The sequence below is a fragment of the Calliphora vicina genome, chromosome 3, assembly GCF_958450345.1.
Source record: "Calliphora vicina chromosome 3, idCalVici1.1, whole genome shotgun sequence".
Lineage (NCBI taxonomy): Eukaryota > Metazoa > Arthropoda > Insecta > Diptera > Calliphoridae > Calliphora > Calliphora vicina.
Window position 1 is genome coordinate 67,026,598 of NC_088782.1, and position 72,089 is coordinate 67,098,686.

The 72,089-nt window shown below is 30.1% G+C and overlaps 1 protein-coding gene across 1 annotated transcript; it reads left to right on the top strand.

Moving 5' to 3' along the window:
• The first annotated feature begins 23,623 nt into the window (after nucleotides 1-23,623).
• On the top strand, nucleotides 23,624-48,916 carry mirr (mirror). The gene is made up of 5 exons (XM_065504594.1): nucleotides 23,624-23,776; nucleotides 31,225-31,905; nucleotides 41,052-41,155; nucleotides 46,187-46,485; nucleotides 47,254-48,916. Exons 1-5 carry the CDS (start codon nucleotides 23,735-23,737, stop codon nucleotides 48,186-48,188), a joined length of 2,061 nt encoding a protein of 686 aa, XP_065360666.1. The 5' UTR covers nucleotides 23,624-23,734; the 3' UTR covers nucleotides 48,189-48,916.
• The last annotated feature ends 23,173 nt before the right edge of the window (nucleotides 48,917-72,089 follow it).

Below are 72,089 nucleotides of genomic sequence, written 5' to 3' on the forward strand. Positions count from 1 at the left end.
TACATTTAACCTATTTTATATGTAGTCATATTTAATCTTTATTAAGCTTATATAAATACAAAGATAATGTACATATTTAGAACATTTTGTACTTTATAAAAGGTATTGATTAAAAAAAATGTTTTAAAATTGCAAACAAATTAATCAAATCAAACAAATGTCATTAAATGGCTATAAAGAAAAAATAACAGATAACTATGCTCTGATAGATATCTATTAGCTGATATTACGGAAATCAATATGATTAAAAAGTTCTGTTTAACTTTTGGTACAAAGGTTTTCATTGTTTTCAAAACTTTTTTATTTGCCAAGTCTTAAGCAGCAATAGACACCAGATTAATGCCTTTCAATTTATACTTTTTATACTCCTCTGTAGATATTAACCAATTTTTCAGAAAAAAAAACCTGACTGACTGGTTTCACATAAAATCGGGGTATCAAAAAAATTCCTTAAAAATGTATTTTTCGAAAGTATTATTCCTGATTTTCACCATTATATGGATGCAGTTTAAAAATTGCCATATACATTCTGTTTAACAAATGATCTTATTAGAAAAGTTGAGAATTAAAAAATTATCACTTGAGCTTAATTCTTCAATTATTTTCATAATCTGATCAAGAGATTTTAAATAATATTTCAGTAATTAAAAAATATTTCACACAAAAACTCCAGCGATGCAATTTGTATTATGATCTTAATATGTCTTGAAATATGTCTTGAAATTAAATGACAAATTTATGTATACTGAGAACTGACTGACACCAAACATGCCATCAATAGAATTTATTAGTTAACTAACTTAATTTATTACTAAAATTAAAAGGAAATACAATTTTGAAATAATAGTTAAATAAATTTAATGAAATTTAAAGAACAAAAAACCAATTAAATAAATTTAAACAGAAGTCTGTGTCTCAACGGAAATCCGATGACAACAATTAGCAACAAATTTCAAACACAAAAATGTTTTTCAACAAAACTAAATTGACAAACCATCGAATACATAAAAATTAAATGAAAAATTATTTAATTCTAAGCCTGAAATACAAAAAACTTAATTCCTATGATCTACAAAATATGTTTCATAAGACAGGCGCGGATACAGATCAACCAATTGGGGGGTGTTGGTAATTAAAATTTGTTCTACATTTTTCTTTTTATTCCTTTTTTATATGAAATCTTTTCGGTTTTTGGGGGGGGGGAATTTCCAATTTCACCCCCTCTGGATCCGCGCCTGCATAAGATGTACTTCTTACACACACCCACTAGAAGTAGTTAAAAATGGTTAAAATGTTTAAAATGTAAGAGTGTTTGTAAATGAAAATGAACTCTACAACATATAAAACACATGTATTGTGGATTTACGTGATGTTGTAAAAATTACAACAAAATGAAAAACTGAAGTTTGAAAAGGAGGGCGCCAAACCAAAAAATAATAACAAAAATTTTAAGCAAAATCTCCAATATATGTATGTAAGTTTCAAACAATGGGTGGGTAGTTAAATAAAACCAAAAAAAACAAACAAAAAATAAAAAAAAATTATACAAGTAGTGGCGGAGTTGCCACTTAATATCAGTATAATTGGCAAAAGATGTCTGCAACATAAAAAAAATAAATATAAAAAAATGAGGCAAAAACAAACAAACGAAAAAAAACAGGCAAGAGTTGAATAAGTATGAAAAAAGAGCATAAAATTGATTTACCATCATAAAGCCATACAAGTTAGAAAGAAATGGCACGATTTGTCTTGTTGTCTTGGATGGAGTCTGTGGTTAAAGAGGTTCCATTATTATTGTTGCAAAGAAAACAAGAAAAAATCCAAAAACCCCCCTTCCAGCAGCTCCTGCTTCACAGCAAACAAAACAAAAAAAAACAACTTTTTATTGTAGGTTTGCAAAAAAAAAAAGAGGAAAAGAATGAAATGAACAAAAGCTTTTGTTTAAGTTTATTTATCTTGTTGTTGTTGCTGTAGTTGTTTTCAACGACTTGTTGTTGTTGTTGTTTTTTCGTCAATATACTCGTTTTACATTGATGTCGTTATACATGAGATACATTTGTATCTTTTGTATGCTGTTTGTTGGTGCTTAAGCATTTGCAGCTGTTGTTGCTACTACTTGATGTTGGTGCTGATGATGATGCCGATGACGACGATGAGGTTGAAGCTGATGATGATGCTGATGCTAACGAGTAGAATGCTGTGAGATGTTGAGGCTGCTTGCTCTGCTTGCTGCCTCAATGCTTTTAATAACATGAGTGTGTTAACCAACTTAACGCCAACTTTAGTTCATTCTTATTATTTTTTTTTGTCACTGCTTAATTTTTTTCCCATTTCAGTTCAGATTTATACCTATACAGTTCTTTATTTTTTATTTTTTGCACAGTTTTGTTTATTTTGTGTATTGTTCAATTGTAGAGTGTCTTATATGTTTGAATCTTAGTTTTTTTTTGAAGAAGTTGGGACTTATTTTTCCGCTTTTTTTATTTGGTTTTTTACATGAGTTTTTTTTTGTTTGTGGCTGCTACTTTTCTACTACTTTTAACCGCTTTTAAACATAGTCATAGTTAAGCTTTATAAGCTTATATATAAAGTGGAATTTTTAATGGAAGTACAATATATTTAGTTCTTAGGTACTTTTTATAGAGTACCAGGGTACTTTTTGTGCGCAAAGAAACTTTTTTTTATAGAAATATGATTTTAAAAGGTAAAATTAATCAACTCAAATAATATTTTTAAACGGAAATAAAGAAAAAGTGAGGAATTATAGAAATTATGTAATTATTAGAAAAAGAATTAAGAAACATATTTAGCTGCTAAATATTTACTAAAGTATTTAATATGATTAAATAAAAGGCTGGTAATGAAAAAAATGTTTTCGTTTTTTTTTTATTTTTTATTTGACATTTCTTTTTGTATAAATTTAGTTTGACAGCAATAAATATTATACTTTAAATAACCATCTTGAGATTCAAGTCGATTTTTCACTAAAAACCGGACTGAATGATTTTTATATAAAATGTTGTTGGTTGTTTCAAATACTTATGTATATTAGAAGTAAACATGCTATCCCGAACTAGAAAAAAAATAGAACGTTTTTGACTGCCTCTAAAAAAAAGAAAAAATCAGCGAATTGGAACATTGGTGTTTGTTTTACCTTTAGTATGATTTGTCAAGAGATATTCGTAACGCGACATATTTTTCCGTGATGTTTGTAATACCGATTAGTCAAGTATAACTCAAAATTTCATAAACTACAAACATGCATTTTGTACTAATGTAATAATAACAGAAATAACAATTGCAATTTTGAACATATACATACTATTATAATCAAGTAAGAAAATATGGTCGGTCAAGCCCGACAATATAATACCCTACACCAAGTAAATGAGCAAAAAGATTATTCTTTTAAAATATCAATAATTTATATTCCTGAGTGATTTTCGAAATGGGCTTTATATGGGAGATATGACCAATTATGGACCAATCACCATGAAATTAGGTCGTGCGATTTATGTCTGTATGAAAGTTATTTATGTTGAAGTGATTTTCGGAAGCGGGTTTATATGGGAGCTATGACTAATTATGAACCGATCGTAACAAAATTTGGTGACATGAATTTTGTATATATAAAACTTATTTGGAGCGAATTTTGTGTAGATACATGTATAAATTAAACATTTATGACCGATAAAGTCCAAGGTCCTTGGGCCAAAAGAAATATATGTACCAAATTTTATCGAAATATCTTCAAAATTGCGACCTGTACTCTGCGCACAAGGTTTACATGGACAGCCAGCCAACCAGCCAGACGGACGGACGCACGTCGTTTAATCGACTCAGAAAGTTATTCTAAGTCGATCGGTATACTTTAAGGTGGGTGTTAGACCAATATTTTTGGGCGTTACAAACATCTGCACAAACGCATTTTACCCTCCCCACTATGGTGGTGTAAGGTATAAGAAAACAATTTGTGTTGAAAATGGTAAGTATTGGTCCATGATTTGTTCCCGGAATATGGCCTTATGATCAGTCTTATATTGGTGGTGAGTATAAAAGCTTCGGCACAGCTGAATATAACACTCTTAAATGTTTATTTTGATTATTATCCACCTTTTCCATGAGAAGTTGCGAAATAGTTCCCTTTAATTGTTGCGCAACCGACTTCAACCAAGAAATCGGATAAACTCCATACAATAAATTCGTTTTTTAATTGACAGCTTGTTGACATTGGGTTCGAAAAAGTTCCTTTTAATAGAGTCATTTCTGTATCATACTTATATAGTTTCTAAAACTTTAATTTTTTTTAGCATAATTTTTCTTTCTATCGAACATCTCTTTTTGCCTTATACAATATATTTCCATTTCTTATTTCCGCAGCTTACTTCTTGATTTTGGGAATTTCCATGACTCATTGTTGCCTCCCTTCTTCTTTCGACATACATTTAATCCATCTAACATAATTGAATATAATAGTAACATTTGTTTTTGAGAAAAGTTACATTTACTATCCTGAACGTGACACACTTTGAAAATCTAAATAAAAAATATTTATTTATTATATATTTACTTTACATACATAGAACGGAAACTCTCATGCCAAAGACCTAACTCAGTTGTCCAAAACCTAAGTGCTGAGAATGTATGTATTAGTAAAAAAACTATGTGAAAATAAAAACAACAATCGTATGTGAAACTTTTTTTTTCCGCTCTAAATATATTTTCCCTATGGTTTAAGCGACTAATTTTTGATTTGAATTTATTGGGTGTATAACTTAAAAATGCGGAATTTTTTAAAATTTGTTGCTTTTATTTTGAAACATTTATACAATATAAATTTATTCCAAGCATTGATATTGTTAACTATGACCTTTTCCCAACTTTATGGCAATATATGGATTCCGAGCCAAAAGAAATGTTAATCTTTTGAAGCCTAGGCGGAATCAAGCCAATATCGGATACCCTGTTCCAAAGTGAAGCGTATCCAAGAGAGAGCTTTATGCATCAATCGAAACAAATAGTAGTCGAGTAGTTAGTGAGACAAAACTTCCCAACCACTTCTTTCTAAATACTTTTTAACAGGTATTGCAACATGTGGCCGAGCAGTGTCATGATAGAATATTACGGTTTCATGTCTGGCCGCATATTCTGGGCATTCTTCGGCCAATGCTCGCTTCAAAAGGATCAGTTGCATTCGGTAGAGTTCCGTTGTGATGTCTGGTCAAATTTCAGCAGCTCATAATATATAAGACACTTTTGGTTTCATTAAATACCTTAGCACCACAGATATTTGGTTTTGGTGTCGATTCGGGTTATCGTAATGAATGCATTTTTCAGCGCAATTAATGATTCGATGCAAAAAGGATTTTCTTTTATAGCGTTCATGCCGCATTTCAAACATGCCAAATCGTCTTTCAGAAGCCAAATCTCGGCTTCAATTCGTATGGTACCAAATTTCCCTGATTTTGGATTAATCCTGTTGCTCGCAAACTTTTTGAAATTGCTGCTTGAGTAGCTGTCAATGATTTTGCAAGCTCTTGTTGGGGTAGATAACAATCACCATGGAGTAATGCCTTCAATTCTTAGTCTTCAGACTATGTTGGCCGGCCTGGGCGATCTTTGGCTTCAGTGTCAAAATCACCATTTCAGAACCGAACAAAGCATTACCGCACATTAAAATCGATGGAACACATTCATCATAAGCTTTTTGATTTTAGAAATTTCCATGACGGTTTGTTGCCTCCTTCCTTCAGTCCATTTAGATATGTATATTATTTAATATGTATGTATTGTAAAATTTTGTAATTTTGAGAAAATATACATTTACAATCCTGAACGTGACACACTTTAAAATGGGTCTTATAATTTTATTCTTTGGTGGAAAAAAACAGGTTCGTGATAGCAACCGAATTTTTTGTCAATTGAATGATTCTACCTTAGAGACCGAATTTTACAGTTGTGGCTACAAAATTTTAGAAGGGGTATCAAAAGTTTAATTGCTTCAACCGAAATTCTTCTTTATCAACTGACTCTCTGTTGATAGAACCGAAAAATTCTATGTGTACAACCGAATCATTCGATTGGCAACAAATTCGGTTGCTACCACGTTTATTTGGGATCCTGAAAGTGGGAATGTAATAACAAAGGTACTTTTTAACAAAAACTCTAAGTACTTTTCTTTGAAATAATAAAAGTAACATTAGCGTTCCTATTCTTAGTTGAATTTCCACTCTCTTTCTCTGTTTTGCTTTGGTGTTTTTAGCTGATTCCCCCAAAATTCGTTTAAGCTTTCAATTGCTTAGTATTATTGCTTGTGTTGTTGTTTCTATTGCTGACATGAATTTTAATCTAATAGATACAAATGAAAAGGTGTTGCTAAAATGTAGTTAAGAAAAGAAAAAAAACAAACGGAAATAAGAGAGTGTAAGTATGTATGAGGAGACTTACCTCAGAATCTATTTGATTTTCTTTTGAGGTGGGATTTTATAAAAAAAAAAAAAAAATTTTAAAACTTTTTTATGTAAGTGTGGTTTTATTAACACTCACTCACCCACACTAAATTCTACATGCAATACAAATAAAACAAAAAAACACTGTCAACATGCGTCTGCTGTTGTTCAGTTTATTTCTAAGGGTTGTTTGTGTATCTGAGATTTTTGCATGTTATCCTGCTGCTCCCTGAATTTAATATTTAGTGGGTTATACTGCTGTTGTTGTTTTTTTCACGTTATTTTACCTCCACCCTGCTTTAGTTAGGGAAATATGGTACGTTTTTTTTACGTGGTGTATTTTTTCTTTCTTTACATGTGTCATGTATTTGTCGTAGCTTGTATTGTAGTGTGTAAAACTTAAATTTTTTTCCTGTTTTATGCTGCTGCTTTTCTTGTTGTTTTATATTTTTTTTGCTACAAATACATGAAAACACTTACCCAGCCATAGACACAGATAGAGATATAAATTTTTATTGCTCCCTACCGCCCTATTGCTGTCAAGTTTTAGTTTTTTTTTCATGCTATATTTTGTTTTTCACATTTGTATTTGTCAGACATCCTGCTCATGTGTGAGTGTGTGTGTGTGTCCCTAAAGTAAGAGATAGATGTCGTGATAGCAGAGTTTGAGGTGGGGAGCTGTTATTTGTGGGTGTTTATTTATTTATATTTTTAACATTTCATATCACTTTTTTGTTGTTATTTATATGTATCTGAATTTCGTGGTTTTGGTGTAATTTTCATGGTTTGATTTTTATTTTTAAATGCAACCATCCATGTATTTTCGATTTTAATTTTTGTTGTTTTTTATCTATTTATTTCCAATATATGTATACTGTTTGTTAATAAACTAGGGACATTTGGAAAAATATCATTGATTTTTAATATTTTGAAAATTGTGTTTATTTGAATAGTCTGTGGTGTTGGAGGAGTAAATTATTGCCAATTGTTGGTTGTATCACACTAATCAATTTTAAATTGTTATACATTCCTAGCCTTGTTTTGGTTTGTGTAATGGAGTATATAATTCCAATTCCAATTCCATTTCAAAAAAAAAAATATTTGTCTTCCTGATGAATAAAATGTTACAATTTGTATAGTTTTTTTTGACTTTGTTTTCAAATCACTTTTTCCACTTTGAATGATGCAACTTCAAAATATGGATTATAAACGCATCATTATACCCTTCACCATGAGTTTCCCGAGAATAATTTTTTCCAAATTCCTGAAAAATTTTGTCGGGAAGTTTAAGGAGCTACTTTATAAGGTTTATAATTAAAGTTACAGTATTATTTCTGCACATATAAAACAGAATCGTGGTGAATAGTTATCAATTGAATGATACGATTATATCCATAGATATTTTCGATACTAGCAACAGAAAATTAATTTACACTGAAGAAAAACGAAAGTGAAATTGAATAGATGAAGGCCACGTTCACTGACAATGATATAAAACTTTGGACAGATTTGTGGAATTCCCTAAGACCACTTATACAATTGAAAAGGAGAAATATTCATTTACTAAAGAATTAGTTACTCATCTTAAAATCCGAATTAATGAACGACATAAAAAACTTCTTAATACGTTTATATTGTACTTGAATTCAGGATCACGTCCAACTAGCTCAAATTTTTTAAAGCATATCTCCAAAACGGAAACTAAAGAGTTTGCTAGTCAAGGGAGGGAATCTGATCAGAATATTTCTAATGCAAATTTAATAATGGACTTTGTTTTCGAATGTTTTTAAACATTATCAATACTTGAATTGTTGACTTAACGTTATTTTTTTGTTATTCTTTAACAATAAAATATTAAAAAAACTTAATTCTTTACTTTTTGAAAAAAAATGTGAATTATTCGTGTGATCGAATTATTCGAACAAGTTAAAATCTCTTATTCGAATTATTCGTTTTATTCGAACAAGATAAAAAACAAATAATTTGAATACCCTAGTATCCAGCAGATAAATTTAATTAAAAAATAACTTGACATTAATTTAAAATTAATATCTACTGTTAAAATTGTTGTTCACAAATATTGTTGTGAAACTCAACAAGATCATTAAGAGCTACTCAAACACAAATTTCAAAACGTTTAAGAGCAGCAGCATTCATCCAAAAGCATACGAATTAAAGCCAAGAGACTTTGAAATACGATTTTGCATGTCCGAAATGCTGCTTAATCGCTATAAAAGAAAATCAGTTTTTCACCGAATCATTACTTGCGTCCATTACGATAACCCGAAGCGTAAGAGATTGTATGTGAAGCCCGGCCAACCAACCGAATAGACACCAAACCCAAATATCCATGGCACTAAGGTAATTCTTTGTATTTGGTGGAAGCAAAATGGTCCAATATATTATGAGCTGCTGAAATCTGACCAGAAGATCACAAGGAACCTGTACCGAATATGCCACATGTTGCAATATGTACCAGTTAAAACGTATTTAGAATGAAGTGGTTGTTATGTTTTGTCTCACCCGGTTTATAGTCCAGACCGTGCCCCGTCCGACTTCTATTTGTTTCGATTGATGCATAGCGCTCTCTCTGGGATATCCAATATTCGCTTGATTTGTTCTTGGCCTCAAAAGATGAGCAGTTCTTTTGGCTCGAAATCCATATGTTGCCAGAAATATGGGAAATGGCCATAGCTAACAATGGCCAAAACCCAATATATATTCTATTACAGTATATTTAGAATATAGAAATATAAATTTCAGATAACACTATATGGTTTTAGTATATATTTTTTACAATAATAAATGTATTAGAACAATTTTAATTTTTTCACTTACTGAGAACATTTATGGCATGCTGGTTTTTTGCAAAAGTTTTTAAAAAATGTTACTCTATAAAATTTAATTTAAAATCGGTAAACAATTTTTTAAAAAGTGAGAAAATTTTAATGATTTTCGACCAAATTTTTCCATAAAGTTTCAAAATTTCACTTCAAGGATTCTTTTGGCATATTATATCTGGAAATGTGACAAACTTTTTAATTTTTTAAAAAAAACTCTTAACCCTTAAATGCATGATTTTTACCTTTATTTTTCTATAAAGTATCAAATATTTAGTTGATTTTTATTTATTATATTTCCTTTAGCTTTATTTTGATTTAGAATTTCGTTAGCTGAAACTTTTCGTACTCCATTTGAATTTTCTGAATTAGTATCAAGCTTATATTCGTCTAAAATTAAGTGGAACTGGAATGTAGACAATTGGCTACAATATGCATTAAAGGGTTAAAAAACTGTTACTTCTTTGAAAAAACTAACGATTTTTGAGAATAATTTGGAAAGTGTAATTTTTAAATTTTTCATCATTCAATTTAGAAAGCAATTTATAAGTTTATTTTCGCTTTGTAATAAACTAGTTATAGTCTAAAAATCAATTCTAAAAATGCAAATACATTTTTGGAAATATATGTTTCCTTTATATTTGTAATCCAATTCAGAGATGTAAAAATCTGTGAAATAAATTCATTACCGAAAGTGATAAGAGAAGTTCAAAACAATATTATGAATATTAATCTCCTCCTATTTATGTTCAAAGTTTCAATGAAACCTCTGATGCAGTTTAAAAGCCACCATTTATTTTGCAATAAAGGACTCACTACGTAATGTGACTGACTCAGTATTTCAATAAGTGGGATTCCAAAATAATATTCTGAAAGCTCATATCCAATTTTATTATATCCTACACCACCACAGTGGGGACTGTCCCAATACCTAGCTTAAAGTATACCAATCTGCTCAGAATCAATTTTTGAATCGATTAAGCGATGTCCGTCCGTCCGTCCGTCAATTTAAATCTTGTAATCACTTTACAGATCGCAATTTCAAAGATAATTCTACAAAATTTGGTACAAACTTTGCTATTGCCCCAAAGACAAAGCCTATTGAATTTGGTTAAAATCGGTCTATTATTTCTCCTAGCGATCCCGTACGATTGCTCTCTCTGAAAATATTTATGCTGTCAAAAATATCTTAATTATACAGATATCCATAACAAATTCAGCAAAAATAAGTTTTGTATAAACCGAAGTCGCACCACCAAGTTTTGTGACGATCGGTCTATAATTAGTCATAGCTCCCATATAAGATCCACTTCCGAAAATTAATTTAACAAGTACAGATTTCTTAAAAATGTTGGTATTCAAATAAAATTCAATACAAATAAGTTTCATAAATTTCATATATATATATTGGTCCATAATTAGTCATAGCTCCCATATAAATTTTAAAAGAAAACTGTTTATAATAATCTCCTCGCTGTAGGGTATCATATGGTTGGGCTTGACCAGCCTTATATTCTTGGTTGTTTATAATTTAATTTTGATACTAACCCAATCAGTATTTGGAAATACCATACTTCAGGAACCATGAAAACCCACAATTTTAAAGCTAGAAAAATATCTTTACTAAATATTTTTTTATTTAACATAAAATAAAAAACGTGCACAAATTTATTTAAAAGCACCAGGTGTTTCTTAATTTAATGACATTAATTCTAATACCAATTTAACATATTACAAGTACCAGGGCACACTACCCCACACACACACATGTCTCGACGGGGTAAGTAGCAACACTAACATGTATTTTACAAATGTTAAGAACAAAATAACACGACATAAATAATCTCTCTAGTTTACAACAAAGACTCATGTTACAAATATGTAGTATTTCATAGTTAAATACTAAATGTAAAACTAAAATAAAAAAAAACAACACAAACTATCTATTAGTATTAAAAGGATTAAAACAGGGAATGAACAACAGAAATAAAAACATGATTAAAGCATGTCAAAACAAAACAGCAACAAACAATATTAAACTAAAAAGTATCTAACACTAATAAGAATACAACAAGCATTAGACAATATTACGATACAGTTTACAAAATAACAATAAAACACACTGAAAAGGAAAGAGAAGAGCAACCAAGACAGCGAGAAAGAGAGAGAGTGAGTAAATGTTAAATAATAAGCATAAACAAAAATTAACAATAAATGAAGGCGGGTGTTAAATGCTAATAATGAGTAATGAGTAATTTCTAGATGCAGACATACCCACTTAACACATTTTCCAACAACATCACAAAGAATCAGTTAACGCGTGCTATGTTCAACTCATAGCTGCTCTACTCAAGTGAAAGAAAATGTATCTAGCAGATACATTTCATTATTAATTAGCTAGAAATTTACAGCAACTGAACAAAATACTCATACGATTGTGATTACAACAAACAAGCTACAACAAATATCTAACATGTTCGAAAAGCCAAAGGAACAACAAAAAACACACAAAAGATTTTTTCAAAAATATTTTCCTAACCAACAACAGCATTTACTGATTCTGTTAGAGATACAAAAACCAATACTTAAGTAAAATTTAGTACATATGTATCTACGTAACCAAAATGCAGTAAGTAAGTAACTAAGTAAGTAGTTTGTTGTAGGAAAGTACATACTGACTGACTGACGACTAGTATTGTACATTTCATTACATTTATTGTTGTTGAACTCGTGCTTATTTTGTAGCTACAACATTTACAATTACTATCAAAACGAGACGAACACACACACTCACACTCTCTCTCGCAAATACTGAAATTTTTCAAAACGATTGAGCTACTTCCATACATATAAAGAATATGTACTTGTATCTTGTAGATATGTCAGTACAACGAGTATGTAATGACAACTGCCACCGCCTCTGTATATACTAAATAAGCTGATTTTCGTGCCTCTGCTCATATTTGTGGGTTATGTTCCCTTTCATGTTGTTTTCTGTTGCTGTTGTTGTTGCTTCATATAGTTACTACTTGTTGTTCTTCTTGTTTTACAATTTTTTTTTGTATTTCTTATTGTATTTTTGTTTTTAAAAAAACTTTTAATGTGAGACAAGCTTACAACCATCACCAACAAACAGGCAGTAAGTACCAAGTATCATTGCTGTCGTCGCCACCATCATCTTTACAAGCAGCAGAAAGCATCATCATCATCAACAACAGCAACATCCACCCAACAGTGTCATGGTTGTATGTAGTAGTTGTACTCATCATCATACTCGTCATGATCATCTTTTATAGGTTTGTTTGCATTTGTATTTTAGTTGTTGCAACAGTATGAGTTTTAACAGGCAGCAGCAATATTTTTTTGTATGTTACAATCACAAAAAAATAAATAAACAAAAATCTTGTTATAAAAATGTTGCCGTGTGGTCGGCCGGTCGGTCCACCCCTTTTTCTCAACGTTTCACCACGTACAATTTTTATTTATGTACTCCGCTGGTAACTTGTTTGTTTAAATTTATTTTCGTTTTATTTTTTTTTTTGTCCATATTTTTTATTTAATAAATACATTTGTATGTGTGCAGTATTTTGTATTGAATAAATAAAGGTAATTAACCCATTAACAACCGTTAATAAGGGAAGGGGCGGCTAATGAATTACACTCACACTGGTGATGTTGTTACTCAAATATTTTGGGGTTTATAATTTAGGATTTTATAGTTGGCAATTAAATAATTGTGGTAAAACCAGAAGAGCTCGTCTAAATTGAAATAGAAAAGTATTTCCTACAAAAGATTTTCTATAAAAAGATTTTTCTAATAAAAGATTTTCTATAGAAAGATTTTTCTAATAAAACATTTTCTATAAAAAGGTCTTTCAAACTAACCATTTTATATAGAAAAGTCTTTCAAACTAAAGATTTTCTATAGAAAAGTCTTTGAAACTAAAGATTTTCTATAGAAAAGTCTTTGAAACTAAAGATTTTCTATAGAAAAGTCTTTGCAGCAAAAGATTTTCTATAAAAAAGTCTTTCAAACAAAAGATTTTCTATAGAAAAGTTTTTCAAACAAAAGATTTTCTATAGATAAGTCTTTCAAATAAAAGGTTTTCTATAGAAAATTTAAAAAAAGATTTTCTGTAGAAAAGTCTTTCCAAGAAACGATTTTCTATAGAAAAGTCTTTAAACAAAAGATTCTCTATAAAAAAAGTCTTTCCAACAAAAGATTTTCTATAAAAAATCTTTCCAACAAACGATTTTCTATATAAATTCATCCAAACATAAGATTTTCTATAAAAAAGTCTTTAAAAAATGGATTTTTTACACAGAGAAAACATTATTTGTGTCTACCAAATTTGCAGCCAGTCGAATGATTAACCCTCTAACCCGCAATAAAAAAATCACACAAAATGTCAGGTGTTAAAATTCACAAAACAGCTGACAGATCAAAAACTAAAAGTCAGAACACATTCCGACCTTCGAGAGAAATGTTAACAAATCTGCAACTAAAGTCACCTTTAAATTTAGAAAAAAAAATATACCTACTTACTTTTTGAGATAATTGATGTTTTGTAATGAACGCCTTGAGACACTATTGCGGGTTAATAAATGAGTTTTAACAATGTGTGTGCTAAATTTTAGATTTGTTGACAAAAATTTTTTGTTTTGATCAACATTTTCCATTATAAACCTACTTTTTGTTGCTAAAACCGAAAAATTCCATCCGTACAACAAAAATCAAAAGCGGTGTATATATGTATGTCAAGGTTTACAGATCCCGAAATGATTGTTCCCTCCTAAAGTGATCAACTTTGCACTACTGTATCACCGTTTGTGCTTAAAGCTGTCATTCCCAAAGACAATTTTCGGAAAGTCTGACTCCTTCTCTATAGATGTTCCAAGTTTCAAAGAAATTTGGCTTGTAGGTAGTTTGAAATATAATATTTCATTAAATAAGAAAAGTAGACATGATAAATAGCAGAGAAATGCAGACTTGTTTTTTATGTATCAGCAGAATTAAAAGAATTGGAATAACTATAAAAAATATTTTAACTTTTGGAGTTTTGTTTTCAAAAAATGCAAGCTTTTTTCCGTAAAAGAAATGGACATTTAAATTTAACTTTATTAACAATTACAATATAGATTTAAAAAATGTATGTACATAAAACATATTAAAAAGTTGATTTATTTTATTTTAGTTTCATCATGACAAACAATTAAATATCTTTTGAGCTTATATTGTTGTTGTATTTCACCATTTTACAAAAAGTTGAAAAAACAAATCAGTCGAAATTATTGAAATTTAAATTTGAACTAATGGTTGGCCTAAAAGATTGTCATAGATCGCATTAAAACTAATTATTTTTTGTTACAATGAAAAATTTCATTGAAAGATTATAATAAATTTGTTGAAAATCGCAAGATATTCCTTATACCTACAACAAAATATGGTGCCTATATCTGACAACGAATTAAGCCCATTAAACATAAAGTGGGTTAATATATTTTATTTGTAAAGAAAATTTAAAAAACCATATTGACAACAACAATTTCAACATTTAAACACATACAAACAGCAACAACAACAACAACATTTAAACATTCATACATGATGATAATACACTCCTTCAAAACAATTGTTGGCTGTTTTGATGATATTTATACATGTTTTCTTATTGTTTTGTTTTTGTTGTTGCCATAAACTATATGGTAACAATAACAACACAGCAGCAGCGATAACGCCAAACGTAATACAAACTAACACATTTAATCTTACATAGATACATTCATGTATGAACCAAAAAGAAAAAAAAAATAAAAACAACACGAACAAATCGTTAATACATACATATGCTTACAACAACAATAACTTTAATACCCCCCAATAGAAAAAATACACACTTAAACACACACACTCGCAGTGCAAAACAAGCCAAGGAAAGCAGAAGAAGAAAAAAAAATATAAAACATGAACATCTACTACAACAACATGCAATAACAGCCATTTTTCTAGTTGTTAAGTTAATTTTTTCATGTTTTCTTATTGTTGTTGTTGTTAATATGTGTGTGTGTGTTGTACAACAACTACTACTACCACCACCAACAGCAACATCACACCACTAACAATGCGAAACAGTAAAACGAACAAACAACAACAAAATACTCATTTAATACGGTCGGTCATGATGTTCGCTAACTCGCTCACACCAACAACCGATGCGAGTGCAACTTATTCATTTCGTATTACAACAACGCCCTGTTCAATACTCACGATGATGAGTGTAAGTGGCAGTAGAGTGTGTGTGCGAGTGTTTATTTTGAATTGAATGTGGCTGCTATGGTGAGTATGTAGAAAAGGAGGATGGATGAATGGTTTTGTTTTGGAGAAATGTTAAGAAAAAAAAAATATTAAACAACAAAAAATATATAAAAAACAGTAACAAAAATACATAATAAATGGTGTTCTAATATTATTTGTTGTTATTGCTGCCAGTTTTTATGCAAGAGGACAAATTGAAAAGTTTTTTAGATACAACAAAGTGTCGCTTTATTTTCTGAGAAAAATGTGGCTCCTCGTTTCCGATAAAAGCTTCAAAGATATCAAATTAAAGGTATTTTAAAGATCTATCGCCATAAATAAGGACCAGCTGAATAAGTAAAGCAATGCCATTCTAAAATTATATAATTTGAGCGATATTTATAGTAGCAAAAATACAATTTTGTAAAAAACTGTAGCAAAAGGGCAACATTTTTTCTAGAAATCGTCATAATACTTAAATTTCTAAATATTTGATACATTCCAAATGAAACAAATCCTAAAACTTTCAGAATAAGCAAGTATTTCTTTACATTGAGTTATTTTTTAGGTCGCCGACGGCTAATTCAGAGCTATATAAGGACTGGGGAAGTAATTCCTATTGTGGTTCATATTATTTTGCCACGTGCCTTTTTGGTTGGTGCAATTTCTTAATGAAACAATGCTATTTTGGGCAAATGTGACAAATTTTTCTTGAAATCGTATTTCGAATTATTTCCAAGTTTAATAATATGAAAAATATGGCGCTATTAAAGTACAGTAACATTTAGGCTATCGGTCCTACCCATTTATGTCAGCTATTTGTAAATAAAACTCGGCTAGAAATGCCAACAATTCATAATATTGCAATTATTTAATTAGTTGACTAAAAAAGGATATTGCATATCTGTCGTCTATATTATTGAAGAAAAATACTCTTAAACAATCCCAGTTATACATCAGTCCGTAAAATCATATGAGAAAACTTTGTAATTTAAAAAAAATCAAAATAAAAAGTCTTCAAAATAAATCTAGCAAGAATATCACTAAATTGAATTCAACTATTCTTTGGTTAGTGGTTTATTGTAATCAATGTATAAACATGTTGGCAGATGGATTTTTAATTGTATAGCTTCTTCAATATGTCTCAATTTGCGGTTTAGGCTTGAAACTTTTTGAAAGTCATCTTTAACATATTAAGATATGTTTTTCCCCATAAACAATATACAAAAATATTAAAATAATTTCTGTAGTAGCTGTCGATTTGATTTGATTCACAATTAAGTGATGATAAATTAGTTTCGTTAAATGAGAAATCACCACTTAATTGCAAATACAATCAACATTTATGCATTGTTTTTAATAAAATGTGGCTCAATTTATTCATAACATATCTGGCTTTATGTGGACAGAATAGAATTGTATGTATTGCTCGTTTTCGATTTTTTATGAATTTTTAAAAATCAAAAATTTTTGAATTTTGCCTCAAACATTTTATCTCCAAATCTATCTGAATATCTCCAAAACTATTGTGTATATTAAAAAGTATTGTTAGCATAATTTGAAAGTAATTTAATTTCGTATTTTCTGATATATTTTTTAACCAAATGGGACAGATCGTTCTCGAGTAATGTCAAAATATGTGTTGCAACCTACATAATTTTTTATAAAACGGTTTAGAACTTCACTCCAGTGTTGCAGAATAGATAATGCTCTGTATTATCAGCCTAATATATTCCAAATTTTGTAATTTCAATAAAAGGTCTGGAAATTGTAGCCTATTGGTCATAAATTTCTACTAAAATAATTTATTAATCCACAAATGCCATCCTTGTGTAATTTAAACAACTTTTGTTTTTGCCCTCCCACTAACGCTTAAGAATTCTCTTTTAATTATAACAACAAAAATCTAAAACTAAGAAATTATTAAAAAAATTATTGTAAAAAAAAAAATATGGCAGATTTGATAAATCCAAAATTCTCTGCATTTATTAAAAAAAAGCAATTTTAGCTATATGTAGAAATATTTAACGTTTTGTACTCCTTGGTTGTAATGTTTTTCATTCTTGTCGTTTTCTTACTTTAAACTAATTACCTTTTTACCATTTGAACCATGCAATTTTATTTTGTTTGACAATCATACCAAACAACCAACTACATACAATCTATACAGACATTTAGTCAGGCAGGCTGGCAGCCAGTCAACCAACCAACCATACAGCCAGCCATTGAGTTTAAGCATGAATGAACATTATGAAACAAAACGTAGATACATATATACATACATACCTACATTTATACTTATAAATACGTACTATTATACCTTGTACAAGCCAAAAACCTCAACAAAAATAATCAAAGTATCAAATAGAAAGAAGTACAAAACACAAAAACAACAGCGGCAGAAAAAAAAACGTATATAGCTCATATTTTTAAACATTTGTTATTGTAAAAGATACTTAAACACCACCACTTAATATAAAACAATCTACAAGATACAAATTATAGACATTTAGTGCTCAATCTTACATTTCTCTCTCTTTTATTTCTTTAAATATGTGTGTTTGCTTGTATGTGTGTGCGTGCGTTTTTATGCTCTTGCTCTCAATGTTTTCTTGTTTTAAATATTTTGCTATATTTTGTACTTTTTTGTGGTTTAGTACCTTATTTTTTTAAAAAAAGTACTTTTATCTGCCGTTGGCAAATGCATTTTTGATAACGGAACTTTGTGGTACGTATAACTTTGTATGCTGTTAGGTAAAATGTTCCAAACCGGAAGAGATTTTTAGCGATCATGATCAAGACTCTATGTTAATGTTTAAAAGGTTGTCTTTTTAATCTTAGGTTTTTTGTAATTGTATTATAATTATGATTTTATAATAGTTTTAAAAATTTTGTAAATATTAGAGGATCTTCTGGTGTTGATCTGTTATGTAATTTCATAATCATTCGAAAAGAAAGACTTAAAAAGTTCTTAAGAATTAACATATTCAAATAAACACTTTTGCAGTTTAATGTGTTATTTGATTCGAAAGAAAGAAAACAATTTCAAATTACCATATATAAATTCTAATGATTTTCCTATCGAATCGAATTACACATTAACCCCCCAGTTTTCAGCATTTAATGGAATTATTGTCACTGATACGATTTTTCAAATAGTTAAACAAATTTGAAAAAATTAGCAATTCAAAAACAATAAAATTTTTTCTGAAAATGTTATTATTTCAGATATTAAAAAAGTTTGATTATTTCTAAAAATATCTATCTTTTAATCAAAATTGTTTTATTATACCCTTCTTAAAACTAACAATTAAGAAAGTATGATCAGTCAAGCCCGACCATATAATACCCTACATTAAGTAAAAGAGCAAAAACATTTTTCTTTAAAAATTTCAATAATTTATATTTTTGAGTGATTTTCGGAATTGGGCCTTATATGGTGGCTATGACCAATTATGGACCGATCACCATGAAATTAGGCCGTGTGATTTATGTCTCTATGAAAGTTTACTATGTTGAATTTTGTGAGTATACCAACATTTTTAAGCGATTTATGCACGTTAAAGCGATTTTCGGAAGCGGGTCTATATGGGAGCTATGACTAATTATGGACCGATAGTAACAAAATTTGGTGACATGAATTTTGTATATATAAAACTTATTTGGAGAGCAATTTGTGGAGATACATTTATAAATTAAAAATTTATGACCGATAAAGTCCAATTTCGGAAGGACATTTGTATGGGGGCTAGGTGAAATAATGGAGCGATTTCAGCCAGTTTCAATACGCTTGGTCATTGGGCCGAAAACACAATATGTACCAAATTTGATCGAAATATCTTCAAAATTGCGACCGGTACTCTGCGCACAAGGTTTACATGGACAGCCAGCCAGCCAGCCAGCCAGCCAGCCAGCCAGCCAACCAGACGGACGGACGGACTAACGGACATCGTTTAATCGACTCAGAAAGTGATTCTAAGTCGATCGGTATACGTTAGACTAATATTTTTGGGCGTTACAAACATCTGCATAAACGCATAATACCCTCCCCACTATGGTGGTGTAGGGTATAAAAGTGAAGTGCAGCAGAATTGTTTGGGTCCGTCTCCCGACTAACAATAATTGTTCATCTCAAAAAGCTGTAAATATGTTTAGTTTGTTTGTAGATTTTTCCCGTTGATAAAGCTGTCGCTGGATTGTCAATTTTTGGCCGAGAGAGACGCTGGTCATTTTCAACGATATTCGAATTGCTGATATTGTTGTTCTTCTACTGGAAATTCTTGATCAGTTAAACATAGGCAGTTGATCATGTTTGCAGCAGTAATATGTTATGCCACTAAAAAGTGTCGAATTTTTACGATCATAATGTCTAAATTCCATAACTAGTTAATATGGTGCTCAATATTAGAGTTTCTAATTATTAAGACCGGTGGTAGAACTGCCAGATATTATATAGTCTGTCACCAGGATCCCAACTCCAGAAAATTATCAACAATTTTAATGTTCTTCAGCTGATAGATAGTAATGATAACAACATAAAAAATTATGAATTTGAATACAGCTGAATTAAATACATTATAAAACAGATTTAATCATAAATATAATGGAGACTTTTGCCTCAAAAATAATAACACTTTTATGTTATTTCATATTGCAAACCAACTAGTTATATTTGTTCAATTCACAAGGTCTCTTATCATGTCATATTATCATAATATCTTAATATTTCACAATGGTTTTTATTGTTTTTTCAATCAAAAAATGTCCTAAAATAATACTACTCTGTATGCTACGTTTATTATGTTATCGTAACGAACCATCAGAGACCTGCGCCAAATGGCTAAGAGTCGGTTAAGCCGAACTGCCGAGTCGTGATATATTAGGACATTATGACAATATGACTAATAAGAGACCTTGTGAATTGACCAATTGTATCTTGATAAGAAAATTTATCCAGACATCCACGAACTAGTACTGTGGGCCATTACCATAAAGCCCTAACCTTTCAAAAGTCCATTTATACCCTCTTCATTTGGGCAATAGAGTGCTTGAGGAAATGGTCTTTTTACTTGGTCATGAAGGTTACACTGAAAACGAACAGACCAATTCTTGGGACACCAGAGAACAGAACCAGGGCTCTCCTTTGGCATCTCTTATTAACATGGTAAGAAAAGGTGAATTAGACTCAAAGGAAACGAATCTCCAGGTGTTGACGGAATATCTGCTGAGCTCTTGAAGTCCGACCTACATACGAGTGTTGAAATAATACTGACAATCATTCGTACACTTTAGGAGAGCGAGCGTGATAATAAATATACCAAAAAAAAACGGCGATCACATGGACCCTAATAACTGGTGCGGTATTACTCTACTATGAGTTATTAATAACGTAATGGCCCAGATAATTTCCAAAAGGATTTCCTGCATGGTAACACCAACTGTATGGCAGGAACAAGCTGGATTCAGACCCCATAAGTCCACCATCGACAACATAAACATCCTACGTCTTATTGTGGAACAATCTGTTGAGTGGCGCTCACCATTGAATCTATGCTTCATAGACTTCGAGAAGGCCTTCGATAAACTAAACCACAATGTTATTTGGAGTTCATTGGCATGTAGGAGAATACCTCTCAAACTTATACGCCTTATACCGCAATGCCTCTTATAGTATAAAACAGGACGAATTTCTTATTGAAACTGTGAGAGTTGGGATAGGTTATATTTAATATAGTTTTGTAGACGAGGGGAATATTGTGGGTAATGCAGGATCGCCTAAACGATCTTGATTATGCAGACGATATCAGTCTACTGGCTCACAGCTATTCAGATCTCGCGGCGAACATACGAAGTGTATGCTTACACTGCCACTCGTGATATACCGAAAATGCAAGTATTCGCAAGATCTTTGGGAAAACCATGCCAACAAATTCTATCGATTGAATTAAGGAGACAAAAATGGCGTTGGATCGGCCACACCATTAGAAGGCAAGGGAACAGAAGAAGGGGATACCCAGCTCATGCATGGAGAAGGCAGATTGAGGCCGAAGTAAATAGCAGTGGCAAAAGTTGGGGAGAAGTGAAGGCGTTAGCACAAAATACAGAGATGTTGAAATATTTTTTGTTGAGGCATTGTGCTCCTTGTAGGAATAACGGGAAGTTATATATATATAAAATGAAATATAGTTACAAAGCAAACAAATTTGAATTTGTTCCCTTATTATAAATATTTTCGAATCTCGCCCAATTCTATTTATTGATTTCATTGATTATATTAATGGTGAAAAACTCGTTCTACAATCAATTCAAAATGCCGTGGATTAAATGTGCTAATGTTTCTTTAGAACTAGTTCCGTTGGTAACAATTTGAAAGTCAGAATATAGACATCTCAGGTATTTATATACCCATTTTGATGATTCTTTTAACATAATCAATTCAAGTATTTCTATGAGTTTCCAAAAGTTGAATTTGATGTATGAAAACGATAAGTCAGTGGGCTTATATCTCAGCCATTTATGTGCACTATTTGGGGTCGCAAATGAATATTATAGCCAAACTAGAACAAGTCCAAACAGTATTCATGGTTTTTGATATGGTTGTGGCCTGTTTCCTGAGATGATTTCTAACACAAAATTTATAAGAAATTTTATTTGATTTCTGTTCAAATTTTACTACAAAACATGGAAATTTGATAATAAACACACTATCATACCTCAATTAGTACCTTCAAGTGTTCCAAAAGTACCTTTTTTATTACCCATTTAAGTGCTATTTTCAATAAAATTGCTCATTTTAGTGCAACTGAAGAAAAGAATACAAAGTGCTCTTTTTTTACCACACAAAAATTAAGCTCTTGCTCTCTTAATTTATACTCACCCTCAGTCACTGGCTCTCACTGACAGTGTTTGACTAGTGGTATAAAAATACGTATCTATGTTGAATGTGTTGTGTGTTCATGGTATTAGTAAAGTATCTGTGTTTTGTTATTTGAGTTGTTGTTGCTGTTCGTTCCTGTTAGTGTAGTATTGTTAAGTCGTCACAACAAATGTTCATTCACCATCATATCAACATCATCATCATTATTATTATTGTTATTGCTTGCTTGCTTACTAGCTGGCTGGCTGGCTGGCTGTTTGACTGACTGGCTTGATATATCTTAGCAAAAAGTATATGTACTCATGTTTAAATGTGAGTATCTGTGTGCTGGCGAGTATGAGTGACTGTGAGTGTGTGCGTTGAGCAGCACAGAAAGCAATCAGTAGTAGTAGTAGTGGTAGTTATACTAGTAGTAGTCTTTTTATTTTTGTGTTGATTTTTGTTTTTGCTGTTCTCTGTTTTGTTTTTGTATTTATTTTTCTTGTTGTTGTTGTAGACATGTTTTAAAGCTGTGTGTGATGTTGCTGCTGATGTTGTTGTTGCTGTGTTGTGTCGTGTTTGTCGTGTAATTCCCATTTGTTGTACACCACCACTTTGTACATGCTCAAGTAACCCATGTTAGTCTACTTTTGACTGTTACGCAGATTGTTCGTTCGTGTCGTCCGTTTGTTTTTTCCCTTCAGAAAAAAAATTTTTTTTTCTTCTACAAAAAAGAAAAAAAAATATATATTTCTACCAGTAAGAAGCAAAAAAGAAAGAAGAAAACCGTACGTTCGCCTAAACAAAATACGCTTTTTGTAAAAGAAATTCAAGCCAACCAACCCGTCGTTAGAATTTTGGGATTTAAGTGTTAAACAACAAAATAAATAATTAAATTTATCAACTAAATGTGAAAATAAAAAAATTTATAAATATTTCATAACCAAAGATTGAAAACGCAAAACAAAAATCTTGAGAAAATTACACAAATGAAAAATAATATACAACAAATTTTAATAAATTGCCGCCGGTATTTTTAATTTCCAAAAAAAAAAGTGTTGAGAAAAAGGAAAAAGTTTTTGTTAAAAGAAAATGTTTTTATAAAAAATAGATCATAAAACAAAAAAAACAAAGGATTTTTAATTTTTTATTTAAATCCTTTAACCAAATAAAATTAAACATATTTGAAGCAAAAAAAAAGGAAAAAACAAAATATTTTTTTTAGTTTTGTTTAAAGTTAAAAAAAAGAGTTTATTGTTTAACAATTTGATTTTGTGTGTAAACTCTATATTAAATGACAGTGCACAGTAATGATAGTGGTGTGTGTTTAGTAATGGTGTGTATTCATTTATAATTTTTTTAAATAAAATTATTTTATAAGTATTTAAGATAAAAAGACTTTTTTGGAAGGAAACTTGAAGGAAAAATTAGAAAACTAAAAAAAATTCTTTGTTATTTTTGGTAAAAAGTGCAAGATAATATGCAAAGTTTTATTGATTTGGATATTGCCCCTTCATACCTATTCAGTTGGATACTGGTTTCTACTGTCAACTTCAAATGTTTTTGAAAACTAGCTGAAGATTTTGGAAATATTGGATATTTTATACTTAATACTTTATCTGTGCTTTAAGAATCACTTGAATATCTATTGAAGTTTTAACTGAACAAATTTCAAAATTTGGTTTCTTAAATCTTTGTGTCTTCCCCATATAAACTACAAATAATCTAAGTTGCTAATGGTTTTCTAACAGTTTCTGAAACTCTAAAGTGTGTCCCCACTTAATAGTAATACAATTATATCGCTCATAACTCAAAAATCATAGTTATGAGTTAAATGATTTTGAATGTTTAAAGTGAATTTATTATTCATTTAATAATATTGAAACATATCGACTTTGTGGAAAATTTAAACCTGTTAAAAGAGATTTATATGTTTATCAATTGATTTGAAACCAATATTTTTAGCAATAAAATATGCGCAAAAATATATGTTTAATAAACAAAAACCATCTGAACTCATTTAGCACTGGGAATGTTTGGTAGCACTCTGTTCAAAAAACTCGAATTTTAAGTTATGACACTCTTGTCGCCATCGAGCGTTCGGTATTTTTGAAATGTTCCACCTCTTGTGTCGAAAGTTAAAGAAATTTTTTTGATAAAAATTAGAAAGAAACCTAAGAGAATTGTTTCGATCATTTTGGGCATTTAATTTGAAATCATATGTTTAATAAGTTTGATAAAAAATCATTAAGTCTATGTTACCAAGAAAATAAACATAATTTCTCTAAATTAATTGTGAACAAAATTTTTATAAAACTAATTCAAAAGATTTTACAAACCTAACTGGATTTATAATTCAGTTGTTTTTCACCTTTTCTTTGCAGAATCACTTGGTACATAAATTGCATTAAATTGAGGAATTTATTTAATTATTTCAAATTTTTTCTCAGTATTTTTCACATTGCCAATGTTTTCTCAATTATTTAAAAAAAAGTGCTAATATACCGATCTTTTATGGAAAGTTTCTCGGTTTTTCATCAGATTTATGTGGCACTCTTGATAATAAGTATTATTTTACAGCCTTGGATTCAAAATCCAATCAAAATCCCTTTTTATTGCCCTTTGATCTGTGTTTTTTTGCATTGAACCACTTATAAAGCTTTCGCATGTTAATTTTTAGCATACTTTTAGGCGCAACATAAATTGCATATTTTCAGTTTTCTCAAAACTGGTCCTTCGCCATTCTCTTCTAGCATTCGCTATAGATAAGGTGAAGCAGGCATGGAAAATCCAGTATTATTGTATTTTTTATGGTTCACTGCATATTAAGAAGTTTTTTGTGAGTTATTTACTGTATTGATAAATAATAGTTGAAATAAATTAATACATAACCAAGGACTTTTTCTTTTACGATTTGTATATCTTAATATTAAATCTAAAATAATCATTCGCATAGGGTTCCGTTGATTTCCCCTAAACATTTAATGACTTTATGTCGCTGTATTATAATAATATTTCTAAAGGTCTATACATCGCTAGTATTTTTGATTTTTTTTTATAAATGTCTGAACAATGGTCCTTTTCGATTTGAAGTTTAACAATAAAAATTAATTTTAATTACAATTTACAAAACTACCCATCAGCAAACATTTTAAAAAGCTTTGGATATACCGTCGAAATCGAATATCAAAAAAGCCTTCTATCATTTTTATAATTCATTATATCAAAAATAAAATAATACCAATAATTTAGTACTTTTAGCTCCATTTTCTCAATCTATGGTTATAGCTTTTCGTAACGATATACTTCCAATTAATATAAGTTTTGTATGCAAACTGTCAGTATAACGTCACGATAAAAAATAACCAGAGATTGAGAAAATTGGGATTAATCTTAAAAAATTTACTCTTTTGATTAAAGTTCAGCAACATTTAAAAATCTCAAGTTTTACACACTGTTTGGTTAATTAATTCGTTATAAATCTCTTTAATGCAGATTTTGTTGATATTTTAAGGTGTAAAATAAATGAAAATTTAACTTGTTAAAAAGTGTTGGTAAAAAAATCAAGTCATTGGAGTATTTTAGTTTAAAAATAATTCACATGAGCATTTACAAGTGAATTCTTTTATGATTTTGAAGTCAATTTACATATCTAAAGCTAAATTTTTAACTATAGCTCTACTATAACTTGAATACTAACAATTTTCGGCACTCAAGAGAATCGACTAATTATTCGTTTTTAGCTGCTTTAAAAGATTTGTATAGGAACAAAATTTACTCTGTATTGTGTTTAAAACTGTAAAATCTGTCATAAATTTAATTCATTCAGTTTTAGTTCTACAGACTTCTTTAGTTCTGCAGACATTTTGATTCGTTAAAACTTTAACATTAAGTAAAATGTGTCATAAACGTGTCTAATTCTCAAGTATTTAAAATTTCTAAAGCACTCTTAATAAATATGATACTTATTGCTATAAATAACAATAAAATCCCCTTTAAAATTTCTATATATACGATTTTCTATCATAGATTTTTGCTAAAGATTAAAAAAGTGTTATCATTTGATAAAAATATTTTACAAGTATTCAATTTAACTGGAACAGCACACACATAAATTGTATTATTATCAAACATGAAAATTAAATGTTTAAATGAAACTACACAAAATGGCGCAAGAAAAAAATTAAATAAATTTATCATAAATCATTTGAAACAAAACCATAAAACATGAGTTAAATAATCAAATCTATGTTATGCCAAAAAAAAAAAACTAAAAAAAAACCATTTAAGAAACGCCCCATTTCAGCCATTTCAATTGACTTGAGGTGAATTCGTAACATAAGCCAAAGTATTTGTTATATTTTTTTTTTGGGGTGTATAAATTAATGTTTTTGTTTTTTTTTCACAAAAGAATTTCAAATAATTAAACTTGTTAGCTAGTTTTGATAGCAAATTTTAGTAGACATTGTTATTTTGGCAGCAAAATAACACAAGTTTTTTGTTAATTTTTTTTTTTCGAATTGTTTCAAAGCAATTGTATTTTGCTACTGTATACATGGCTGTTTTTCTATCTATCTATCACTCTATCTCATTATATATAGACTAAATGATGTTCTACAATACATTGTTATCTTGAACCAATTCAACCAACAAGTTGTATGTGCTAAAATATACTAAATGATTGTCATGTAGCAAGTAGTTGAACAGAATTACAGAACAATAATGTTCCTGCTACACAGTGATTGTACGGAATAGTTCATTTGTTTCTCTCTCTTAGTTATTTTCAAATGCTTTCAGTTTAATTGATTTCAATCGAATTGTTTTGCAAAGCAATAACATGTTAAAAGAAAAAAATACAAAAAAAAACACAAAAAAAATTCTACAAAACAAGTTGTAAAATTGAAATTTATTATTTTTGTACATTTTGTAGCAGCATTTCAGAAACACTACAAAAACAATAACAAAAACAAATTTTTCGTGTTAGTTTTAATTGAATTGAAATTAAAATTGTTGCCAAAATAACACACAATATAAGCTGAACTAAACAAAAAGTTCATTATTTTGTTCTTATCAAAACCTATTAATAACAAGCCTTTTTTTTCCTTAATGATCTTTGAAATTCAAGAAAAATTAAATTAAATCAGCCAAAATTAAAAGAAAAATAAGCACCTCGTAAAACATTTGAACATTATATTTGCATGTAAACAATTTTTGTTTTAAAGAATTTTTGCTATAATTATTATTTAATTGTATTGAAATGTTTAGAACAAACATCAAAAAACAATGTGTTTGATATAAACAAATAATTAAGTTATATGAGACTTAATTTAAATTTTCAATTATTTGTAGGCACATTTCATACAGGGTCTTTTATTAATTGGGAAATATTGAAATCAAGAAACTAACCAATCAAAATAAAAGTTTGTTTTGTGTAAACAATTTTAAATATTTCATAGATTTTCATAATTTTTAAACTGAGTTTCTTAATTTTCATTTAATCTTACTAAATCTTTTATATATAAACTTTAGCATATCTAAAGGAGCAAAGCTTATAAGTATTCGCTTAGTTATCCATTCTATACAACAGTTACAAGTGAGCTTTTTATAATGAGAGAAAATTTCACTGCCTATCATTTCCTTAAACGGTATTTCTCATTGTTTTCTCTAAACTTGAGCTTGAGTTAAAGCAAATAAACTGTTTCAAATGATTTCCCTGTACACATCAACCCAACAGAACTTGTTCACAAAAGTTCTTCCAAACAGGGTTTAGCGTTAGTATAGCGCATTTTAACAACCCGAAATCTGTAATTTTTGCCAAATAAATTTAAAAAATCCGCGTAAAACATGCCTGGTTACTAAACATGGGATAAACAGGTTATTAGTAACTTTTTTTTAGCATACTTTAAGGCACCACAGTTTAAATTGACATAACTTTAAGTTAAACTTTCATTAAACAAACATTTCAAGATTAACTTAACCTTCGCTTTACCCGGTTTTTGTTAGCTTAATAATTTTTTTCATTTTGTTTCGATTTAAATTAAATTTAGACTCAATGAACAAATTTTAGAGTTCTATATTATTTAATAAAAACATTTTAAACTTTTTATAAGGTTTTTTCGATTTTTTAAAATTTTGTTCGTCGGATATATGTATAGAAGTGCAGTATCACCCGGGTGGGTATTGGTAAACCACGTACATAAAAAACCTTTGGTAAAGCGAAGGTTAAGTTCCAGTTAAATCCTAGTTAAAATTATGCTTTCTGCCTACTCCTTGTCTAAACTAGCTAAACTGGTTATGGTTTTAATTAAATTATTTAATTTTCTTTAATCTCTAGAATAAATATTTTTTATTTTCAGAAAACCAAAAAAATTTTGGTTTTGTTTCAAGTCACAAATTAATTTCAACTTAAATTAAATCTTACAGTTATAACACTAATTCTGTTTTGAATGCTTAAAATTTAAAAACAATGGCATATTTTTAGGGGTCTTCAAACTCCAGTTAAACTTTCGTTTATAACAATTTAAATTCTAAAACTTATGTTTAGCAAAGGCTTTTCATTAGAAATTCAAAAATTTCAATTGTTCAATTCACAAAATATCATTTAAAATAAACATATTTTACAACAATACATTGATACTATTGATATCATACGACTTTGGCAAATATTGTCAAAGAATATGTAAACTCCAGTCAATCTTTTATTGGCCAAATATGAATTAATTCAAGTTTTGAAATGTGTATAAAATAGAGAATTATCCACTTCTCTATTTTATACACATTTCAAAACTTGAATTAAGGTGTTTGCAATATAATTTTAAATGGCCTCAAAAATATTTAGAGAATATCAGTTTTTTACTTAGAATTTAATGTAGAATTTAAAGTAAACAAACAGTGTTTAAGAATTTTAATTTGTTGCTCATTTAAACGGGCTTAAACTTAAGATGAACTTTGTCAATCATCAAGTGCAACAATACAAATAAATTTTCGAATAATAGAAGAAAAAATAAAGAATAAAAACAATATTCAACAGATTAAGCTTAAACGTAGTTTAAACTAAAGTAACAAATATTAGGAACAAGTTAAAAGAAACATACTAAAACTAAGTTACAAAAATTAAGCCAACAAATTAGTGTAGGACTTAGTTAAATTGAGAATCATTTACAGACTATTTCTATATTGAACAAATCTGCCAGACTAAGATTAATCTAAGGTTAGCTAAACTATCATCAACATGTGTAAATTTTAGAAATTAAATTCCAACCATGTTTAGGTTAATTGAAGTTTAATTTGATTAAATATTATTTCAGCATTACGTATTTCTATATTGTATAAAATATGACTTGTTAAGTTCAAAACATAGTTTAACAACAAATAATGAAGTAAATTTTAGCTGAAAAATAAATTTTTAGAAAATTAAAAAATAAAACTTTAAAAACATATAGAAATTAGCGATTGAAAAATAAATTAACTCAAACACTAATTTTGCAATTGTTTTGCATTCAAATTCAGCAATTTAAACCCCCAGTTAAACTCATTTTGAAAATATTTTGCATCAATTGAAACGTTTTCCTTAAACTTCAGCTGATTGTTTCTCCAATCAATAGTATTTTGTTGCTATTGCACCACATTTTCCATTAACTTCAATGGCAAAACAACTTCAAGATTTCTTTAACACTTAAAATGGTTTTTCAAAAATTTAATTTCAATATGTTATGGACTGATTAGTTTAAAGATTAAGGCGGCATTTTTGCTTTTAAACCTTTTTAACAACAGCAAAACAAAGCGTATAAATGACAAATAAACAAAACAGAACAGAAAACTGTTAAAATTATCTCTCAATCTGAGAAAGATTAAATATAAACAAAACGCCGGTTATTAAAACCAAACAATTCAAAATTTTCAAACAAAACAAAAGATCACTGCTCACTCACTCCACTTACTTATAAACAATTTTGTTTAAAACCATAAAAATTCAATACGGAAAAATAAAGAAAATTGATAAAAACGAAAATCATATTAAAAATGTAACTAAAAGTGTTGACAATAAAATAATATGTATAAAAAAAGAAAAAAACCTTAAACGACTGGATGGCTGACAATGTAAACATTTTGATTTTTTTTTAGATTTTGAAAAATTTGTAACAGCCAAATGAGACAGTCAGTGTCTGTGTGTTTAAGTGAAGTGGTTGTTAAAGCAATCGTTGTATAATTTTAAATCATTGATGTCAATCGTTTAAAGTTTACATTTCCAATAGTTACTAGCCCAGCCAAATAACCAGCCAGTCAGCAATGTTGTCTGTCTTGTTTGTTGTATACCCCTGTACAGCCAAAGGTAGGGCTCTTTCTTTTGCAGTTAATAGTGAAAGAGGAACAGGAGGGGGGGGGGGGGTCTTTATAGCTTGACATATGAACATGATTTGTCGGCATTTATTAAAAGCGTGGAAAACATACTCGTTGTAAGTTGTGTACTTTAGATGTTTAATCGTTGCTATTTGTATTTGCTTAAGCCAGCAAATAAGTAGTGATTTGTTTTTTATTATTATTGATTTCCAAAGACAAACAACCCTTTTCTAGTTTTTAGCTGTAAGACCAGTTAGCTAGAGTTTTCTTATCATTAAAACTATTGACAAGCAGCAAAATAGTTATAGTAGAGATAAGCTTTATACTACTCAAATTGTTATATGAGTTTGCTTTTGTTGTCTCGTTGTTTTTGTTTTTGTTAATATTAATTAAAAATTTATTTATTTTATATTAATATAAATTGTTTTGTTTCAATGATTACAGAATGCCGTTTCAACTCGACCAAGTGCATCGCCCACCTCCACACAAACACCTTTGCATCAGAGCCTACAAACCCAGCCAACCAACTTAAGCACCAGCCATACGAATAACTTACAACAACAGCAACACCAACAACAAACTTCACTTGCTTTAAACGCCGCCGCCGCCGCTGCAGCAGCTGCTGCTGCCGTTGTAGCCGCCGTGCCGTCTTCAACCGCCTCCCTAACCACGCCCTCTGTTGCCAACGCAATGGCTGTCACATCAACTGTACCGCCGGGCGCGCGTTCCATTTCCCCCGCCACACCCTACAGCTCCTCATCGTCGGCTTTGACGTCTACCGGACCCGGTTCGGGTGCCGGTGGTCCACCTCCCACATCAGTATTACCTGGCCCTTTGGCACCCGGTTCGACGGGTGCTCCCCCACCGCCACCACCTCCTGGGGGACCTGGAGGTCCTCCATCGGGTAATCGTTGCTGTGATACGGGCCGTACAATTTACACAGATCCTGTTAGTGGTCAAACCTTATGCTCCTGCCAATACGACATGTTAAGTTATCAAAGACTGGCAGCCGCCGGTGGTTTAGTAGCGGGACCCGGTGGTGTACCCTTGGGTGTCTACCCAGAGGGTATGTCAGCGTATCTGTCGGGCATGGGTGCTGAACAGCCGCAATTTTATGCAAATCCGGTAAGTGTTCATTAATAAACAGTTAATTTAGCATGCAGAGAAAACTTCAAAATTATTAAAAAATGTTTAGTGAAAAATACCGAGAATAAAGCCAGTTTTTCAGCTCGACGAAAATTTTTGATATCGAAGGCAAATTTTCGATATCACATAAAATCGGGGTCACAAAAAAATCAGTTTCCTAGATTTTTCTAGAACTCTAACCTGTTTTCCTTAAGAGTTCTGTTTATAGTTATACAATTTCTATTGAATTTAAACAATTTCTCTGGAATTTGCTAAATTTCTGTTAAAAATATAACAACATTACTTAGTTTTCATTTAAGATTGTTAAGTGTAAGGCTCGTGCTGTTTATTTAAGAGGTTTTGAAAACATTTCCATTCCTAAGTAAAACAACACAACAACATATGGCATTTTAAAATAGACATTTAAAGAACATTTTCAAGAAATCTTCAACACAATGAACATGATATTAAACACTTTTCAAATAATAATAATTAAATGGCAAAAATCTGAATAAAAAATTAAAACATTTTGGTTGATTTTACATATTTTAACAAAAATTCCCTGAAATTTTGTGTTTTTTTTTAAATTTGTAAAAAATAGCTGCTATTGTTTTTTTAACCAAATAAAATCATTAATTTTATGTTTATTGAGTTTGTCAGTGTTGTTTTCATTTTTTTATTATTATTATTTAGTGTGTTTTTCTGAACATAACAAATTTTTATATCAAGCTCGTTAAATACTGTATTTTTGGCATTTTTTTCTTAAACGTTTTTAATCACCTTTTGTGGCCAAAGAGTTGGAAACAAATAACATCATTTGGTGGTACTGTGTTGATTTGCTGAAATAAAATAAAAACGCCTGAAACACAATTTATTGATTTTAATTTAATTTTATTATTTTTTATACATTTTTGTGCATATAATTTGTTATGCAAATTATTTTTTATGTTTTTATTTTTTTTTTTTGTTATTTAAACAACAAAATCTAAAAGTTTAAACAATCAGCAAAGTTTATTGTTAAAGACAGAGAGAGAGTGTAGCTGGAAAAAAATAAAACAAACTGTAAAAAACTTGTTTCCATTTCAAGAGATGCTTTATAAAGTTGATTAGATTTAACCCTTAAATGTGTATAACAGTATTTTCTATAAACAAAAATGGGGTATAAATTAATTTTTTATAAACAATTTTGTGTTTAACCATTTTTTATAGAAGTTCTTATATATATTAGTTTTTCCTATAGAAAATTTGGTGTATAACAGTTTTTTCTATAGAAAACCATGTGTATAACTGTTTGTCATATAGAAAATTGTGGGTATAACTGTTTTTCGTATAGAAAATTGTGAATATAACAGCTTTTTCTATAGAAAATTCTTTGTATAACAGTTTTTTTCATAGAAAAGTTTATGTGTAACATTTTTTTATATATTAGTATTTCCTATAGAAAATTTGTTGTATAACAGTATTTTTTCTATAGGAAATCATGTGTATAACAGTTTTTCATATAGAACATTTTATGTATAACAGTTTTTCTATAGAAAATTTAGTGTATAACAGTTTTTTCTATAGAGAAGTTTTTGTATAACAGTTTATCTATAGAAAAGTTTATTTATAACAGTATCTTCTATAAAAAGTTTATGTATAACAGTCTTTTCTATATAAAAGTTTATGTATAACAGGTTTTTCTATAGAAAAGTTTGTTTATAACAGTTTTTTCTATAGACAGGTTTACGTATAACAGTCTTTCAATAGAAAAGTTTACTTATAACTATTTTTAATAGAAAAGTTTGTGTATAACAGTTTTTTTTTATTGAACATTTTGTGTATAACAGATTTTTTTTGGAAAATATTATTTATAACTGCATTTTCTTTAGAAAATCTTGCGTATAACAGCTTTTTTATATAAAATTTTGTGTATAACAGTTATTTCTACAGAAGATATTGTTTATAATACATAGTTTATTTCTTTAGTCAATTTTGTGTGAATTTTTTAGGTTTAATTTTAATCAAACCAGTTAAAACCTCTATTGTTTTCTAAGCATTAATTTATTGACAAAAAAAAATTCTTAATACAAACTGAGCTACAATAGCAATTTGTCATTTTATTATTAAATTTTAAATATTTATTTCATAAATTCTCTCCCAAACACCCTCATTTTTTTAAATTTATTATTTCACACTCCAAACTTCAAAATTGTCATTTCCCGCGTGCCTTCATCAGTAATTAATTTTATTTGAAAGTAATTTTATGCTTTAAGGCCCCTTTAACCTGCTATAAATCATTCCCAATGTAATTAGTCATTTAAATATCCGAAAAATATATAAAAAAAAAATTGGAAAATTTGTTTGTAAGGAAATGTAAGGGGGAACATTTTTAAAATGGAACAATTTTTCATTGCCATTTTCATAGTCGTAAGCAGCACCAGCACCAGCAGCAACATCATCATTATCAAATGTCATAGAGACTTAAAGAAGTCATTACTTTGACATCACATGTCACATTGAGCACTACGGCGTATAAACAAACACATTTCCCAAATTAAAACAAACTGAAAGTGAGAGCACAAAAAAACTAAAACTAAATTTAAAGAGACACCGCCGCCTGGCTCACCAAACCAAATGGAAATTCTTTGAACAATTTTTCTTGAAATTTTAGTTCTTGTTTTTTTTAGATCTTTTAGCATATTAAAGCCTTATTAATAAATTTGTCAACACAACAAGCGGTGACAGCATGTGTATATGCATAAAACTCACAGCATTTAGAACGCTAAAGTAGTTTTTGAGGTGTTTTATAAACACATGGCATATGGTTTTTGGATTTTCATTTTAGTTTTTTTCTTAATTTGTTAAAGCAAATAAAAACATTTTTTAACACTTTTCTCTTAAACAAGCCAAACAGAAAAACGAAAACTAGCACTCACTGTATATGAAATTAAAAATCACTTAGATTTGTTTAATGTGGCGCCCTAATTTGTTGAAATTTCAAATATGTATGCTCATAATTCCTTCAGCACCTTAAATACTTGATATTTTTCCTAACACTTTTAAGAGTTTTTAAATCAAAATTTATTTGAAATTGATTTTATGGCTAACTCATACACATCAAATCAATATTTAAGCAAAGAAAACTTAAGGCACTTGAACATTTTTGTTTAAACTTTCAGACTTTTTAAACATTAACAGCAATATTTATTTGCTTTAAAAGCCAAAAATTCAATATGGTGTTTTGTTAAACTCTCCCTGAAAAAAACAAACCTCTTAAAAACTCTTTAAAAATAAACATGTGTATGTTAAACACTCATATGAGAGCCGTTTTTATATCCTTAAGGGAGTTAAGGGACAAAAAAACTGTATATTTTGTTTTACAAAAGCCCCTCCCTGTTCTCGTTAAGAGTACAAAAAAGTAACTGTATTTTTTTTAAAACTAACCACCAACCATTGTTGTTGTAAAGTGAGAAAAAGAAAAAGGAGCAGATAGAAAAAAAATTACCAAACAAACCTTTACAACAAATTGTGTTGTTATTCTTATTCGGCGTCAAGTCTAATCATGAAAAAAGCTGAAAAGAGAGCTTTTTTTTGGTGGTTAGCAGGTATGGAAAAGTGGGAAATGTGTTATAGATCTATATATTAAAGTAAAATTATATAAAATAGGTACAAAAATAAGGTATTTAAGATATTTTAAAACAAAGAGATTCATTTATTGTGTAGGTATAACTTTACCCCCATATGCATAAACAGTTTATAAATTTATCAAAGGTTTATTAAACAAAAAAATTTCCATACAAAATCAGTTTTATAAACCTTTGATAAATTTATAAACTGTTTATGCATATGGGGGTTATTTTATAAAGAAAATTTCATATATAACTTTATTTTTTATAGGAAATTTTCAGTGTAACACAATTTTCATAAGAAAATGTTCAGTATAACAGTATTTTTGTGCTGTATAATAGTATTTTGTAAAGAAAATTTTTTTTCTCTAAAAGATTTTAGAAAATGTTCAGTAAAACACAATTTAGTGTAAGAAATTATCACTATAACACAATTTTGTAACAGTATTTTCTATAGAAAATATTCAGTATAACACAATTTTCTTAAGAAAATGTTCAGTATAACAGTATTTCTGTTCTGTACAACAGTATTTTCTATAGAAAATATCGTGTATAACACAATTGTTTATAGAAAATGTTGTTTATAACAACTTTTTCTGAACATTTTTGTGTATAACAGTATTTTATATACAAAATTTTCAGTATAACACAATTTTCTCAACAAAATTTTCAGTATAACAGTATTTCTGTTTTCATATAACAGTGTTTTCTATGAATATTTTGTGTATAACAGTATTTTCTATAGAAAATTTTCAGTATAACAAAATTTTCATAAGAAAATGTTCAGTATAACAGTATTTTTGTTCTGTATAACAGCATTTTCTAAAGAAAATTTTATGTATAACAGTAGTTTCTATAGAAATTGTAGGGTATAACAGTATTTCTATGAAAATTTAGTGTATAACAGTATTTTCTATAGAAAATTTTCAATATAACACAATTTTCCTATGAAAATATTCATTATATCAGTATTTCTGCTCTGTATAACAGTATTTTCTAAATAAAATTTTGCGTATAACAGTATTTTCTATGAAAGTTTCGTGTATAACAGTATTTTCTATAGAAATTTTAGGATATAACTGTATTTTTTATAGAAACAATTCATTATATCAGTATTTTTTAATAGAAATTGTTCAGAATAACATTAATTTCTATAGAAAATGTTGCGCATAACATTGAATAACATTATCACGGAACTTTCCATCTCCGGTTATAAGTTTTTTAAAGGAAAGAAGTGTGAGTGTTATTTGAACATACACAAACAGTGATTTGTCAAAGTTGGTTATGGCCAAAAATTACAACAATAAAACGGAAAAGGGAAATAAGAAGGAGGAGAAAAAAAAAAAGGTTTTTAGCAAAATATTGCGGTTAAATAAATATTTTGTAGACATAAAAAGCAGTTGAATAGAGGTTCTTTTAAGTAAGACATAGTAATAAAAAGTTTTTTTTTGTGAAGAAACTAAAAATAATGTAAAAGAAAATCAATGGCTTTAATAAAACCTTAAATAATTTGTTTTAAAAGCAATAGATTTTGCAGTTTTTAATGACAATTAATAAGACTTTCTGAAGATACAACAAGTTTTAAATAAAATTATTCAGTATTTGAAAATTAATTTAAATTTTTCATATTTTTATATAAAATTCCCTTTGAAAACTACTTTATATTTCCTTTCCTCATAACCAGCCAACTTACACGACACATTTGACCTCTAACTATTTGACAAATGTGAGTTTCCTTTTACTCTCTCTCTATCTTCGATTAAACAAGATTAAAATCTTTAAAATTGAATAAATATTCAAACTTAAGGTTACAAAACTGGTATGTACTTGTTAAAATTATTCAATTTTCCAATATATATTTACCAAAAAAATTGCGACATTTGTTAGAGAAATTAAGGAAAACCGAAACGTTAAAGACGCCATAGAAAATTATTATGACCCAGACGGAGACATTCAAGGGACCTTTGTCTATAAGAAACAAGACAAATCATCATCATCATCAACATGAAGACAAAATTTATGGTGGTTTTGTGCCTGCAGACACACAAAAACGTTGAAAAAAAAAAAATATTTATAAATTATAAATATCAGTTTTGAAAAATCTTTTTAAATACTTTGCAACCATAGTTGTTACACAAATTAAACAGTTTTACACAAACAAACAAATGTACTGAGTTTTACATGAATGTATGTATCTGTAGAGTTGTTTGCTGCAGTGTTGTTGTGTTTAAATACTGTGCAAAACCAGAGTGTAAAGTGTTCACAGCTTGATATCCAGACATTTAAACTGTGTAAAGGGAGAAATAGTTGTGTATTGATTATATATTAAGTATAAAAACATCAATATAAACAGCAACAACTATACTCGGCTGCATTTTGCCACAGAAATATGTTAAATGTTTTTAAATTACTTGTTAAAACATCGATATCTATTGTAATAATGTTGCATTTGCTGTTTTTTGATTTCGAAATATTGAATGAATTTTTAATGTTTGTGCAGGAAGAATGCATAAAGAATTTTGTCTGGCTTTAATTGCTTTTAGAGTTCAGATTTTGGAATTTAAATGCAGAAATTATGATGTCGAAGACAATTTTTAAACATTAAAATTGCTTGATGTGGTATTAAATTACCTATTCGAGGTCGTGATAAAAGCCAGTTCATGTTTAAAAAAAAACTTTTCTACCCTTTAGACACGAATTTTGTTATTTTAACTGAATTCTAGAGAGAGTAGGGAGTTTGTTTCTCTTTTTCTCTGAATTTTGAGGAGTGCGTTGTAAGACTGCAATTTTCAGAATTTTTATTGGTTTCTTGCCGAAATATTTTAAGTTCAAATCACTTTTATGCCAAAAATTATGAGAGTTTTTGATTAAATTATTTTCGGTTTTTATTCTCCTTTGAATTCTTTATACATTTTTGAAGATTAATTCTTAATTTTTTATAATTTCTTTAAGAAACATCTGAAAAATTTGAAATTGGAGTTTTGAAAATAGTATTTAAAAAATTTTCTCTTTTTTTGGTTCCAAAATGTTGAATTTTGTGCCAACAAAGCGTCATATATAGGGGAAGGTTTGCTTTACTTCTTTAATATGAAAAAGTGGTGCTGAAGCACAACGATTGCTCACCAAAGCTTATGGTGAATGTGTTCCATTGGTTTCAAAGTGCGAGAGGTGATTTATGCGGTTCAGAAGGTGTGATTTTGACACAGAAGATCGCCCAGGCCAGCCAAAATAGTTTGAATGACCGAGAATTGGAGGCATTACTCCATGAAGATTGTTGTCAAACTCAACAAGAGCCTGCAAAATCATTGGGTGCTACTCAAGCAGCAATTTCAAAACGTTTGCGAGCAGCAAGATTCATACAAAATCAGGAAAATTGAGTACAAAACGAATTGAAGCCGAGAGACCTTGAAAGACGATTTTGCATGTCCGAAATGAAGCTTGAATGCTATAAAAGAAAATCAGTTTTGCACCGAATCATTACTTGCGATGAAAAATGGATCCAATGCGATAAATCGAAGCGTAAGAGATCGTATGTGAAGCCCGGCCAACCAGCCGATTCTACACCAAAGCCAAATATCCATGGCGCTAAGGTAATTCTGTGTATTTGGTGGGAGCAAAAGGGTCCTATTTATTATGAGCTGCTGATAATTGACCACACCATCACAGGGAACTTGTACCGAACGCCACTGATTCGTTTGAAATGAGCATTGACCGAAAAACGCCCAGAATATGCGGCCAGACATGAAGCCGAAATATTCCATCATGACAACGCTCCGCCACTTGTTGCAATACCTGTTCAAATGTATTTAGAATGTAATGGTTGCGAAGTTTTGCCTTACTCGATTTATAGTCCAGACCGTGCCCCATCGGACTATTAATTTTTTCTCCCTTTAGAACAGAGTATCCGATATTGGTTTGATTTGTTCTTGGCCTCAAAAGATGAGCAGCTCTTTTGGCTCGGAATCCATACACGAATTTTTAAGTCATACAATTTATCGTTTATTCCCTTACACAACTGCTTCTACGAAGCGCATTTTTCTAAGTGCACAATTAAAAGCCATTTTTTCTTCAGGGCTTCGTAAATTTTTCACTGGGCAGCTGCATTTTGAAGCAAACTCTGTAGAAAACTAAGTATATCTTTAAGTATTTAGTACAGCGTTTAAAAATCATGTTAATGTTGGCGAAAAAAAAGTCTTATCAAGTTTTTTTTTAGTTTGTTGTTTAAACAGATTTTTGAGAATTTGTAAATTTGTAGTTGCGTGTACGCAAAATAACTGCATACCTAAGAATACATAACTATACATATTTACGTATCTGTACATATAACAAAGCAATAATATATATAAACATCTGTATATATAGAGAGGTATGTAAATTGTGGTATTGTATAGTTTTTTTTTAGCTGTCGTAAGATATGACTACTGTTTTGTCGTAAATTTTTTTGGTTTGTTTTTCGTTTCATATAAACTGTATTGTATGTGCTTTTTGGTGCAGGGTGTCTTTTACTTACTAACTTGTTGTTGTTGTTTTTTTTTTTAATCATTTTTGGTGTCTTTGTAATAAGAAACATTTAGCAAATGATGCACGTACATTTTTCAGCTGAATTTATGTTTAAAAAGGTGTGATAAATTTTTACTTTTACGATTTTATGTAGATATAAAAAGCATTTTTACACTTACAACAATGACGACTACTGTATGCAGCAGATACGAACGTTGAAATGAAATTTAAAGCTCAAAATAAATAAAATTATTAAGGCTTTAAATTAAACTGTTTGTTTGTTATTTATTTATTATTTTAAATACATACTTATAATTCTCATTTAGTTAAAGTTGTGTTTTTTAAGTTCAAATGTTATCAATCTACATACTTACTTCCCATTAAGTTTCACTACAATTCACAATAAACGTGAGGTCTTCCTTCATTGATTTTCCATAAACTTTGGATGCTGCTGTTATTGTTGTTGTCATTTTTATTTAAATAAAAATCTATTAAATTAGTAAATTAATCTTTAAAGTTTTTCTTTATAAATAAATAATGGTGTAGAGCCATGTTGAATGCAAAGATTATCAGCAAACTGCTGAACATTAAAAATATTAAGACAATAAAACTGAGAAACTACGCATTATAAGTAAATATTTATAATGATGTGCCTATATTTATACAATATAAAAATTACGTTTTAAGATTAAACCAAAAAACACATTTTCATTTTAAATAAATTTAATTAATTTTATTTTAAAACATTGTATTTAAACACTTTGCTGTTGTACATCATATGTTGTTCAGTTGCTGTTGTTTTTGTTGCTATTTTAACAGAAATAAATTAATTATTTGTTAAACATGATTATTAAATAATTTAAGTTCAAGGTCTTAACATGGTTTTTTTTCTGAAAAAAAAGTAATATAAAGATGGTACGACATAATTGTGTTATCATTCTTTAAATTGTACTTTCTGTCGTACTTTTTTATTAAGTATAATTTGTTTGTTACAATTTTTTATTAATTTTATTTGTTTTATTTTCTGTTTCATTTTAGGGTGGTCTGGATTTAAAGGAAAATCTAGTAGCTGGTGGTGCTCCTTGGCCTTATCCCTCTGTATATCATCCCTATGATGCTGCCTTTGGTTATCCCTTTAATAGGTAAGTTTTTAAAAGATTTCCAAAAAAAAATAACTTAAATTAATAAATAAGTTACATAGAAATTACAAAATCTAGGAGTTAAAATATTTCCTTAAAATTAAAATCAAATAATTTAGAGTTACAATAAAAGAAACAGCCGTTAAATGTAATTTTTTCTATTATTTGGTTTGATTTGTTATAATTATTAGGTGTATGACTTAAAAATAGGGGATTTTTTTCAAATGTTTAGCTTTTATTTTGAAATATTTGTACAATTTAAATTTCTCGAAGGATTAGCTATGATCTTTTCCCATCTTTCTGGCAACCTATGGATTCCGAACCAAAAGAACTGCTCATCTTTTGAGGCCAAGAACAAATCAAGCCAATTTCGGCTACTCTTTTCCAAAGTGCAGCGTATCTCAGAGAGAGCGTTCTGCTTCGAGTCGCACGGGGCAAGGTATGCACTATAAAGCGATTGAGGCTTCCCAACCACTTTATTCTAAATATTTTTTAACAGTTATTGCATAATGTGGTTTTATGTCTGGGTGTTTTTCGGCCAATGCTCGCTTCAAACGAATCATTTGCTTTCGGTATAGATTCCCTGTGACGGTCTGGCCTGTATTCTGTATTCCAAGCTCTTGTTGAGTTTTTCAACAATCTTCATGTAGTAATGCCATCAAACTTTTTTGGCTGGCCCGGGCTATCTTTGTCTTGCGTGTCAAAATCACCACTTCTGAACCCCGCAAACCATATCTCGCACATTAAAAACCGATGGAACACATTAATCATAAGCTTTGGTCAGCAATCGGTGTGCTTCAGCGGCACTTTGTTTTTTTAAAATTAAAAAAGTAAAGCAAAACTTCCTGCACGTGACGCTTTGTTGGTACAAAATTCGACATTTTCGACGCCTGTTGGCCTAAATGTCGACATTTTCGAAGCAAAAACAACTTTGTTGTTTTCACTATAATGTTCAACAACTATGTGAGAATAAATGACTGATATGAACCCCACAAAATGCCATATTTTGAGGGGTGCCGCATTTTTAAAATTTAGTTTTTTTCTATTTCTCCGCTTTCATTTTGTTAAAGAATTTTTAAAGAACAATTTGGACAACTAACACTTAAGCTTTGTGTTTTTTTAGAATTTAAGCAAGATTTTTACTATTTTGTTTCCCCTTTTTGGGGGTAGTTTTCAACGATTTGTTTAAAGACTTTCAATGAAACATAATAATGCTTTTAGTATGACAAGAGAATGCAAGTACTTGTTAATAACAAGTAATTTGAAATAATAAATTATTTAAACAAAATCAACCCCAATTTGGTAAGATTAAATATAGGAAAAGCAACTGTAAATGTTACATTTTAAAAGGAATGAAATAAAATAAAATCTGAAATATTCATTTATCAATATTAAAGCAAAATAAACAGGAAAAATTGCTACAATTTAAAATTTGATTTTCTATATTTACAATGCTTCTTACTAGCTTTTAGATGTACTACGTTCTGTCCAAACGCCTCCGCAGCAATTATTTTCCCAAACTAATTCAAATATTTACATACATTTTCTTCACACAATCACGCATTTTTTTCTATATCTCTAATACATTACAAATATTTTGATGTCTATATACAGCCAGCCCATTTATTTATGTACGAGTACAAGTATTTACATATTTTCCTATCTAAGCAATAGTTAATAGAGTTCTTTTTCTTTCTATTTTATTTTTTTTTTTAATGCAAACCAAAAAGGTTTTATTACTTGGAGGCGCCTCTTGTACACAAAAAAAATAAAAAAAAATTAAAAGAAAATAATACAATTCAATTGTACATTAATATTTTTATGGCCTTCAATGCAATGTGCATAATTTTCAACAACAATAAAGTGAGTGGGAGTAAAATTGAAAAAAAAATTAACAAAAAAAAAAAATATGTATGCCAAGCAAATTATTTCTTATTCAATATTCTTAACATATTAGATATGAGAGCTACTTACATAGAATATTAATAATACAATTTAATTATGAACAAAAAACGTATTGAAATAATAAGAAATAAACAGCAAACAATTTGAAATGAAATGAGACAGGTACTATTATTAGGGTTTAAGCAAACTACAATATATTATAATGGATTTAAAATAGTAGGGGACAAACAAAAGTACTGGAAAAGAAATCATTTGTAGACGCTTTACCATGAATATACATAAGTTATGCGACACTATAAAATATTGTAAATCTTCAAAAACGAACAGTTTTTTGACTTATGTTCTCAGTTTTGATAAAAGTACCAAATTGTGTACTGTTCTGGTTGAGTCAAAAATGAGTAAAAAATGTATAATTAAAACAAAATAAATTTAATTTCTTATTTAACAGCTTTTAAAACAAAAAAATCTATAATTTGTACAGAAAATCTTAAATTTTAACCAAAAGTACCAAATTTGGTACTTTATGGTTAAAAGAGCATATTGAACCATTATTGCTTAAAAACAAGCTAATTTTTAGCACCTTTTTGTGTCCCATAACATGACCAAAAAATTCCGATAGATTCTAAAATACCGGGACACATTTTGTAGTTGTTTCAACATCTTTTGCCAAAATTTCTTTATAAATAATTAAAATTTTTAATACTTTAAAAAGTTGTTAAAGTCTGGAGAGTTTTGATATTGAAAATCAGCAAAAAACGGGCAGTAAGATTTGGCATAGCAGCATATAGCCTTTTGATTTATTATTAAGACATTTTTCCCAGTTTTGAAAAAAAGTACCAAATTTTGTACTGTTCCGATTGAGTCAAAAATGTTTAATTAAAACAAAATAAATTAAATTTATTATTTACCAGCTTTTAAAACTAAAAAAAAATCAATAATTTTTACAAAAACTCTTAAATTTTAACAAAAAGTACCAAATTTGGTACTTTAATATTATAAGTGCATATTGATCCATTATTGCTTAAATAAAGCTAATTTTTAGCACCTCTTTGTGTCCCATAACATGGCCAAACATTTCCGATAGATTTAAAAATACCGGGACACATTTTGTAGTTAAGCTGCCGTTTAACATTTACATTGCCTTTCAATCTTTTTTGCTAAAATTTTTAATATTTGAAAATTTTTAAAATTCTTGGCTTATCTTTTAAACAATGACTATACTCTTTTCATTATTATTTAAGAAAAAATTAAAAGTTCAAAGTTTAGTTATTGTTTGTACAGTGGGTTGGAGGCAATATAAGTCAATGGTAAAATTTAGAAAATAAATCAGTATGTTGTTAAAGCACAGTGGGTGACTTGCTCAAATATGTTGACCTAATTTTTTTGCAAATTTGTTTAACATTTAATTATGATTTAAATCATCTACAAGATTTTCTTATAAAAACCTACTTACTGCATTTGTTTTTTCTTTGTTTTATTTAAGCTATGTGTTTTCAGTCACAATTTTATTTGTATCTTATTGACAATAGCCGGTTTTACGTCAATTTTTTTCTCTATGCAATAAAAATTTCGTAATAAAAATTCATTCATAAATTGCATTTAAACGCTCACAAACAAGCAAACAAAAAAAAATTAACAAAAAAATTTTAATTTTTTTGCATTTTTTACATCCCCTTCAAATGACCGTTACTTCCTCTGTTAGTTGCATTTTAAATAACAGTAATAATTTGTTGTACACAATTTATTTTTTTTTATTTTAATAAAACAAAACTTATTAATTTCCAGCTTAAGAAGGCAATTAAACAATTTAAAACATCCCGTCACGTAGAGACAGACAGTGTAAGAAAAAAAATTGTTGTGTTATAGAGATAGCGAGACTCACATAAACCGTCAGTCATACAGTCAAACAGTCAGCTACTTCGTCATTTAAAGCCACACAACTGAACTCTACAAGTATTTATGAGTATAAACCTAAAACGAGTTGAGTCATGTTGTAGAAAAAATTTAATATAAAATTTATATTAAACGAGTAGAAGGTACTTATTTCTATAAAAAAATAATGAATGAAAACAACAAACAGCGAAAATAAATACAAAAAAAAAATTATATAAAAAAAACTTACGTTGAGTTGAACACAAAATTGCAGGTGTTAATTAAAATTCTAATTAATAACGAAACATATTTCGTTATTTAACAATTGTTGTTGTTACCAAGTTAAAAAAAACCAACAAAATTTTGGCTAAAGGCTGGAAAATGGTATTTTTTGTGTATAGAATCCTTTTTGCCAGGACCTTTCCTTAGTTTGCGTTCATTTTATATGTGTTGTTGGCCATTATTTGCACTTGCTACCTATTGGTATTGGTATCTTTCATTTTAACTTAATTGTTGGCTGTTGCATGCCTCCTTTCGTTTTAACAGCAATTGTGGATATGTTGTGGATTGTTTAAATGTTGATACGCAAATTGTTTTCATCCATATCGTTGCTAAAAGCCACAAAATTGCTCTATAAAAATGACCACCAAACATAAAAGCATGTGTAAATTGAGCAACAACAACAGCAATAACAACAAAAGTAAGAACAATAACATTGTTGTGAAAACAATAACATAAATTAAGGCTTTATTAAAATGTTACCGAACAAAAAAAATTTATAATTTTGCAACAGACCTACAAGTTGCAAGTAACAATTATTAATGGCAGACAATTAAAATTGTAGCAAATTTTATGGCAACAACAACAAGCTAAAAAAGTGTAAAATTATCAACAAGACCATTAAGACAACACACGTGCTAATTATGGCAGCAACAATTAAAAAAACCAAACAAAAAAAACTTAAAATTAGCTCAATTTTAAACAAACCAAAAAAATGGAAATATGAAAATTTTTTATGAATTTTTTAAAAAGTGAACTCAATTTACTCTTCTGATTCAGTTTAATGAACTGTCAATTTACATCTGACAGTTTCCTTTGTAATACAAATAACCAGTCCCTATCCCCTAGAAATTATATCCTTGTTAGTTCCCTTCCCTTTATAGAAGTCATAGTTTTTATATATTATTAAGCCTTACTATTAAATATAAAATATCCTAATTATTTTACTAATTATTTCCCTCTTCTTTATCTTTACAGTTATGGCATGGACTTAAATGGTGCCCGCCGTAAAAATGCCACCCGTGAAACGACCTCAACACTGAAAGCCTGGCTAAATGAGCATAAAAAGAATCCGTATCCCACAAAAGGAGAGAAAATAATGTTGGCGATTATAACGAAAATGACTTTGACCCAGGTGTCGACGTGGTTCGCCAATGCTCGCAGAAGACTGAAGAAAGAAAATAAAATGACTTGGGAGCCCCGGAATCGTGTTGATGATGATGATTGTAATTTAGATGATGATGATCATAAAAGTACCGATGATAATGATGTATTAGGTAAGTTGTTTTTTAGCTAAATGTAAAGTTTTTCAGAAAGTTTATTAAAGTAATTGTTTTGGAAAGATCTTTAAAATAGCTTAGATTTGATATGCATATTAGTAGTAGATCCAAAAAGTCTTCTAACAATTGAGGATAACGTGATCATATCTCAGCCATTTGTGTACCTTTATTGCTAATTATCCAACGTATTCGTCAAGTAGCTAAGGACTTGGGAAGGTTAATTTCAACTGACACAGACGAGAAACTGATTTGCAAAATTTAAAGTTTTTATTGAATGTTTTATATCAAAGCAATTGTATTGGAAAGGCCTTTGAAATATCTTTCATTTGATATATATTCAAGATAGATCGAAAAATATACCAAAAATAAAAGTGGACAAGTCTCAGCCCACTTTACTGTTTTTTATTACTGAACAATCTCGAACATATATCCGATGTATTGATATAAAATTTGGGTGCATCAAGTAGCTAAGGACTTGGGAATGTTGACTTCAATTGACATAGATACAGACGAAGAAACTGAGGAGCAAAATTTAGAATTCTTTTAAAACTTTTAAATCAAACCAAGCCTTTGATAATATACATATATATCCGAGATACTTAGAAAGAAATTCTTTCAAAATTTGAGGATGAAATGATTCTGATCATATCTCAACCATTTTTATACCGAGTTTAAAAACTTTAAGACTGAGCTTAAAATTTAAACATTTAAACTTTAAACACCATTATTAATTTAAATTTTCTTTTCATTTTTATTTAATTTTAGATGCCAAAGACTCTGGTTTGGGTTCTAATGAAGACAAAGATCATCGCATGCCCGGCGAGGGTAACAGTGAATGGTCGGGCTCACGGCCCGGTTCACCCAATGGTTCTCCCGATCTTTACGATCGTCCCGGCATGATGCCCGGTGGCGGTCATCCCCTGTTTCATCCCGCCGCCTTGCATCACTTCCGACCACCAGCAGGTTCACCACCCGACATTGCCGCCTACCACCATCACCAACAGCAGCTGTTGCAGCAGCATCATCAGGCCCAACAGAACTCATTGCATGCGGCCGGCGCAGCCAGCACCACAGCTAGTCTAGCGGCGAAGCCACGTATTTGGTCGTTGGCGGATATGGCCTCGAAAGATGCCAACAAGGAGGGCAATAAAGACAGTCCTCCCGGCAGCGATTTGCCACCCACACATCCTGCTTTCTATGGTCATCCGGGTCAACATCCTAGTCCGGGTAAGATCTTATCACCTTTGGCCGCCAGAATACCAAATTATTCGCCCTATGTAAGGCCCGACTTGTATAGAGGGTTCTATGGGCCAGCAGCAGCTGCAGCGGCTCATTTGGGTGCCCCCTCACAGGAATTTCTAGAACACCAAAGAACTTTTGGCGCTAGTTTAGCGGCACACAATGGTCTAAGCATGAATCCTTTGCTGTGGAAAGCAGCCGTTACCGGAGCCGCTGGAGGACCTCACTTTAACCCGCTTAGTTTAACCACTGGTCAGCAGCATCATCAAGCCCAACATGTCCCGCCTTCAGGAGCCTCACCTTCCGGCTCCAGCACCACCTCCTCCATGGGCTGTGATGTGGTACAAACTTCTCCCTCCGCACAGCCTAGTTTGCATCATAGTTTAGGACCCATTTCGCACAATTCCAATTCGTCCTCATCATCGTCGAACTCGGGCAAATTGTCGCCCGGCAAGCCATGACAATCACGCATGGACTCGCCACCACCAACACAACAACAAACGCAACCACTACATAATCAAGAGCAAAACAATAAACCAAATAATATCAACACCACTTCGCCGCTCTCAGCGTTTCGCTCTCTGATAGCATTTAGAGAGCAACATTTGCAGCAACAAACACCTAAGCTATCTCTCAGACCTTAAATTTTACTAAAACTTCAACAATTGAAAACAGAAAAATGAAAATTAATACAAAAAAAATAAATAAAAAATAATTTAAACAACAATTTTGGACAATAATTAAAAATGTGATGTGAATGAAAATTTTAGGAAAAACCCAACTTAAAAATTTAACCATAAAGCAAAACAAGGTGTTTGTTACATAAAAAAGAAATAAATTAAAAATTTCTAAAAACGCTGCTACACAGCCCGCAAAGGAATGTAGAAAATAAGGTAAAAAACTTATGCAATCAGAGCTTATAGAGTAATTTTAAAACAAAAAAACTTAATTTGCCGTCAAAAAATACCCAGAGTATTAAACCACAAAGAAAACAAGCCACATTTTGAAAATCTAACAATAAAAAAAGTGTAAGAAATTGTAAATAATATTTATAGGTTTATGAAAATAAAAGAAAAAAAATGGGCTTAAAATTTAATCATTTAAATGAGTGTGAATGGATGGTACATATCAAGAAAATGTAAGGCAAATTTTGACAAAATTTTGGAAAATTATAACACATACAAACAAACAAACAAACAAGCATACATATATTTTTTAAATAATTTATAGGTTGTTTTTTATTGTTTTAAGTTTTTTTTTTAGATTCTTAATAGAATTTTTATTTTTATTTTTTTTTATAAATTTGTTCCTGTATAATAATTTTGAATTAAAAACAAAAAAAAACCAACAATAATTTATTTTTAAAATAAAGCACAAACAAAGAGTTTTGTTCTCTTACTTTCTATTAATTAAACTATAATTTCTTTGAGTGTAGATTTTAAACAAAAAACCCCTAAAAATATAAAATAAAATAAATCTTTAAGTTGGCTGTAAAATGTGTAAATATTAATAGAAATCCCTTATAATAAAGGAAGAAAAACAACTAATTTTATAAAATTTAGTATTAAATATAAAAAAAAAAATAAAAACAAAATAATTATAAACAATTAATTAATTAATATATAAAGAAAAACTAACAAAATTATCTATGTAAGCTTATTATGTTAAATATAAATAAAAAATAACTTAAACAAATAAAATAAAGAAATTTGCTAAAAATTTTATGAAAAAAAACACACACAATTTTGTATAAATATGAAAAAATTTCAACCGGAGTCAAAAATTAAAAACAATTGGCAAAAGAGTAAGCAGCAGCGCAATAAAATATAAAGTGTAATTTCAATGTAAGTATCTCCTTATGGATTAATGTAAAATTTATTATTTTTTTGTAAGTAGTAATATCAATTTCTGGAAAATATACAAAAAAAATCTAAAAAAAAAATAAACAAAAACAAGCATTATTCATTTTAAAAAAAAGAAAACAAAACGAAAGAAATAACAACAAATAGTATTTATAACAAATTACCAAGACATTAAACAAAAGAATCACTTACACCATCACCCACTACTCCCTCACTACATAACCAACTACAACTCATGCCCTAGACCTTTCCCTACCTCCCTCCCTCACCCTCATTAACACTTCTCTAACCTGTCACGAAAAATGTTTGTCTAGCAGATACATACACTGAAAAGAACAATGTATCTGTTTGTTAATATTACCATAAAATAATCGTAAATATACATAAAAGAATATATAATTAATTATTTAATATACAAATAATAACAATATTTAATAATACAATTACATACAACAACAAAAATATGTTAATAATGGTATGAAATGAAAATAAACTTATATATAAATAAACACTAAATACAAAGTAATTGAATGAAACAAAAAAAAAACACAAACTTAGTTGCAATATAAAACAAAATGAGAAAAAAAAGAAACAAAAAAATAATTAATCCTTAAATAAAGAAAACAACAAATTATTAAAAAAAAATCACTTGGCTGTTTTAATTGTTTTATGGAATTTATGGGCATTTACAGATTTTTTTGGGGGCAGGTGGATCCAGTAAATCCATTAAATTCTTAGGTCTAGTACTTTAGCTATAATAAGTTTAACTTTTCTTGATTTTAGTAACACTAACATCGTTACTTTTAGACCACTTGTTCTTAGATAACACGGTGCTAAGTTGGAAAAAAACTCGGAAGACGACCCAGACTGGGTTATAGGTCTGGCTAAATTACAAAAATTTCAGAAACATCCTCAAATTAAGAAGTTATTCTAAAAAAATAACGGTTTCAGTGATGATCGCCAAGTGTAACTCAATCAGTGATGATCGCCAACTGTAACTCAATCAGTTTTTATCCGATTTTAAATTTTTAAACGGGTTTGGGAAGAAAATTGATTAAGCTTTAAAATGACCAACATTTTTTGGTACATTTGTATCCAAAAAAATAAAATTTATCAACTTTTTTGATTTTAGTCGCTTTTCATTGCATATTTTGATATGAAAGCTTATAAAAATGTATACAAATGTATAAAGGAAATTTAGTTCTTAACAAAACATGATTTTCACAATTCCAATCGGATGAAAATTGTAAAAGTTATTCAACTTTATATTAACACCTTTTTAGTATTTTCTTACCTCGCCCATATGAAAAAAAATTAGAAAAACTATAACAAAAAACAAAACAAGTAAGAAAGTTGGTACCCTACACCGAGAAAATGATAATAAACAGTTCTCTTTTAAAATGTATATGGAAGCTATGATTATTTTATTTGAATACTAACATATTTTAGAAATCTATACTCGTTAACATGATTTTCGGAAGTGGGCCTCATATGGGAGCTAAGACTTATTATGAACCGATCGTCACAAAATTTGGTATTGCGAGTTATATAATATATAGTTATATTTATAACTATTTTATTTAATGCGCGGATTCTAGCCAAATTCAATAGGCTTGGGGCAATAGACAAGCTTGTACCAAATTTTATTATCTTTGAAATTGCGACCTGTAGTTTTGATTACTAGGTTTACATGGACGGACAGATGGACTGACAGACGGATATCGCTTAATCGACTCAGAAAGTGATTCTAAGTCTATCGGTATACTTCAAGACTAATATCTTTGTACGTTACAAACATTAGCACAAACGCAATATACCCTGCCCATGGTGGTGTAGGGTATAACAAAGTGTGTGTGATATCATCGACAGTTTTTATTAGTTTGAAAGACCTATTGGTGCCATTATGTATGAAATATAACATGGTGCAAATGTGCGCAGCCGATGTGGTTTGTACCTTATTCTCATAGACCTGGACTTAAGAATACCCCACAAGAAAAAGTCTAGCAGGGCGCAGTGAGGCAGAATCAAAATTTTTTGTTGGAAATGAATCTGGCATTTCTAAAAGGCTATGGGTAAAATTGTAAAAAATACCATTTTTGGGATTTTCGCTTCAATTTTTAGTAATTGCGGGTTTCCCTTTGACCTTTTAGACTTTGTTATTAAGATTGACAAATTTAAAAAACGTAAGTCCTTCAAAAACATTGCACTTTTTTATATTTTAGTATAAAATGTAACTAAGTCAGAACCAATGACTTGTTATTGAACAAAATCTTAAGAAAATTTATATATAAAAAAAAAAAATATGAAAAAGGGCAATATTTTTGAAGAACTGAGTTTTAAAAGTGGCATCTAATTGAGATATTGACTTGAACTTTTTTTTGTAAGACCAACAATTAACTTATCTAAAGAAACCCCAATAAACGTCACTGTGCGGGGTTAAATCGCACGAACACGGTGAAAGTCCAATTTGGCATATGACATTGGTGTCCAAATTCAGGCCAAATTAAGTTGGTAAACACCTCTAAACGAAGAAGTTCGTTTATAGGTGTTGTTTTAGCCATGACGTGGGACATTTATTTGTGGGGATTTATTTGAGCTCAGGCAGGCGAAACGTTTAATTGCTCAGTTTAGGAGTACTTACGGGCTATTTACCGGAAAGTAATTTGATTTGGAAAATATTGGGTCGAAGTTATGGAGATCTTGGGAGTTATGACGATATGGTAGTTTATTAGGGTCGTGCAGAACAAAGTGGCTTGGAAGAGTTTTAATGACAACAAGGGCTGATTTTGATATCTCACCAAATAGAATAATCGACTTTATAAAAGCTCTATTGTGGTAATGTTAAAGCCTACACAAAATAGCCCATCTCTTGCGGTAAATGGTGCCTCCCTAACAATAATCTACATATGATTATGAAAGTAAATGCATTAACAAAAGTAAATAATGCTAGGATTAGTACCTCATCTCCAGTCCAGAACCTAGTCATACAAATTCGTTTACGACTTTATTTCCCTGTACCCGGTGCACTGCAGACCGTAACACTGTACAGTTTATCGGATCTAAGGCAGTCTTACATTTCGATTACCGATACCCTGTAGTCCGTAGTTCCAGAAACAATAACGTCGTATCGCTTACATCTGACCAGAGCATTTCATCACCATCGAACTTTATGCCAACGTTAGAGGACGATATAAATAACGTATCATTAGCAGTGTCAATAGAGATTTGTTTACTATTAATCAGATTTGTCATTTTAAAACTTCTCTATTTTTTCCTTGGATTGGAGATTTTTCCCCTAAGTTGTATCAATATATTTAAATTTGCAAGTATCTTATTATAAACAGGCCTGTATTTGCTGCAATACTTATTCTAAGTTAAACCTCAAGCTTTGTATATATACAAATTGTAACAATATTTTTAAGTGTACTGATGATAGAAAAATAAATATAAAAATCAAGAATTATTCGGTATTGTTAATATTGTTAAAAATTCTTCATTAATTTACGAACAGTTTTGTTCGACAATTATTCGCTTTGGCGTAGTTTCGTAAATTTTTGATAGTTTAGTCCAGTGGGAATTGTCTGAATTTCTAAACTGAACGACATGACTCTACTCAGTAGTTAATTAGTAAAGAGTGATATCCCAAGCTGTCCGAGGTGTGCAGCTAATGACACCAGGGCTACCAAGTGAGGCTCACCTTAAACACTTATGTTGCAATAGCTATTCAACCCCATAGTATTTAGACAAAGCAAACATATGGTGTAGGGTATAATTATTTCAAAAATATCTATCATTAATCGAACAATATTCCCTATAAATGTTTGAAAAAAAACAAGTTTATTGTTCACTAAAATGCTATTAGTATTCAATTTAAGCCCTTAACAAACCTACATCGATCAGATTAGTTAGGGATATACAAACATTGACTACCGTTCAAAATGAATTGAACGAACAACTTATTAAACAAACAAACAAAAAAAAATATTTGAATGAATTTAATGAAAATCGATAACTAGCAACATGTCTCTGGTAACCAAACAGCAATTATTTAAATGTAAACTATAGAAATAACAACAACAACAACAAGTTGGTGTTATTTATAAGCAGCAACACTACAAAAAATCAAAAGAGAAGTTGAAAAAAATGTATAAGAAGTGAAAAAATTCAAAAAAAATATACTTAAAAATATCAAATTACGCGCATGTTTTAGAAATTTGCAAAAACAATGTTAAACAACAATTTTGTTTTAATTTTTTTTTGTTTTTTGGTTAATTGTTTTTGTTGCTTTTGTTTAATATTGTTTCTTATTTAGAATACATTAATTGCAAAACAAGCAAACGCACCAAAAAACTACATTCTGTTGTTCATTGGTTTTCAAATACAAGTTGTTGTTTTTATTCTTCATAAAAAAAAAAATTAAATTGCTATAAAAAAACGCTGACGTTGAACTATTTAATAATGTTTACGATTACTATGTACAATAATTTATGTGGTGTACTCTACATTTACAGTGGGCCATATTGTTGGATGGATGATGGATGGTATGGAAGGGCTATACTAGTAAGAGATTTGTTAAACCTTTTTCTTCAAATTATCGGTAGGTGGTTTTCTTCTTCAACTGAATTTTTAAAATTTTTAAAACCTTTGTTATACAACATATTCGAAAATACTAAAATTTTGAAGATACAATTTGTTTAACTTAAACCGCTTTTATATATGATATATTAACGATCGTACATAGGTCTTATCGAAACTCGACCAAATTTGCACACCAAGTCGCATTCGAATTTTGAAAAATAAAGAAAATTATTTAAAAACAAAAATAACTGGAAGAAAACTCAAGTTGTCTAATCGTGATACATGCAACATTTTATAAGCTGAGAGTATTTCTAACAGAAACTTCAGAGAATTCAGTGATCATCGGAAAATATTGGGCGAAGTAACAGCAATTATATTTTTGCATGTAAAACTTGAGTGTATGTAATTCATTTTCGCTCTATAGTTTTATTTGTATCATATCTTTATGCTACCTTAACCCTTTGTAGAAAAGGTTTCCTTTCCTGGTGATCTGGCCTACGCAACCAGTGAAATGTGCAGAAGAATTATTGGGATTTACAATAGATGGTGTATCTTTTGAACACGGTTTTTATTCTTAATAACTTATATCTCGTTCTGAAGAGTACATATCTGTCACTTATTCTCACTTAGTTATTGAAAATTATAGTGTAAACAACAAAATTTGTTTTTGCTTCGAAAATGTCGAATTTTGTACCAACAAAGCGTTATTTGCGAGAAGTTTTGCTTTACATCTTTAATTCGAGAAAAAGTGCCACTGAAGCAAAAATTCCTCAAAAATATTATCCGTGAAATTTTATTATAAGTCCCTGAATACACCCAAATGGAAAATTCTACCAGAAAGTCAGAAATAAGACATAACAAAAGAGAGCTTAGGGTTAATTTCGCATTTATTAAGAATTTTATTGCAAAAATTTAGCAAAAAAATTCAATTTAACTAAAAATCACTAATATCTCTTTTATTTTACCTTCGATAGCAAATTTATTATTTTTTAAATTCTAATATGGATTACTTTGAGAACCAGCTGTCAATAGAATCTGATGAGCATGGTGAACAATTTCATCAGACATGCGTACCCATTGAACAACGCTTATCGCTGAAATATGCTGGACATTGTATGATAATGAAATTAAATTGCCTAGAGATAAAATAATGTAATTAATGAATACTTCCTATCCAAATTTGCTATCGAAGGTAAAATAATAGAGATATTAGTGATTTTAGTTTAAATTTCAACTATTTTTTTTTCATATTAAATTTTAGGGGTACTTTAAAATAAAATTCTTAATAAATGCGAAATTAACCCTAGGCTCTCTTTTGTTGTGTCTTATTTCTGATTTCTGTATTCAGGGACTTATAGTAAAATTTCACGGATAATATTTTTGCGGAATATTTTAACCCCTTAAATCCCTGTTTTAATGGTGTTTTTTGCTCTTTTATAAAAGAAGGACAAAAAAGACCCATGCCTTGAGGATTTAGAGGGTTAATATATTCTACAAAAATGTTCCCCGTAACAATTTACTTAAATTTTCTGAACACATTTTATACCTAAAATGTAAGGATCAAATGGTTTCTTATGCCGATTAAAAATAATAATGTGCCTGAGTTGGAAAAATGTAACCCCCCTCAAATGAAATTCAGATGGAAACTTTCAAAACGTCAATACACGTGTCTTTTTTTATCTCGTAATTATATAAAAAAATTGATTTTGTTGTATAGTGTTATTTTAAAATTTTGAAAAACTTTATTATAGAACATATTCGAAAATACTACAATTTTGACGAGGCAATTTGTTTTGCTTATATATGATCTATTAACGATCGCAAAAAGTTCTTATTAAAACTATTTTACTTCTGAAGTTTAATTTTTATAGTCTCCTATGAATTATGAAAAATAATGAAAATTATTTAAAAACAAAGAAAATTGTTAGAAAACTCAAGTTGTTTAATCGCGATGCATGCGTGCAGCTTTTTACACGCAGAGAGTAATTTTAACAGAATATTCAGAGAATGCGGCGAGCATAGGAAAATATAGTACGGAGCAAACGCAATTAGCTTTGATATTTTTACAAGTAAATATTAGCGGTATTCACTGTTAAGTGCGAATGGTATTGCATCATTGCAAATGCAAAATTGTAAAGGTTTTTGTATGTATTTTGTTATTGGATTACGGTAAAATTTAGCATTTGCAATGATGCTAAACCATTTGCACTTAACAGTGAATACCGCTATTGAGTTTATATTAGAGTGTCCCTTATAAGCAAACTTATTTTTAGGGGAATTTTGGATATGGGGGATTTCACGTCAAGTGAACCAACTTTTAAAAACGATGTCTTCCGATCGGGATGAAATTTGCACCACGAAATTTGACCTATTGTATAGTAATTCACACACAATTTTTCAACAAGATCGGTCAATAATTCTCGGAGTTAGAGGGGGTCAAATATCACACTTTGGCCAAACATGTGATTTTTCTCATCCATGTAACTAATTACCTATTGTTCTTAGCAAAATGTGTCCCAAATAGTTTACATAGCTATTTCTTCAATCTTTCGAAATAAAATACTTAAAAAAAAATAAAAATTTTTTTTAATTTTTTTCAAAATGGGCACTTTTTTTCTTAAAATAAAACTTAGATATTTTCCGTGAGGACCTATTTGGTCGCTTAGTGGGATGCGAGTTCGATATCTATCAAAAAAATGTTTTGTAACTCAGAACATGGAGTTTTTGACTTTTTTTTGCAAAATCAAAAACTTTGTTGACTTTTTTTTTCGAAATGGGTCCTCTATTTACTTTTTTTTTCAGCTCAGCAGAAAGTTCAGATAGTTTCCTTGAAGACCTATTTAGTCGCTTAGTGGGATGCGAGTGGGATATCTATCAAATATGAATTTTTTTTAATTTTTTTTTTGCAAAATCTAACTTTTTTTTAATTTTTTTTTGCTCAAAAGAAAGCTTGGGTCTATTCCTTTAAGACCTATTTGGTTGCTAAGTGGGATGCGAGTGGGCTATATAGCAAATTAAATGTTTTGTAACTCAAGATATACAATTTTTGATTTTTTTTTGACAAAATCGAATTTCAAAATTGGAATTTCTAATGGAAAGATAACGAAATGTTATATATTTTTGGGCCGATTATAATGAAACTTAAAAATGTAACATGAAGTCTAGTATTTACAATATCAGCGCAAAAATATAAATTAACTCTTAATAGCACTTGGGGTCCAAATGACACTGAATTTTTAAAATTACGAAAAACAGTCATTTGGACCCAAGTGCTCTTATGGGCTAATTTCCATTTTTGTGCTGTTATTGTAAATACTCGACTTCAGCGGCATTTTTTATTTCAAATTAAAGAAGTAAAGCAAAATTTCCAGCATATGACGATTCATTGGTAGAAAATTCGATATTTTCCAAGCAAAAAAAAAAAGTTTGTTGTTTAAATTATATGTTAAGAACAAAAATCGCGTTTAAAAGATACGCCATCTATTGTAAATCCCGCATTTTTAAGTCATATACCCAATGCATGCATCCCTGGTCGTCAATAACTAAGCCTTACAGAAGCTGGCTTCATCAGGAAGACGTATTGAGAACCTTAATCCGGGTTCATCACAGATCGCATAATACATAATCATTTCCAGCCTGCAGATAGACTCGGAAATAATTCCATCATAAACCTGGAATATAAACAAGTAAGGAAGTATGGTCGGTCAAGCCATATAATACCCTACACTAAGTAAAAGAGCAAAAACATTTTTCTTTTAAAATTTCAATAATTTATATTTTTGAGTGATTTTTGGAAGTGGGCCTTATATGGGGGCTATGACCAATTATGGACCGATCACCATGAAATTAGGTCGTGTGATTTATGTCTATATGAAAGTTTACTATGTTGAATTTTGTGTGTATACCAACATTTTTAAGCGATTTATGAACGTAAAAATGATTTTCGGAAGCGGGTCTATATGGGAGCTATGACTAATTATGGACCGATCGTAACAAAATTTGGTGACATGAATTATGTGTATATAAAACTTATTTGGAGCGGAATTTGTGGGGATACATATATAAATTAAACATTTATGACCGATAAAGTCCAATTTCGGGAGGACATTTGTATGGGGGCTAGGTGAAATAATGGACCGATTTCAGCCAGTTTCAATAGGCTTGGTCCTTGAGCCGAAAAAATAACATGTTCCAAATTTCATCGAAATATCTTCAAAATTACGACCTGTACTCTGCGCACAAGGTTTACTTGGACAGCCAGCCAGCCGACCAGACGGAAGGACGGACATTGTTTAATCGAAAGTGATTCTAAGTCGATCGGTATACTTTAAGGTGGGTGTTAGACTAATATTTTTGGGCGTTACAAACATCTGCACAAACGCATTATACCCTCCCCACTATGGTGGTGTAGGGTATAAAAAATACATCTATCGGTTAGATGGAGACTACTAAATAAATTATGGAAATCACAATGTTTTTTTGTTAAGATTATTTGTATCAATTGGTTCTGCGCTCATAAAATCTCTTGTATAGTTATTAGGGTATTCAATCGATTAACCGTTAATCCGTTAATTTTAATCGGTTAATTTTGGTCGGTTAACTGTTCGAATAATTCAAAATTGACGATTTTCAAATAACAAATAAACCGATTAATTTGTGTCGATTAACCGAAATCTCTTTTTTTGCACTTTAACATATTTTTTGGTATTTATTTTTCTGTTTTAATTCAAATTTAAATGTCAAATTAAAATTACATATTTTTCGAATAGGAACATACTTAGTGTGAATGGCAACTGATATGTGCAACAAAAACATTTTTTTGCAATAACTTGGCAAATGACCTATGGCAGGTTGTAGGTCTAGGTGAGTGTTTTACAAAACCGGTTTTAAAAGTTAAAATATACTCTTAAATTTCCAAGATATGTGCAATTTTTCTGGACAATTTTTCCATAAGCCGGAGAATTGATACTTTTGCCAATCAAATGTATTTGGTCATAGCTACAAAACAGTATATATTTCAATATGTATGTTTCATAGTTTAGAAAAACGACTATAACTTTGTCAATTTTTAACTGATTTAAACATGAAAAATGAAAGTTTGTTTTATTCAGAAGGACATTGGCGTTTAAATTATTGTCGTCTAAAATGAAGATCTGAAAAAACACTCGTAATAGTTGAAAAAGTTAAAAAAAATAAAAAATTTTGATATTATTGGAAAAATCTCTACATATTTATATTAATAGAATAGTAAAAGTGTAGATACTTGGAAAGACCTTGTTCGTACCTTTTAATGTCGTTTGAAATTTTAAAATCGGTTAAATAATAACTGAGTTTCAAATGTTTTAATTTGTGGGTCAAGATAATTTTGTATTAATGAAATATTTAAATAAGTACACAAAATTCGTGGTTTTATTTTCAGTTTAAAATTAAAATAAAAATTATTCGGTTAATCGAATAATTTAAAATTAACCGATTATTGACGGATTAAATCTAAATCCCGATTAATTATTTGCTCGATTAACCGATTAAACCAGAAACCCGATTAATTGAATACCCTAATAGTTATGTAATAGATGTAGCTACAGTTCTATAGATCCCCATAAAATAACTTCATAACTCAGAAATACTAATTCTGAATCGAATTGTATACTTAATAAATTGGTCACTAGTTTTGGATGTTACAAACATCAGCACAAACGCAATAGACCCTCACCACTTAAGATGGTACAGGATATGAAAAGTAATGTCATGAAGATTATGGTTGTTTTTATACTTCTGTTAAAAACCCAATATAGCGAGAATAATATTCGTTTAATTATAATAAATCGATTTTGCTCTTTGCTTTTAAACTAAATAGTTGTTAGCAAACAAGCGATTATTATGTAGACCAGCTAACGACCAATAAAGTTCTAAAAAACTGAAATATCTATGTTGACATAGACAAATAAGATACTCAATCAATTTTTGTTTGGTTTTTTGTTCTTGTATGCTAAAATCGAGTAGAGTGTACCGTATAATCGGTTTTAATGAATTGGAATTTTTTGTTTTGTTTCATTTTATTTGCCACTCTATTTTGCGTTTTTTTTTGTTGTGTCTTTCTTGCGTTTATCTTTTATTGTTTATAATGATTTGATATGCTTTTTTATATTAAATATATTTTTTAAAATTTTTTGCTTCTTTGTAGTTTTTTTTTTGTTGATTTTATCAATACAATTTTTATTTCAATAATTCATTAACATTAATTGCTTAATTATGATAATTATATAAAGTTATTGCTTTTTTTTGTATTAAAGTAATATGTGGTTGATTATTTGTTTTGTTTTTTGGTTTATTTTGACTCAAAACTGTTTAAATTTGGGTAAAAGGTTGTAGGTTTGGTTGTATGGTTGTAACCAAGTGTGTGGTTTTTTAACTTTTTTTTGAATTTATTTTAGCTTAATGTTGATTTGCAAAGTGGCCAATTTGTCTATAAATTGGTTAAACAAGCAATATTTCACTTTTTACTGTTTCTTAATTACTGCCTTTTTTTCGTTTTTGTCTTTCTTTTATTTTAAACATTTCACTTTTTCATTCATTAAAATTTTTGTGCAAATCTAGGTGAATTTTCCTCAGTTGTGTGGTTTATAAAATTATTCAACAAAAAAACTGTATTTTTTCAAAAAAAACTTAAAAAAATATTGAGTTTTTTTCAGCATTTCCGGTCGGTGACACCAATTATTTTTAAATAATAATGCTGCAAATAACAGAAAATTGACAAAAAATAACAATTTTAAGCAATTTTCTTACAATAAAATTCAATTTTAATTATAACTCAAAAAAACACAAAAATGTTTGTCTATAAGTTTTGTGTTTTTTTACATTTGATGTAAAAAAATTCATTAATAAATCATAAAATTTAATTATAATAATAGTTTCGTTTTTGTAAAATCACAAGTATTGTTGTATTAAATATGTTTTAAATAATAAGTAATAATAATTAAGTTATTATTGTAGTCATACCAACGTTTTTCAATCAAAAAGAAAAAAAAGCAAAAACATCAACAACAACTGTAGCGACAACATTAAGAATAAACAACAACATTATAAGCAACAGATTGTCAATTTGTGTCAAACAAAATAATCACAACATGACATGTTGTTGTACACACAGTCCACCAGTATTTTCCAAACAAGTTAATCAGAAATGTCCCATCTTATGTCCATTCAAATTGAGGCATAATTTTAACAGATTCTAGAAAAAATTCCCGGTAATTCCCTGGAATATTATTTAAAAATTTTCGAAAATCTTTTGTCGGGAAATTTCGGGAATTTCTTTATAAGGTTCATTCTTAATGTTACAGTATTATTTCTGCACATATAAAATAGATTCGTTGTGATATGTTGCCAATCGAAGGATTTCATTATATTCATAAATTTGAAACCAATTTTTCAGTACATTTTCGATTGTTTTGGCTCGAATCTCTTTAATGGCAACTTTGATTTCATTTTTCAACGCTTCAATTGTCTCTGGATCGTTTGCGTATCATTTATACTTAAGGGCTCGCCACAGAATATAATCCAGAGGGCTCAAAACACAGCTCCGAGGCGGTTAATTGACATCACAATTTCGGCTGATTATTCGATTTTCAAATACAGTGCGTAAAATATCGATGGTTGCGTTGGCTGTGTGACATGTGGCACACCACCCCCCCCCCCCCCCCCATCTTGTTGAAACCAAATGTCGTCCATGTCATTCCCTTGAATTTTTGGAAACCAAAATTCTTTCAGCAACAATTTGATCAAAAATGGCCCAATGGTGCCGCCATCTCACAATCCACACCAAACAGTTGTGGATGCATTGGCTTCTCAATAATAACGTTTGGGTTCTCTGAAACCCATATGTGGCAATTTTGCTTATTGACATAGACACCGGGAAGAGAATGAGCTTCATCTGAAAACACGATTTTTGTAAAATCTTCATCTCCTTGCAAACAATCTTCAGCCCATTAGCCCAAGAGAAAACGTATCGGGTGGTCATGAGGCTTTAGTTGTTGGACCAATTGAACTTTGTAAGCCTTCATACCGAAGGCTTTATGCTAAATTCTTCTCAAAGAAGTGCGAGAAATGTTTAGTTCCTGAGAACGATGGCGAGTTGATGGTGATCGATGTTCTTGGACATCGATCACTGGACGCGTACGTACACCGGTTGGTTTGTCCAATAACGATCCATTTTCATGAACTCGATTTATAAATTGACGAACAAACTGAACTCAAGGCCGATCTCTTTACGAAAATTTTCTTACAGTTTGTGATAAAGACTCACTGCTTTGGAAGTAAGTTTTTAATATTTCCTAATTTTGTTTGAGCGTATAGCTTGTCATTATGCAAATGTCAAAGATAAAACTGAAAATAAAAATTAATGTTATACTACCTTTCAAAGTCAAAGTAATCGGTAGTTCAAATTTAAAATTTTAAATGTCCCACCCTGTTTTTTTTATAATAGCAGATGTAATGGCGAGGAATAATCTGTTAATGACGGCAATATCGTGGATATGATTCAATTCTTTTAGCTCTAACTTTTTCAAGAATTCAGAGCAATTGAAAGGAATAGTTAAATGGCTAAACTCGCTAAGTAGCTCTATAGTGGAAATGGAATTAGTGAAATTAGTTCTAACAACCAAATAGTAACAGTTTTATCTGAGCTTTTTGAAAACACCGAGTTGTATGTTGTTGTTATAAGGTTTTCAACAAAAACTAGTTGAAAGTTGTTTTTGATTTGTACGGGAAAACTAAAGCAATTTTAGTAGATTTCCATTCAGTTTAAATGGCATATTCGATTTTAAATCAGATCAAATGTTTGATAATAACGTACATACAGTGGTGGCCACCAATTTAAGACAAATACTTGAATTTTTTTCATCAACAAAATAAAAGGACCTCTAAGGGTATGAAATTTATTATTAATGTTTCTAGTTTCTGAAAAATGTTTGGAAAAATCGGTAAAACATATATGGACAAAGATATGTGGAAATACGTTGACCCACCTCAGCGAACATCCGCTGTTAATATCATGACATGACCGAAACTAATGGAATTAAAAATACGAAATTTGGTCCGAATATTTTATAATAATAAAAATATAATGATATAAATGTGAGAAAATATTTTTATTTAAAAAAATTTTTTTTGGTCAAGTTGTAGAAAAATCTAATGTGTTCGTGGTGAATATGTATGAATTGACACAGTCGAATAAAACACACTTGTGTGTTAAAACAGTCCTCATGCATACATATTTGTGGAAATATTTGAAAAAATAATTGACAATCACGTAGAATTTAGCAAACAATTTTTGTTTTAAATTCCTGTCCACCACCATTAATAAAAATAAGAAATCTAACAAAAAATTAAATTTATTAATTTTAATGTTAAATGTAGAAAACCGATTAACCGTGTGATAAAATCCGGGTAAACCGGTTACCGAAAATCTACATTTTAAATTAACCGATATTGCGTAAAATTGGTTTTCCGTTAACCGATTATAAACACTATTCATGAGCATCATTTAGTGCAGAGGAGAGGCCTGCTTTCATTCACGAAGAATATCTTTTCATACTCATATCAGACTCCTGCTCGCAATTGATATATGCCTAAAAGAGTGTTGGTCATAGCCCTTAGACCAGAAAAGTGCCAGACAAAGCTTATCGATATAACATTTTAAATACCTAGTATCCACAATAAGCTTTTTTCCAATTTGTAATTATACCCTACACCACCATAGTGGGGAGGGTATAATGCGTTTGTGCAGATATTTGTAAAGCCCAAAAATATTAGTCTAACACCCACTTTAAAGTACACCGATCGACTTAGAATCACTTTCTGAGTCGATTAAACGATGTCCGTCCGTCCGTATGGCTGGCTGTACGTGTAAAAATTTGGTACATATTATTTTTTCGGCCCAAGGACAAAGCCAAATGAAACCGGCTGAAATCGGTCCATTATTTCACCCCCTATACAAATGTCCTCCCGAAACTGGATTTTATCGGTCATAAATGTTTAATTTATATAGTATGTATCTCCACAATTTCCGCTCCAAATAAGTTTTATAGATACAAAATTCATGTCACCAAATTTTGTTACGATCGGTCCACAATTACTCAAAGCTCCCATATATACCATCTTCCGAAAATCACTTTAACGAGCATAAATCTATTAACAATTTTGGAATAAACATAAAATTAAACTTAAATAACTTTCATATAGACATAAATCACATGACCTAACTTCATGGTGATCAGTCCATAATTGGTCATTGCTCCCACTTCCGAAGATCACTCTCGAATACAAATTATTGATATTTAAAAAAAAAAATGTTTTCGCTCATTTACTTAGTGTAGGGTGTAGTATGGTCGGGCTTGACCCACCACCAATATAACACGGAAGTGGACTTTGTATGAGAGCTATGACCAATTATGGTCATAGTGAGACGGACGGACATAGCTAGATCGTCTTAGAATTTTATAAGGATCTAGATTACTTATGTGGGTCTACGATAAATATTTCGATGTATTACAAATTCAATTTAGAAGCTACATAAGGAGTGAGATCGAAAAATTCTTAACATACATATATGTTTATAAAAAAGAAACCACTAAACTTACAGCTTTAATTTTTTTTTTATTTGATTGAAATTATTATTACAATTTACAAAAAAAATTATTTTTATAGTTTTAATCACTAGTGATGAAATTTTGAACCTTTTTCGGAAACCCTTCCATTAACGTTTTTATAGTGCTTTCTGTCACTTTGCTCGAACATGTAGTCCATCTCCGTTTAAAATCTACCACACTTTTGGACACCTTTTTTGTACTCTTCAATTCTCTTTTAACAAGAGCCCAATATCTCTCCACTGGCCTTAGCTCCGGGCAGTTTGGAGGATTTGCCTCTCTTGGTACAAATACCACATTATTGTTCTTGTACCACTCAAGGGCTTGTTTGCCATAGTGACAGGATGCCAAGTCAGGCCAAAAATAAGTGGACACATTATGAAGTCTTATGAATGGAAGCAGCCTTTTTTGTAAACATTCCTTGATGTAAATTTCGGTATTTATAGAGCCCGTTGTAACAAATGAGTGGCTTCTTTTGCCGCAACTGCATATTGCTTGCCATACCAAGAACTTTCTGGGAAATTTTGTCTGCTTTTGGGTCCTAAACTTTTCTTCAACATTCCCTCGAGCATCAGCAACATAAAATTTTTGACCTGGAAGTTGCGAAAAATCTGCCAGAACATACGTTTCGTCATCCATTATGCAGCAAGAATATTTTTTTATAAAACTTGACTTCAATTTCCGTGCTCTGTTTTTGGCCTCTAAATTTTTAGTAGCGTTCCTGTCAGGAACTTTTTGAGCCTTGTATGTTTTTAAACCTGCATTAGCTTTAACTTTTCGTACCAAATAGTCCGAGCACTGAGCTAACCGGGCTGCTTTCCTACCGGATGCGTTGGGAGCTCTTTTGAAAATGCGTTCTATTTTTTTGGCTTTAGAAACATCATGTGGACCATTCCTTCTACCTGAACCAGGTTTTCTATCAACTGACAAGTTCTCCCGGTACTGTTTAATAACATTGGAAACAGTTTGACGGCAGACCTTTGTATGCTTGGCCAACTTTTTGTAAGACCAAGTTGGGTTTTGTTGAAAATATTTAATAATTTCAGTACGCACTTTTTTCTGGTCACTCATTTTAATCAGATTAACAAAAAAATTAATATAATTGACATTACACATAATAACTGACATGTTTTTCAAAGGTAACTTGATCAAAAAAAAATTCAAATAATACTTGGGTTAAAAAATGTAATGAAAAACGTGTGTTAAGAATTTTTCGATCTCACTCCTTATATATCCACATTGTTTGTTGCCTCAAGCAGTTGAGTAGTGATGCTATGTATTATCATATATCATCTTTAGGGATCCCCTTGGTTACTCTGTTTAGATGAATTGTTTTCCACTGGCTACAATTGGAACTACTCTACCCTTCAAATGTATATTTTTTGTTTTCTAAATACATTTAAAACAAATTCGTTTTTTTTTCAAACAATTGCAGTTAGAAATGAAAATATTGTGCACGATTTTAAAACTTCAATACGGAACCGGATACTACTTAATCTTACAAAAGTTAGCATTGTGTATGTTTATTACCCCGTAGCCGTGTGCACGATAATATTGCAATTGCAATAATTTAAATTTTAATATTAATCAAACTAATCAAGTTGTAAGAAAATATGTTTGACCATTACTGATGTTTTTGAAGTAATATTACAAAACGCACTTACATTGTAATATATGAACATGTTCATATGTATGTATGTATGTAAGTATCTATGGATATAATCATGTACTGGTTTGTACTTATATGTGTCTCTGTATGTACAATATTTCTATATATTAATTTAATATGGTCCATTGCATGTTCCACTACATGGGAGCATTGACAATTAACGTCACTACACGGGCGTATTACCTCAAAAACAAAATGCATTTGCTGTCATTCTATTTAAACTCTTGTCCGTCCGTCTGTCCGTATGTCTGTCTGCTGTCTTTATTTTAGCTGCACTTACTTACACAAACGAATGAAGTTACTGTATCTATGTATGTTGGGTTGTACTCTCGCTTGCAGTACGTAAGTAAGTTTTGTTAGTAAATCAGTTGTAATATGACTTGTATGACTAGTGATTATGTTTTAGGTTTTCTGTGGTTTTTGTTTTGATTTTCTTTTTCTGTTCCCGTATAGAGAACTTAATAAAAAAAAATGACAACGAGTACTTTGCCGCCAGTAACATTAGCTGAGATTTATTTTAGCAATTGCAATTGTAGTACATATTTATAGTTTTGTTGTTGTATCGCATCATATCGGTTCGTATCCGTTGGAAGTTAATATCGCTTAAGATATGTTGTTTTTAGGCATTTATGTCATAATTTAAAATGTTTGCTGAAATTGGAAAAGTTAAGTCGATTTGGTTATTACCTATAGATTCCCAATTTAGTAAACGAAATTTTTTTCTGAGTTTCCCTCTCAAAATAAGATATTTTGGAAATTTTCTTTCAAGGAACTACATATAATATTTTGGTATCATACGAATTGATTATGCCAATACAGTATGCCTTCGAAAATTTTCAAAATTGAGTTTGATGAAACGACATTTTAGTGGTGTTTTATTCTCAGACTGCTATAGACGGTCGGATAGCGCCAAATACCTCTTTCAAAGTTTTAACTCTGGCTATCTAGTTCAGAGACATCCGACATTCGTAGTTCAAAATATATGTCGAATATATAGCCGCTATCGATCTAATGGCAGGAGTAAACATACAACAGTATAAGATAATTCCTTAGCCATTTCGCGCCTAATACCAGAATTGTTAGGCAATCTGAAATTGGCCCTTATCCCATTCAGATTTCTCATATCCCCTAACTCTACCCAGTCTCTTTGATCCGTCAGTATATACCATTAGTGGACGGAGATGATACCGATATCCACAGGGCACTTTCTGGGACATAGTATGCAATAGTCCACATAATGATCCAAATGGCATTTCATTTGCATCAAAAGTGTTTTGGCTGACGATTTATCGATTTTATCGTAATCGCGACAGAGCAGAGTAACTTCTCGAAGGTATTTCTATGTACTTCCCATTATATCCATATGATTAGCTGATACTCTTACCGCAACGTCAAACGAAAAATTTCTGCTGAGTTTTGGAATTTATGTAGGCATATTAATCCAACCAAATACACTAGTCATCCCGATACTAGCATCAGGTTTCTTAAGAAGCTACATCATGGCTGCGATTAGAGTTAAAATAGAACTTTATAAACACCAACAATCAAAGTAAAAATACAACTTTATAATCGTAGCTAAAATACAAAATTGTAAAGATCCATGATCACAGCTGAAATATAACATAATAAACACACACGATCATAGTTAAAATTCAACTTTATAATAGGTTTATCACCAGATTATCTGATGAAGGAATAGATGCGCCTTAGATTCATTCTTGATAACTCATCTAAACTCGAGAGGAAGAGGGTTCCAAGAATTCGTTCCCTCAAGTTTGTCAAAGCCGGCCATTGGCAGATTAGGTGGGATACAGGGTCCTCCTCTTTTCGTTTCGACAGCTTCTACAGTAGTCGTTAAACCGTAAGTCCATTCTTCTAGCATATGTTCTAATTATGCTGTGTCCTCTAACAAAGGAAACAATTAGCCTTATTTGATTAAGACGGAATTCCATAAGTAGATTTGTGCTGCCGGCATCGTATACAAGCCAGATAGAATTCGCGATTACATTGTGGAAGGGAAATATCAGAAAATGATCAATCACCTCCTCAGCCATCATTGCATCCATTTTGGCCAACTCGTCTGTCAGACAATTAGATACCCTGATTTCCATCGTGTCCAGGGACCCATATAAGCGTTATCCTAGAATGTCTCCAGAATCTTAAACACCATTAAAGTCCTTATTGTTCCGTACCAACTAAGATTACCTAATCTATTGAACGAACCATTGTAGACCGCCTCGCTAAACAGTATACACTTTCAGGGCTCCGTTTTGTACTATTCCGTATAAGTTTTGATCGATTCACATATCTCTATACCAAAGTAAACGTGATCCAATTATCAATCAAGTTGGAGTGTTTAGCACTAACTAGCGTTATATACTTCTATTCGACTCCTACTTCTATAATACCTGGAATAAAGTTATGTAAATATTCACCCATTGGGACGTGGCTCGAGTAAGCATCAGCACAGATTATCTACGGAGTTCCTATAGTTTTTGTCTTATTTACAGCTCACTAAACCTTCTCATTCTCAAATTTCTGAGGTCGAGAGTCATGAAGATTAAACAAATATCGCCAGTTTCACTGAAATCAGATGAAGATATTCATAGTGTATTTAGTCAAATTATAGTATCTAATGTTACTAAGAGCTTCTCAAATTTAATCCGCAAACCCGAACCTTATCTATGGTTCTTAGACTACTATGATCTCCTCCCTACTATTTACCATTCCGAACTGCAGCAGCTGCTAATCAAAAGATGTATTCATTAAGATAACTGCAGTGACTTGTATTTATATTTTTTTAAAATTTTGGAACAAGCCATATTAGAAGCTCAAGTTGGTCTCACGATGTAATTATATAGAAGCCTCAGTTTTGACATACACTTGTCGAGAAATTCCATCGACCTCTTTCATACTCTACAAGAGAGATGCATTTTATTTTCGAACATAAGAGACTTGCACAACTAAATTCCCTAGTGTGAAAGGGGTCTTAGATTTAGAGTTATGGGAACTCATTCTAATAAAAATGGTTTGTTTCCTTAGTCAGTATCTTGATTCATTTAAGCCCTATACTATATCAGCAATACGGGCATGTAAGAAATTTAAACTTGAGTTAAATAGTAAATATGTAAATCAATTTTATACATATTTCAGAGAAGCATTATTATTTCATTGCCGAGGATAACTTTTTGACGTTGACCGAGATCTATTTTCAATTCGTTTTGAAAATATAATTAGTAAAATTATAGCAAACCCTAAGGTAAATATAATTAATACCGCTTGTAGCTCAATTGATTTAATGTCACAGAAAAGGAAGAGAAAAAATGTAACATGCGAAACAACACAATTACCAAACATTCACAAACAAACACATGTCCAATACGAATTACACGACTCTGCAGAACCAGCAAAAAAAAATCATAATAATAAAACATAAAAAAAGCATAAAACTAAAATAAAAACATGTTAAAACAACAAACAAGATAAAAACACAAGTATTATGACAGAATTTTTGCAGCCAAAAGAATGTCTGTCCACCAATAAGGCCGCCGCCGCCGCTCTATAATCTCCCAAACAACTCCATAACCTGAGAATGGTCAAAAGGATTGATTAGAAGGGAAAGAGTTTGGAGGCAATGGCTAAAAGTAAAGAACGAGCTGGTGTACGAACTCAATAAGTGACTTATCGTCTGGATGGACGTCTGTAACGTACAAATATGACACAATCAAATGGACTAACGACTAAAAACACCCGCTAACTGAACATTATTAATTGTGAAATGTTGACAATACTCGTACATCCTGGACAGCCAGCCAGAAGGGAACGAGTATGTACTTGTGATTTGTATGAACATTAGGGTAAAACCTAATAAACACAAACATTTTCAAATTTTGTTTTTTCATCTTACTATCAATTTTGAATATAGTTGAAATCTGTATATCTGATTTATGGCAGTAAATTTGTATTTCAAACAAACTTTGATTCAGTTTCACATTGCAATATAATTTTTTCCCAGAAAAAAACAGTTTTCATTTTCGAATTATCGCCAGTAGGGTATAGAGCTGGATACCCTACTGTCACCGATAAGCATCTTCGCCCTCTCCTGTATGCGTTCGAGTAACTCCAAAATAGACTTCGAAGCACCGGCCCACACATGGGAGATGTATTCCATTTTGGATCGGATATAAGTGGTGTAAATAGTAAAGAGATCAGATGGAGTGAATTATTTCCTAGAAATATCTAGAGCCACCACTTTACTTTCGCCAAAACGATGTATGGAACGACACCATTTTTCCGATAGGAAGGCTAGCAAATCTCCCGTAGAGCGTTCTCTACCAAAGCCATACTGATGGTAGTTAACCATACTCTCCATAACTTTGGAAATTGCAGAACAAATTGCTATTGGGCGACAATTTTCTAGATTGTTAGCATCTGCCTGTTTAGGAATTGGCGTTACATTTACAAACTTCCAACATACAGGAAATTTTCCGGCACGATATAAATTGCTGAAAAGGTTAGCTAATGGACGAGCTAGCGTCGAAGAACACTGCTTCAAGACCAGTGTTGGTATACCATCAGACCCAGTAGACTTATTTATGTTGAGATCCGCTAAAACCTTTTGAACTGAGCGAGCGCGAAGGAATCTAATCGGCATAGTAACTGATACACTTTCGAGCTCGGGTAGTAGTTGATTGCTTTCTCAGTACTTTGGCACACGAACAACTGCAGATATCTTAATGAAATTTTACATAGTCAGTATTGTTTTTGAGTTCACAAGCTACCGAATTATTTCCAAAATAAATAGTTTCTAAACCACAGTGCAACAATAGATGCCACCCTAATAACCGTGTGCCTGTCATTGTGTACATAACAATCATAATTCAAGCACAGATTTTCTGTTTATGAGAATCATTCAAAAGTCAAATAACAGCAACAACAAAATACTAAGCATCCTTACCTTTCGATGGATTTCTTCTTCATATATTTATTTTTGGGGAACATAGAGCACGTTTGTATTTCTTGTATTCAGTTTTTTTTTGTTTTTTTTTTTTGTATGTGACATTGTTGTTGCCAGTGTGTCCTCTTGGCACAAAAAGGGTGATCTTCATAAATCATATTATTGTTGTCCATATGATTCTCCCTCCTTACATACATACCAAAGTAAATATGTATGCATACAAATACATTTTTCCAGTATTGTTGGTTTACTTGAATGCAGTCTGTTTTATACTTTGAGTCGATTTTTTACCATTATTATATCGGTTTTTATCAGTTTATGATGGACTCATGTTCCTGTCCAATTGCTTGGTGATGTTGTCAGCTATAAGATGAAATTGCAGTCATATTTATTCATTCATATAAATAAACTTAAACACACAAACTCACAGAAATCACACACACAGAGAGAGAAAAATCAAATACCGCCAACTACATTATAAGTTTATTATATTGCATTATGATTCGGATTTCATAAATTCATTAATTCTTTCATTTATATTAACTGCTAGAGTAAGAAAGGGCTTATGTGTCAAATTTTTACAAAATTGTATAAGCCAACTGAACATTATTAATTGTGAAATGGTGCGTGATCGTCGCGTGATCGCGTACAGA

Excerpts from the sequence above, each read along its gene's own strand:
- mirr (XM_065504594.1), top strand. The coding sequence starts at position 23,735 with ATGACAGTGCACAGTAATGATAGTGGTGTGTGTTTAGTAATG. Across the intron at positions 23,777-31,224 it reads GTGGTGTGTGTTTAGTAATG|AATGCCGTTTCAACTCGACC; the intron begins GTGTGTATTCAT and ends CAATGATTACAG. Across the intron at positions 31,906-41,051 it reads CGCAATTTTATGCAAATCCG|GGTGGTCTGGATTTAAAGGA; the intron begins GTAAGTGTTCAT and ends GTTTCATTTTAG.